At 35.5% G+C, this 72,089-nt stretch overlaps 3 protein-coding genes across 4 annotated transcripts; all 3 read left to right on the forward strand.

Annotated features, from left to right (window-relative positions):
• Positions 1 to 19,621: 19,621 nt before the first annotated feature.
• Positions 19,622 to 37,680, forward strand: LOC129924379 (ADAM 17-like protease). Its single transcript, XM_056018590.1, has 12 exons — positions 19,622 to 19,889; positions 20,959 to 21,088; positions 22,104 to 22,237; positions 23,208 to 23,296; positions 24,484 to 24,578; positions 25,650 to 25,732; positions 27,401 to 27,531; positions 30,388 to 30,486; positions 32,692 to 32,787; positions 34,980 to 35,097; positions 35,965 to 36,069; positions 37,658 to 37,680. Exons 1-12 carry the CDS (start codon positions 19,838 to 19,840, stop codon positions 37,678 to 37,680), a joined length of 1,155 nt encoding a protein of 384 aa, XP_055874565.1. The 5' UTR covers positions 19,622 to 19,837.
• On the forward strand, positions 36,528 to 54,290 carry LOC106057867 (disintegrin and metalloproteinase domain-containing protein 17-like). Of its 2 annotated transcripts, XM_056018832.1 has the most exons (14): positions 36,528 to 36,728; positions 39,220 to 39,338; positions 41,865 to 41,928; positions 42,068 to 42,206; positions 43,450 to 43,551; positions 44,742 to 44,804; positions 46,365 to 46,459; positions 47,827 to 47,948; positions 49,371 to 49,452; positions 50,357 to 50,445; positions 51,221 to 51,302; positions 52,341 to 52,391; positions 53,133 to 53,223; positions 53,738 to 54,290. In XM_056018832.1, exons 2-14 carry the CDS (start codon positions 39,297 to 39,299, stop codon positions 53,829 to 53,831), a joined length of 1,116 nt encoding a protein of 371 aa, XP_055874807.1. In that variant the 5' UTR covers positions 36,528 to 36,728; positions 39,220 to 39,296; the 3' UTR covers positions 53,832 to 54,290. The 2 variants fall into 2 exon arrangements, with proteins under 2 accessions (XP_055874807.1, XP_055874808.1); XM_056018833.1 differs by lacking the exons at positions 36,528 to 36,728; positions 41,865 to 41,928 and having other exon boundaries at positions 39,226 to 39,338.
• A 5,021-nt stretch (positions 54,291 to 59,311) lies between these two features.
• LOC106057788 (uncharacterized) lies at positions 59,312 to 62,625 on the forward strand. The gene is made up of 2 exons (XM_013215111.2): positions 59,312 to 60,450; positions 62,242 to 62,625. Exons 1-2 carry the CDS (start codon positions 59,660 to 59,662, stop codon positions 62,414 to 62,416), a joined length of 966 nt encoding a protein of 321 aa, XP_013070565.2. The 5' UTR covers positions 59,312 to 59,659; the 3' UTR covers positions 62,417 to 62,625.
• Positions 62,626 to 72,089: the final 9,464 nt, after the last annotated feature.

A 72,089-nucleotide genomic window follows, 5' to 3' on the forward strand; every position in this document is an offset into this window, starting at 1 on the left:
ATATCGAAATAAGGGGAATAAATGCTACTTAATGAAAGATGAATTTATTTCCCGTGACACGTTTTTTCTCCCACTTCCCATTCTCGGATCAAGTTGAAATTTTGCATAATTACTCATAGCCGATGACAATACACAAATCAATATATATATATTAACCATTTAATTAATTATTTAGTACTAATTAATAAGTTTTATTTTACATAGCAGAAAGAGAGCTAAACCTTGTAATTTTCATATAAATGGCAGTAATTAGAGGTTGTTTCCCTTAGATAAGCTTTGCTTTTAAAAAAGGGTGTAATTCTCAAATAGTTTAATTAAAGCCACCTTTTTACTCCGCGCCATTGTAAAGCTCTCTGCGCTGGATGTTGAAAAAATATACAGGTCGTAGCTGGCAGCCACTTGAAATGCTGCACTCATGATTAATCTCGAAGACAAACCTAGATATTTTAATTTTATACTCCGGAGAATAAACACACGTACTCTTTTTCTATCACTGCACTTTTAACCCTTAAAGAGCTGAGCTGTTTTACAATGAGTGCATACAAAATGGAATTACAATTCTGATGTTTAGAGGCTAAATTACCTCACGCGTTTTAAGGGTTAAAGTAGACACAGATGAGCATGCAATTCATATACGAAAATTGAACCGAACTTTAACTGAACTTTGCTCGACATAATGAAACTAGCTGATCGTAGTTCACCATTGACATGCCCATGGGTCATAGGCCTATATATACACACTTTAGGAGAACGTTTTTCATATACTGATTGCCTTAAGCCAGTGATGCCCAACCTATATCTGCCCATGGGTCATTTTAACTCTGACACTCATGTCGCGGGCCATATCAACGAAAAGGAGGGGGAAAAAAATCAATTGACAATTTTTCTGATAACTCTTGTTGCAAGTCCGCTGTGATATTTCACTTTTCTTCGAAGTTTTACATTCAAGAGTCTACTTTTGTGTTTTCTTCGGATCTCCCAGTTCATTAAAGCACAAATGTTTAGAAAAATTGGTTAAAATGTTTCTTCTGAATGATCTTTGTAATAAGTTAGACCCTTTACAATTTGCTTACCAAAAGGGTAAAGGTGTAGACGATGCCATCCTAAATATTTTAAACTGTGTCTACAAACATCTGGACTTACCGAACACTTATGTAGATTGTTCTTTGTTGATTTCTCATCAGCTTTTAACACTATGCAACTTCATTTACTCATTGAAAAGATGAAAGCGTTGCAGATTAGTCCATACATAATACTATGAGCTAATGAATTTTTGACCCAGAGAGCTCAGCGGGTTAGGGTAAACAATGTTATATCTAATGAACGCATAGTTAACACAGGGGCGCCCCAGGGGGCTGTGACATCGCCATTGTGGTTCATTTTGTACACCAATGATTTTCGATCCGATAGTTCTTGTTGCTCCTTCACAAAATTCGCTGATGATGCGGCTCTTCTTGCCCTGCTCTCAGAGAGCTCAGACGTAAATGAGTATTTCAAAGAATTAGAACACATTGAGGAATACTGTAAAGATAATTTTTTATCATTAAATGTAAAAAAACCCAAAAGAAATGATAATCGATTTTCGCAGGGACAAGAAGGAAAATGATATTGTTTCTGTAGCTGGAGAGACTATTGAAATTGTGCAAACCTTTAAATACCTTGGTACTATCCTAGACAATAAACTAAATTTTACTGCAAATACTGATTATATCAGCAAAAAAGGGCAGCAAAGATTACGACTACTAAGAAAACTGTCCTCGTTTAATGTTAGCGAAAAGGCCTTGGCTATGTTTTATCACGCTCACATCTGCAATATTTTCAGTTTCAATATCACTGCCTGGTATGGCAATCTGAGCATTAAAAATAGGAATAAACTTAATAGAATCCTCAATGCTGCTGGCAAAATCATTGGCAAAAAACAAACCCCATTTGGGCAGTTGTTTGAGACAAACATCTATAAAAAAGCTAACAAGATCCTCGAAATAAAGAATCACCCTTTGTGTCAGGATTTTGTGATTTTACCATCACAAAAGAGATACAAGACACCGATAGCAAAGACAAACAGACACAAACACTCTTTTGTTCCCCTGGCAATCAAATCATTAAATAAGAACAATCTGGTATAAACTTTGTCACATGTAAATTATGAGTGAGTCTGGTGTGAATGTACACTTTGGTTTCTTATAGTTATAATGTTTTTTGTTTGGTGTAATGCACAAATTGTAAGACAAATTTCCTTACGGATAATAAAGATTATTATTATTATTATTATTATTATTATTAATATTAAATGATATAGTACCATTGGCGTTGATACCAATAGACGATGCTAAAATGATGCTAAAACGATGCTAAAATGATGCTAAAACGATGCTAAAATGATGCTAAAACGATGCTAAAATGATACTAAAATGATGCTAAAACGATGCTAAAACGATGCTAAAATGATGCTAAAACGATGCTAAAATGATGCTAAAACGATGCTAAAATGATGCTAAAACGATGCTAAAATGATACTAAAATGATGCTAAAACGATGCTAAAATGATGCTAAAACGATGCTAAAATGATACTAAAATGATGCTAAAACGATGCCCTTTTTGCGCACACAAGATGTCATGTACACGGCTAGCTCAAGACAGCGGACATTTTAAAGATAATAACAGAAAATTCGTGTCGCTAGATATTAAAATAAAAACTTTTTTTTTTTCTCTTACAAGAACACAAAAAATATGAATATTAGAGCAGCAGACAATGAAATCATTTGAGGTAACAGTGAGAGCCCTTACATAAGGACAGATAACATTTTAAAATCTTTTTTGTGTATGATGTTAGGGCGGGACGGATAACACCATATCGGGGGCCGGATCTGGCCGCGGGGCCCTATTTTGGGCATCACTGTCTTAGGCAGTTCTAGCCACTTGTTTGCCTTTCGTCTACATTAATTTCACTAATGATTGACTTCATGTTAACCAAAGGTCGGCAAACTCATTCATGTGTTTAAAAACATTCTTTGGTTTGTCTCTTTCTTTACGTGATTGTTAGTTTCTCTTTGTTTGAGCCAAGAATATAGCGTGGCCTGCACAATGACAAGTTAAGTCGAGTGTTCCTAACATACCCAGCCACACCCTGTTAAACTTATCTCCATTGAAAAGAGTTATAATGTATCCCACATCATACCAAAAAAAAAAAATAAAAAAATACACACCTCCACCCAAACAAGTAGTTTTCCAAATACAATACAAATTGCCAACCAATCCCTTGCACAGTAAAAAGTAAAATCCCATAGAAATTGCCAACCAATCGCTTGCACAGTAAAAAGTAAAATCCCATAGAAATTGCCAACCAATCGCTTGAACAGTAAAAAGTAAAATCCCATAGAAATTGCCAACCAATCGCTTGCACAGTAAAAAGTAAAATCCCATACAAATTGCCAACCACTCGCTTGAACAGTAAAAAGTAAAATGCTATACAAATTGGAAACCACTCGCTTGAATAGTAAAAAATAAAATGCTATACAAATTGCCAACCACTCGCTTGCACAGTAAAAAATAAAATGCTATACAAATTGCCAACCACTCGCTTGCACAGTAAAAAATAAAATGCTATACAAATTGCCAACCACTCGCTTGAACAGTAAAAAGTAAAGTGGTCTATAGGGCAGATGATGTAAAGATCGTCTGTTTCTTTTGCCAACGGTAAACGATGGTGTCATGTGGCCAGCACAACGACCAACCGCCTTTACTTTTCCCAATTAATGTCAGGTATCCCTTAGAGCTGGGTGGACTCATCGATTGACCAGTAGCTGGGTGGACTCAGCGATTGACCAGTAGCATCGTGATATATACTCTATCTTTCACTTTCCAACTATGAAAGGAATTGAAAGGAATAATTAAGCTTACAGAGATATCAATTAACTTAATTAAGTAACCGTTTTTTCCCCCCTCCTATTCCAACGTGTTTGCGGCCTCAGCACAGAGTGTAAATCTCGAATAGCTTCATCCAATCCACGTTTTTTTTTCTCTCCGCGCCATTGTAAAGCTCTCTCCCCCCTCTTCTTTCTCCATAACTCCCTCCCTCTTTTCAGTAATTAACTAAAGCAATGGTAAAATAACAAGAATGTGGACCAGAATTCATTTAGTTTTATTTGTGAAATCCCTGCGTAAGACTCCCCCGGCATTGGTGTTTCCAGAAAACCTCACGTCCGAAGATCTGGTCCTGACCCTGGAGGTTCTGACGTGGAGACGCGAAGCAGACTTAGGACTTCTTAAATGATTATTAGAGCTACAGATGGATACAGTGGAACGAAAGGAGAGGTGGGGGGAGGGGGCGCTGCTGGAGGCGGAGAGGGGCGAAAGCGGGAAAAGAGCGAAGAGTGAAGATAGGAGTTCGGAAAGGATACGTTTCATTAAGGCAAGGGAGATAATTCATTTCTGCCGGAAGTGATTCTTCAAAGAAGGAAAGTTAAAATTTAGGATTTTGGTAAAAAGGAGAGAAGGGATGGTTGGTAATAGGACTCCGTAGGCCTGTAATCTCAAATTAACTCATTTAGAGAGTTATTATGCTAAGGCGCATTGCAAACAGAATCGACACTTCTGCAGGGTTAGTAGCGACGAACTTAATTAAGTATATTGCCTGGTCTGCCCGCTTTAGCTGTGTGCGCGTGCGTGTGTGTTTATTGGGGGGGGGGGGGGGGCAACATCGTGACATTTACTGAAAGCAAGAATGAATTGTTTATGGGACACAAATGAAAGTGAGTGAAAGAGCGTGTAAAGAAAATAATCTCGTCTGCTAGTCTAGAGTAAGCTCATTGCATTTTGTGGCGTAAGACCTACACTTCATAATGAAAGTAGTTCCAGATATTTATCCGCAGGTTCATACGTGTTTTTATTGCTATTCATAAATTTCATTCTGTCACAATTCTCTCTACCAGGCCTTCTGTAAACACTGCTCAACACAATACATCCGATACAAAAACTTGAAAAACAAGAGCTCCAAATAATAATGTGATAGTTTAATCAGACACACATCAAAAGCCAATGCTATTTTATTGGCAATACGATAATAAGGCTTGTCCTCGAGTCCGTAGATTAATGTGCGAGGTTTGGACTAGGAAGTAAATTTTCTTCAACTCTGAAGGAACATCCGAAACATGTCAAAGATTTTTCAAACAAACATTTTACTCAATCTAGATGTTCGTCTGTGAGACGATTGCGCCACAATGGGTTCACTCCTTTACGCCTGCTAGATGAAGAGCTGCAGCCTCGTTTAGAAGGTGCTTAGGTCAGCTTATCTTATCTTCTTATAAAATATATATATATATATATATATATATATATATATATATATATATATATATATATATATAATACAGACGTTACTTCAAAAAAGAAGATGATTACGTCATACGCATTTAGTCATGCATATTAACCAATAACCTAAATTCTGCCAAGTCACTGGTTTTCCATTACATGCTCTAATAGCACTAGGGAAGAAGGAGTATTTGTACAAATTTGTCCTAGCATATGGAACGAGGAATGTGCCTTTATCTTTGTGTCTTTCTGAGTATTTTATTAGATTTTGTTTTTGTATTTGAAGATTATGGTTCAGTGTTTTATGTATAATTGCTATTTTACTTTTAAGTTTTCTATCCTGAAGGCTTTCTAAATTGAGTGATTTTACTCTAAAATTTTTGCATTTTTAGTATTCAAGCATAAATTGTGAGTTATTGTCCCAAATTTTTTTTTTATACAACAAAAAATATCAGTATGAGTAAAGGTTGAAAAAGATGACCAGGAAAATAATATTTGGATTCAGAACGCATATCAATTGTTGCTCTTATAATGAAAAACTTCATACGAATTCTAAAACAAAGTCTTTCTTAAAATAACTAAGATAAATTCGTATACAATGATATAAACTCTATCGCCATATTTGACTTTTCTGTTTTAAAACTTCACCTTTTCGCCTGGAAAGGGGAGGGGGAGGTAGAGTGAAAACGATTAATCCTCTCTCCTTTTTATAATTTCTACTAATGATAGCATTTTGGCATTAAAGAATAGGGGTGGGGCAACTCGATAAACGAATTCAATTTACAAAATATATAAATTATATTAGTAACATTTTTTTTTTTAATTTTGTAATTTCTTTACACTCTGATCTCAAATTTTATGATTAGTAAATATAAAAGAAAAAAGTATTGGTTTGTCCGATGGGCGGAAGGCGATTGCATGTATCGCCCCTCCCACCTGGTACAACCCTTTTTCCTTTTATATTTACTAATGATAAAATTTGAAATCAGAGTGTGTGTGCAACATTATATACAAATGGGTTAGCTTATATTATATAGATATTCAACTAATTTTGTTCAAAAACTATGATTTCTTCATCAAAATAAGACCGCACCCCCCCCTCCATTCAGAGGGCTAGAGTCGGGAGGGAAGCAGAAGCAATCGCCCCCCCCCCCACCTCACGGAATCGGCTAAGATACCAGAAGTGTAGCACATAATATAAAAATTATATTGTAATTCAACTAATTTTGTTCACAAACTATGATTTCTAATTAAAAGTAGGACCGCCCCCCTCCACTCAAAGGGTTTAGGTGGGAAGGGCAGTAGAGGTATTCGGCCCCCCCCCCCAATTGGCTAACAGGGAAACGACATAATATAAAGATCGGTTAAAATATCAATAACAAGTTTTAATTATATAGATATTTAATTGACTCCGTTACAATCGCCCCTACACCCCCCCCTTCCCTGGATTCGCCAGTGGCTAGAGTTCATCAATTATAATTCATAGTCCCAGATATAGGAGCATAAGCGAGTGGTCAAAACAAGATCAGTTCTTCATGTTCATTACAAAGAGCGAGGATCCAAAATTGTTGGTGCGTGTACCAGCTGACAGGTCAGCCTGAGGTCCTATTGTTCTGATGTTTTTATGTCCAACTTAAAGCTGGACAAATAAACAATATTCGTGGACATCACACAGTCATCCTCACGTTGCGGATGAGGCGTGAGTTCGGCGCCATTGTATACATGTCCAAAAGGAACTTTATTAGTCTGACCGTTTCTCCTCATTACCATCGGAGAAATACTTAGTGGTCAGAACTGCACCGGCTTCCAAATGTTAACCTGTCATCAAACCAAAACTTGAAGTCAGACAACATTGCAGTGCGCTTATGAGGAGTTTAGTGGACTAGATATTTGTAGATTATGAATACAAGCAGGTCTGGTCTGGCGATAATTTTCCCTCCAATGAAACCCAGGGACAACTAGTCTCCACCAGTTGACAACGAGAGGTTCTGGAGTTCTGTTAGAATCACCACAGATTGAAAAGATAAAATATCCCGGGCATGCTACCCTGCCTCATAGTGGCGCCCGGGTGGAAACGATCGTAGGAGGAAACGATTAGGCTAAAGGGTAGCAAAACAAGACTCCTGTGGGGGTGCCTAAGGGGGTGCGAGAGCATCCTCATTGCACTGTGCGGAGTTGTAAAAAAAGCTCCCACAACCTTGTCACAATCCAGGCGCTGTTCCTCAAGGGGCTGTTACATAAATGGCGTGTCCCGCACAGTTAGCCTGGTATAGAAAAGGAAAATGGCGGGGGTCTTAGTGTACGCGGTCTCTTGCCGCGAGTCTGACCCACCCGCCAGACAGAACAGTGTACACTGTTCTCATTCAGGCTGGTGAGATGGAGCTCTTGTTCACTTTTGCTGGCCTAGAGTTCCAAGAGCCGAAGGCTCAACTCTACCTGACAGTTTCAAGAAGAAGAAGAAGAAAAAAGATAAAATACAATATCTGTGAGTAATCATTTTTTTCAATAAATTGTCCAAGAACAAACAAGGCTCCACTTGCCTCTCTAACCTTGCTAATAAATCTCACTCAAAACACAATTAAAAAATATAAATCAGTTCCATACATCGCATGTGATTAAATTCATTAATTTACGAAATAATAATAATAATAACAATGATACTAATAATCATCATTTAAAATTAAAGATTTAGTAAATAGATACTGAAATTATCAGATGTGATGGATTATTCAGAGCCAAAAACGTGATATAGGAATGGCATATCAAAAAAACAATAAATAACTAACCGGGAAAAAAGGGAAACACACAAATATACTTACATATTAATTAATACATGCATGACCAAACATACATACTCTTCATACATTTATAAACACAAATACACATTTCTTTTCATTTACCTTAAAACAAATATCACAATATCAAATATCATAAACACCATTTTTTTTTAAATACTGCTTAGGTATTGTACAACCATTTAAAAAAAAAATCAAACTAAATGATTCTCAACCCTAAAATCAATTATTTTCTTAATGTCAATTCTAAGTAATTAGAATCAAACATCTTATTATAATGTAAAGCTTTGAGCCTGTTAGTCCAAACAAGATGGGCACGACATGGCCTAAATTGTGCCGATGTGCCTAAACTCAAAACTCAACCCCCAAACAAGATTCCGATATTCAGATAAAATAATCAAATTGAAATTATGAACCATTTTATTTTTCAGTTTTGGCAACTTGTTTAAGACAATAGACAAGTTTAGACTCACATAGTTGCCACAGTTAGCTCCTAACAAGTCTCTTACAGTATTTCTAACTTTAAGGAATAATGGACATTCCAAATACATATGATTCTCGTTATCAGCATTGACAAGATGATATAATTTACATTCATGGACGTTTGTCTGTTTTTTTACTTTAAGGGTTATCCCAAAGATATGTGTATAAGATATTTCTCTAGCTTTTGGTGTGATATGTTTGCTGTGTAGGTTTCTGAATGTGTCTCTGAATTCTGTCACCCCAAGAACTCTCCCGTAAAATGTTTTACATATTTCGGATGTTCCTTCAGAGTTGAAGATAATTACTTCCTAGTCCAAACCTCCCGCAGGACGACGGGGGATGGGAGCGGGCAGGGTTTGAACCCGGGACCATCGATAAATCTGAACGACAGTCCAGCGCGCAAACCGCACGACCAGGCAGCCAACCATTTAATCCTATTCACTAGGCTTCCTTGTAGCAGCTTTTTAAGTGCTGTGTATGATTCTTTGATTTTGTTGTGTATTAAATGTTCATTACCAGGAAAGATTCTTGAGAGAGATCTGTAAGATGGATGAGTGACTGTACCAAATTAGTGAGGAGTGTCATTGTGTATTGGAAGAGGACTACTTGATCTTAAATCTTATTAGTAAGTTGTCAAATGAAAGTTTGTTAGGTTTCCAACTAGTGGAGAAGTGCATGTATTTTTTTTTTTTGGAATGAAGTTTTAATACAATTCTACATTTCAACAAAATTCTACATTTCAATTCTATATTTCAATACAATTCTACATTTTAAGGGCCTAAAACGTTTAGTGATACATTCAAACGGCCCATTCGCTTCTCTTCCAAAAACTTCCAATACCATGTGTTTAAATCTCATAATATAATACTAAGGCTTGTCTTCGAGCCCGAAGATTAGTGAGGAATGCAATATTTCTCGTGGCTGCGCAGCCCCAGCTGTGACTACATATTTTGCCACATTCTTCTTATATATTTGCTGTAAACAGAGTATTTAATAATACCGTAATATATCTGGCTCTAAAGAAATTTTAAAAACAAATTTTGACAAGGAATTCGGTTTCATTTGCATTTGTATCCCATACCTCTCCCTGCCCTTCTCTTGTACTTTCTCTAATGTGGTCATCTGGGCCCAGTGGCGTAGTAGGGTACCCGTGTATCCGGTTCAAGAATATGACGTCATCCCCACTCCCTCAGGTAAGCCATGCTGTATCTAAAGTGTAGGACAACAACATGCATGTATTTTAGTTACTAGGTTATTGATTAACATATTTTAATAGATACTGGTATTCTTAAAAGAAACAAATAATTAGTTTATTAATATCTCTAAATCTTGTTTTAAAAATGGTGTCTGTATTTAAGAAACAAAAATTATTGCTTATTAAAAATGGTTTGCTTTTGGCTCGATTTCAGAAAGTCAAAAGCATTCGTTGAACTCATTTTGAGCTAGATAGATCTACAATCTACATGGAATGGTCATATCGGATATTCAGCAATTTAAAAGCAGTACCATTTATATGTGAACTGACATACGGACGTGCAGACAGCCTACAATCAATAACGGCTTTTCCAAAACGGTGGCCGCTAAAAAAAGAAGAAATGAACAACTTAAATATTGTGTCAAGTATTGCCATATAGACGTTTGAAATAACATGGCTTGTGTCTGGGAACATGTTCATCTCTGAAGGGAGACATCTGAATGAAAATGAATTGAAAATGAACAGATTCAAATAAGTGACGTCATTTCTTCTACATACTTTGGACTAATTGGATGAAATGTTGAAATTAAACTGGCATTTTCTTGTCATTAGTAACAAAAAAAAATGTGATCAGATATTTTTGTTAAGTTCTTCCGTAGGTGTGGCAGCTCAGTGCTAAGCGCTTAGTTCCCGAAACGGGGGTCCGGTGTTCGAGCCCTGGTGAAGACTGGGATTTTTTTACTTTCGGGATCCTTAGGGCGCCTCTGAGTCTGGGTCCCTGACATTGATGGCGTAAAAGTAAAGGCGGTTGATCGTTGTGCTGGCCACATGACACTTTTGTTAACAGTGGGCCACAAAAAAAAAAAAAAAAAAAACAACAGATGAACTTTGCATCATCTGCCCCATAGATCACAAGGTCTGAAAAAGGATTTCTTTTTTTTTTTTTACTGTACATAGAAGCCTAATTCATAAAGTGCTGGATGTTTGCGCGTGTGTATTTAATTATGTTGTTGGTTTTTCCATCTATACCGTTAGTGTTTTAGTTGTACTATTAGCGTGGACGAGTGTGTGGACTAATACAATTATGTAGAGGCGTAGCTTAGGGGGGGAGAGAGTTCGAAAATCGCCCGGGCTCCAACTTGAAGGGGTGACCCAAATAAGTGTTTTAAACATTAAATATTATGCAAAATTCAGGGGCCCCCAAAGAGGTCAAGGCCCCCCCCCGGCCCCCAAATGATGGCAAATTCCTGACATAATGGGGAAATAACTATTTTTGATTACTTGTATAGTTAGGAGTGATTCCCCTTATGTAGTTTATAAAAGGCCTTGCAAACTGTGTTTAGTTGTCACTTACTCCTGAGTTACCATCTTGACCAGTACACCTCTGGACGAACGTGCCAGCACACTTTTAACACTGATCTGTTGATCTAAAGTACCTAAGTCTAGCTATAATTCTAATAGAATATTTTTAGCTATACCCGCTACTAGGTTATGTGAACTAATCATATTGGTTCATGAATCCTCTTTAGGTCACACTACTCCACTGCAATTATCTTATTATATTTTGTAATGCGCCGAGCTCCATATGAACTCAACTGAAGAAACACAAATCTAGCGCCGCCTCTGAGCACTGGCCTGACCAAGAAGGCTTACGACGACATTCTTCTATAGATCCGCGGAAGCATTTCCCCCGCGCTAATTAGTTCAACGTAAATGAAATCGAGGCATTAGATTCAAGCCCGATAAGGGGAGAGCAATAGAAAGCCGCGAGTTTCGTATCGTTATGATCCGAGATTGGACATTATTCCAGAAGAGTTGTCGAACTTTCCCCCCTCTTCCCCCCTCCCTCCCTCCCCCTCCCCCCATTCTCCGAGTATGCCAGATGGTCACTGAGACGGTAAACGGTCAATAGCTGGCCAGAACGGATTTCTCTCTCGATGGGGACATTTGCATAAGGATGAATTCAAGATTCAGATTTCTCTTTCCCCCGGTTTACGGTGGGGATGGGGGTGGGGGAGTTGAAAGAGGGCGGGGTCTGGCAGAATTGCATAGACAGTTGGTATTAGGGAGTAAAATACACTTTTAAAACAAGTGAGGGAAGAGTTAAAATGAGAAGTTTGTGGTTAGAGAGGAGATAAAGGAGGTGGGGGAGGGGGGGGGCTAGGGTGCTTGTTCGTGACAGGGGTGGGGAGGTCATAACAAATATGTTAGACTAGTGATCAGATGTTTCATTCTGTTCAGAATAAGGCAAACGTTGAGGGGGGGAAAAGGGGGGGGGCTGGTCACCGGCAGGGACTTCCATGAGCAAAGAATACACCAGAGTGCAGTTAATTACTTTGGGGACAAGAACAACTTTTGGGGTAGGGGGGCGAATGGATGTTAGCCAGAGTAGAGCTATAACATTGCATGAAGCTATTGTGTCTTACTATAGTATTAGTCCAGGCACAGGACACTGGGCTGTTCTTTACGGTACAGCTGAACAGGAATAGATTCTCAACGGCAGACGAAGAGTCTTGTGTGAGCAAATAGTACAGAGAGAACAATGCAGCACACACGTTGGGATGTAACGTTCAATTTATGAACATATGAACATATGAAATATGAACATATAAAATATGAACATATGAAATATGAACATACGAAATATGAACATATGAAATATGAACATATGAAACATGAACATATGAAATATGAACATACGAAATATGAACATATGAAATATGAGCATATTTCGAACATATGAAATATGAACATACGAAATATGAACATATGAAATATGAACATACGAAATATGAACATATGAAATATGAACATATGAAATATGAACATATGAAATATGAACATATTTCGAACATATGAAATATGAACATAAGAAATATGAACATACGAAATATGAACATATGAAATATGAACATATGAAATATAAACATATGAAATATGAACATACGAAATATGAACATACGAAATATGAACATATGAAATATGAACATAAGAAATATGAATATATGAAATATGAACATACGAAATATGAACATATGAAATATGAACATATGAAATATGAAGTCTAGTAAACTCTGCAGATGAGGATCCAGTAATGAATTTGGAAAAGATAGAAATGAATGGATAATAGCCAGATACATCACAGACATATTCACTTTTGACTAGAGTAAAACTTTGAGTAAAATCACTAAATTTAGAAAGCCTTCAGGACAGAAGACTCAAAAGAAAAGTAGCAATTTTACATAAAACACGGAACCATAATCTTATATACAAAAACAAAATTTAATAAAATACTCTGAAAGACACAAAGATAAATGCAAATGTACAGATCCATATGCTAGGACAAATTTGTACAAATGCTCTTTCTTCCCTAGCGCTATTAGAGCATGGAATGGGTTGCCTGAGCTAGCCAGGAAAACCAATGACTTGACAAAATTAAGGTCATTGACTGAATGCATGGCGCGTAGGACGTAATTTTCTTCTAATTTGAAGTAACGTCTGTATAAGATAAGATATTCTCTCATAGACAAAATGTATATACTTTTTAATGAAGTGTCATTAACCCCCTAGACCCCCCCCCCCAAAAAAAAAATCTTTCCACACTTACACACACACTCACACACACACTCACACATATACTCCCCGTCGCCCTTTTTTTTTTAAAGCTTAGTCTTCCCAATAAAATGAGAAACAAAAAGGAGGGGGGAGTCGGAAGGGGGGTATTCCCATGGGTGAGAGCGTTGCACGCTCCTCGATCGCTCACATCAAACAACTCTAGAAGGAACAATGGCAATGAAGGGGCAATTATCGTTGGCAAACAAGGGGAAGTAACTTGAGGGTACCATGCAGCGTAATTCGAGTCTTATACAATCCACGTCTAAAGAGAAATTAATCAAACGAGTTTTAAACTTTGACCTGTCACTTTCCAATTCTTAAGTCTGTTTTACTTTGTGTTTTTTTTTTTGTTTCAAACCAAAAGTCTCGCTCTTGCTGTTTGTTAGCTGCACTAAAATTTTAGCATTAATAAACTGCTTTATAAAGAGCTATCTTGAGATACGAACACTTAGGCCTGTCGTTGAAAGCAATTCTATCAAAGGCAAGGCAAAAAAATAGAGAGGAATGGAGAAAGACGTTCAACGAATCCTGAGTGGTGCTCCAAAGGTTCAACAGACTAAAGTATAGATGAAAGTCTTTCTTATACTATCAGTTGCAGACGTTTCTTTGAAAATAATATTAAACTGTCACGTCCTAGTTCCGCGCATGCGCCAAAGCCGTCTTCCGTGTTACTTGTTTTGTTTTTTTCATTTCCTGGCAGAGTCAAGACAACCTATTCAATGCTTTAATGGCGATTCGGAAGAAAGAGTACTTATTGAATTTGTTCTTAACGGATGGCTGCCTGGTCGTGCGGTATACGCGCTGGGCTGTAGTTCAGTTGTCTCGGTAGTCCCGGGTCCACGCCCGTTGTCATCTCCCGTAGTCCTGCTGGAGGTTTGGACTAGGGATTAGATTATGTCCAACTCTGAAGGAGCATCCAAAACATGTGAAATATTTTGGGGAATACTAAGGTTTGCCTTCGAGTCCGCAGATGAGAAGTGCTATATTTCCAGTGTCCGCTTGTTGTCGATTTAGATTTTCCTTTCACCGTCTAAGTCTGTCCTCGGCAGCGGATTTTCTGTTGGTCTGTAAGTGATCCCCAGCTGTCTCGTTCTGAAGCCGCATGCAGTCAGGTGCTCTCTTCTATGCCAGTTAAGTTAGAGCTTTAAGATTTTTTAAAGCGTTTCCGTGGGACAACTCTGTTACATCGCCCATCTTTCAGCCCAACAAAAAAAGACTGCCTTTAGATAAATTAGTCGACCATATGGGATACCTGCCCTGTCCAACGGAACAGTCTGACTTAAGAAGTCCCTCTATACCAGCCGTTCTCAACCTTTTATGCTCGGCGACCCCTTTTTACAATCCCCCACTCTGCCGCGACCCTCCCCCCCAACACACACAGCATTGAAGAATATACAAAAACAATCCATTTTTTCGATGGTCTTTGGCGACCCCTGGCGAATCGTCAATCGACCCCCAAAAGGGGTCGCGATCCACAGGTTGAGAACCCCTGCTCTATACTGTCCATAGCAGCAGTTGCAAGAACTTCGCTGTTTATAGTGCGATCATGCCACCGTATGTCCATGATGGAGCGGATATATCTTTGGTGAAAGCGTTCAAGAAGTCTAAGCAAAGTATAAAAACACAATTTATATTGAGTGAATTATATAAATTATTTTGAATCAATCATGTAATTAATTTTTAATAGATCTAGACTAACAATAATAAATGTATCTGATTGGAAATATTTTTATTAAATGTTTATGTTTGACGCAGCTTCCATGCTTATAGAAAGCTCAGTGCGTTAAGGTCCAATCATTGTTATGGACCAGTTTGGGAAGGGGGGGGGGGGAGAGTAAATCTGTGAAAAGGTTTCCGTGCTGACATTTCAAAAGCAATTTTAGAAAAAAATGTTGCCCTAGTCTAAATTCAAATCCATGATGGAAGGCCAACGTGATGGTGAAGGAAGCTTTATTGTAGTTTAAATTTTTTAAGGAACGACATAATTCTCTACACAAGGCTTATCTCCACTTAGTTTAGTACATTTTCATATAGAACAAAATTTATTAATTAATACTTATTAATTAACTAATTTGTTGTTTTTTAATTGCTTTATGTGCTGTCATAGACAATGAATAATTGTGCAAAGTCTCAACTTGATCCGAGAATGGTAAATGGAAGAAATAACCTGTTTAAAAAATCCACCCAGACAGACGGAACTAATAATAATAATAATAATAATAATAAAACACTCCCAGTCAAACTTAAACACCCCTTTTATACTTCCTAATCCCCACGAGAACTCGTTGACCCTGACATCACAACGATTCGAGGTATCCATGATCTGTTTCTTGCAGCAGGAACCACAGTAAGTTGAAATATTAAGGGCATTTAATAATTAAGACCATACAGTCATAGCTCATTACTGACTTACTCTTGTGCACTCCCAGGGGAGCATAGGGCCACACTCCTTGGTTTGGTGTATATGCGGTTTCTGTAGCAATAGTTAAGGGATGTGAAGTTGCTAGCCTTACGATCATACCTCCTCCTTTACCCAGGCTTGGGGCTTGCAAGAGACCCCTATATGGTGTACCCAGGCAGAGTTAACTCATTCGCTCTGTGGCATTTTACGTCTCGAGAGACGATCTTCTCTGTTTGCAACTTCTTGTGTAACTAAAGAGGCCAATCCTTGATACACAGCTGCTATCGCAGGTTAGGCATATGTGATCACCAGGCGCCGTTGCATTATCACCCTTCTTTCTGCTTCTGTAGTGCATGACTCTCTCTCCATGTAGATCTATCCAGTGCTACTTTTTCCCAGCTGCTAGTGTCGATTTTGAAGAGCTTCATGTCGCGTTTGCATACATCCGTATAACGTAAAAGTGGGCGACCAGCGCCTCTCTTGCCTTCTATTTTATCGCCATACGCTCATACAGGATGTCTTGTGGAAGTCGACCTACTGGCATTCTACGATTGTTGCCAAGCCAGCCAAGGTGTCTGCTGCTGATAACAGAGCGGATGTCCTGGCATCCTGCTCTTCGTAGCACTTCCTCATTGGTTATCCTATCTTGCCACCTTATTTTAAAGATCCGCCTTAGGCATCGAAGGTGGAAGACATTCAACTTTTTTTCCTGCCATGAGTAGGTTGACCAAGTTTCACTTCCGTATAGCAAGGTGCTCAACACACAGGTCCGGTAGACCAGGCAGAGTTAACTCATTACTCACCAACTTATCATTCAGACCTATGACAGTGTTTTAGGGACTATTGCTACTAAAGTTTTTAGCTGTTAATCTTCTGTCTAAGTATGCACGACAATGAACATCTTTTAGTTTGCCGACTTCGCCAAAAATTTGTTTACAGGGGTAAGTTCAACTTTTTATGGGAAGTAAGAATTCCATTTGGTGGCGCGGTGGTCGAGCGGTAAAGCGCTTGGCTTCCATACCGAAGGATCTAGGGCTCGAATCCCGGTGAAACTTGAATTTTTAATTTCGCGGTTTCTTATAGCGCCCCTGAATTCAACCAAATCTAATTTCACATTGATTGCGTAAAACTAAAGGCTGTTGATCGTTGTGCTGACCACATGACACCCTTGTTAACAGTGGGCCACAAAAACAGATGATCTTTACATTATCTGCCCCATAGATCGCAAGATCTGTAAGTGGAACGTTTGAATTTACTTTTTTGAGAATTCCATTATATTGCCTCTTATTTTCTCAAATCTTTTATAGATCTAGATCTAGGGAAAAATCCATCCAATGTTACAGATGAGCATGCATTTGCTCAGATCAAACATCTACATAGATCTATTGGGGAAGACCGTAGTGGGAGAGGAGGGTGTACTATGGACTAGCACAGTAATATTGTTTTTAAGGGACATAGCCAATGCCTACTTTTCATTTTAGCTAAAAACCAAGTAATAATGGAATGTTTCAAACATTATGATATTTTTAAGTATAATATAATAAAAAAAAAGAATTAGGAACTTAAGAATCGATACCATTTTCTGCGTGACGCGTCTCAACAATATTGACTCGATTCTTTCATACGCAAACGTATATGAATATCAGTAGGCTATAGATTTGTCCGATGCTGTGATTAGAGGATATTGATGCCATAAACTGTCGTAAATTGTTGTTTTGACCACGAATTGACTATTGAAGTAAATCTAAGGCAGGCAACTCAACGAAGTTCTACAGTAAATAAATAAGTGTTTATTAACCAGCACAAACAATTAATAGCCTTCTACAATGAGCTACATTCAAAGAGTCTTGTTCCTAATTCTACAAGTCCTTTCCCCAGCAAACCTGAATACGGACCAACGACAGCTTCCCTGCTTCGCTCCAGGTCCCTACTACAGTCTTTAGGCAGCGCAAAAGACGGCTCTTTAGTTCCCAACAAAACCGACTCTTTCTAATCTCTTGATGCCGATGTAAACACTCTCTCTTGTATCCCAGAGTCTTCCAGTCCTTGTCCAAGAGTGCGCTCGTACGCACCACAAGCACTGGTTACAACACTATGATTTTACGAATATCAAACATAGGCCTGCTACAGATGCACGTGCACTATATTCGGGGCCGGATTTCATTAAGGGGAGATCCCAGGCAGAGGTGGAGGCCTTTTCATTTTTAATACAAATCCATTTATTAATAATAATATTATATCAAGAAGCATAGACCTAATTTTCCTCTTTAAAAAATATGCATGTTTTAGTAAAATATACATATATATATATATATTTGAATTTAAGAAAACTAAGGTCCTAGAATATGTGTTGACGCACTGTCGTAAATTCGGAGCTGCATTTTTATATTAGGCCTACAAGGGGACATTTTTTAACCATGTCAGTGAAATCAGAAATCAGAGACAGGGTTACTGTAGCGATCGGAGCCCATGACGACCTGCTAACTATTGTGAAAAGACGAAAGCTTAAAACCTTTGGCCACATTACAAGATCTACGGGGCTCGCAAAGACCTTCCTTCAGGGAACAGTGCCAGGGTAAAGAAGAAAAGGCAGACAGAAAAAGCGATGAAAGGACAACATTAAAGAATGGACAGGCCTGCCATTGAGAGAGGTTCTAAACAAGGCAAAAAAAAGGGAGGAATGGAGAAAGACGTTCGACAAATCTTGCCTGGTGCCCCAACGGTCCAACAGACTAAGGGATAGGTAAAGGTAAAGGTAAAGGTAAGTGTTTCTAACCGTTGTGCATCATTTTTTTTAGATTAAATTTGACCTTTCCGACCTATTTTTTTTATTTTATTTGCACCATGAGGTAAAAATGTGTTGCAGACGCTGACAGAATGAATTTCTAAATCTATGAATGAAACAAAACTATTGAGGCAGCTACTCATCAACAGTCCTTGCAGGGGAAGCCTACAGCGCTTCCCAGACCACAGTCTGGATTCCAAACATATTGCAATGTTATATGCAAAGAGAAACCAAAGTAGCGAATTTTAATTTTTTTTTTTTTTTTTGGGGGGGGGGGGGGGGGATTCAACTGGTAAAACAAATGTGCAAATTGTTGTCAAAGGGAAATAATCAAAGAAATAAAGAAATGTATTCAGTGTTACTTCTTTAATAATAATAATAATTTTATTTTTAAAGCGCTGTTAACAAACAAAATGTAGGCTCAAGGCGCTGTTATAACATTACAAACACAAACGCGACGATATGAACCGTAAACTAATCTAAAAAAGTTTTAAACAAGTAGGTCTTAATGTTCTTCTTAAAAGTGGTATAGCATGTTGTCTGTCTGAGATGAACGGGGAGTGAGTTCCAAACCTTTGGTCCGTGCACTGAAAAAGCCCGCAGACCGTAGCTTTTAAGGGAGAAACGTGGCACCTCTAAAAGCGTTGAGTCCATTGAGCGCAGGGCTCTCTGGGGGACATATGGAGTATTAGACAAATGATCACGTAATGCCATTCAACTTATACGAACATCTAGATCTGGATATCTGTATCATAAAATATTTTTTTAGAGATCTAGATATGAAACAAACAAACAAGAAACTCACAAAATATTTTAATCACACAGTTAAATAAATCATTTTTCAATAGCATTCAGAAAATTGCCATTAAAAAAAAAAAGAATATTATTCTGCGTGAAATAAGCTCAAGAGAAAAGGCGAAAGTAAAATTCATCATATTCCTTGTTGGCAGGTTAGCTTTATATTTTATGCAGTAAACCCACAAGAAAAAATGGGTTCTTTTTATCTATAAACTTCATTTTGATCCTCAGAATTTTTACATCCATCAGACAATTCGTAGATAATATACTAGATCTATATATATCAGCTGTTAAATCAGTAGACCTAGATATCTTATCTTAAGAATCTATTAGACTTATATATTTATTTGTATATCTAGATTTATTAGAATCCACAATAAAACATTTTGAACGTCCTCACAACAAAACCCGGTCTAAAATAAAGCTTTAGAAAACTTCGATAGGCTATGAAATTATGATTATCCAAGTTATCCTTTTCTTAAGCGTATTAATATTAATACCAAACGGTAAATTATAAGATTTATTTTAGATATCTAGATCTAATACTAATATCTATTCAATTCTATTTATTAACATGTATTCGCTATTCCGCTAAGCGCCTAAGGCATTATGATTATGATTATGATTATTATTGAATTGAAGTATCTTGTTTTTAAGTTACAAAGTAAAAGATTAAAAAAGGTTTTCATTTTTACAACCTAGCCAAATCTATTAAAACAACAACTAATGACTAGACTAGATCATTGAGTGACGGTCAAATTCTAGATCTATCACAATTGAGTCAATTGTCTACAAAAAATAGATCTAGATCTAGACTCTAATTATATTTTAAATTATTTTTAATTTTTTTGGCTTTCCAAATGTTGAGCATTATTTAATTATTTTAATTATACTAGATTATAATTATAGAGACTTAATTAACTTAATAGATATAGTAGATTCAATGTCCATAGGGGCATAGGCATAAGAGTCTAGATTCTACTAATTCTAGATCTAGACCTAGAGTAACTAGTTGAGTAGTTGTTTGATCTGAGCAAATGCATGCTCATCTGTAACATTGGACTGGATTTTTCCCTAGATCTAGATCTATAAAAGATTTGAGAATAAACTGGGCAGTGAACTATGTGTTCTCAGTAGTTTCCAAATCAGTTTTTTTTGTTAAGCTTGTCTTAGGCCCATTATACTGGGCATCTTGTGGCGAATGCCATAACCACATGTGCACTTTGTGATACAGTAAGCATTGCTTCTCCATATCAATCTGATCAATTTTCAAAACAAATTTTAATCTTAATTCCTTTTTTTTTATGAATAAAATAACTAAAAAAAAACACCTGGAAACCAAATATTACCTTTAAGGAAGACCATTGATGCATACAATTTTCAAACTAACATAATAAAAAATAATAAAATCAGAGATTCTGTAGCATAATAGATACAATATATGCCCAAAAAAAATTAAATTTCCAAATTAAAAAAATCAAATTTAAATATATGGTAAGCTAGTAGAATTTTTAGACATGTTATTAATACTTCTCATACTATAATAATAATCAAGTCTCTATGCATATTTCAAAGTATCAGGTCACAGTGTGGGAAATTTAAAATATTTTGAGACCTTCAGTGCTATCACTGTGACATCGAGACTAAAGAGATCGAGGGACAGCCAAGAATTGATTAAAGATTTAAAATTCACAGTTTTCAAAAGGTATTATTTTTTTGTGTAAACATAAATTGTTATTATTATACATGGTGACCGGGGTGGGGGGGGGGGAGGAGGGAGGTTAATTATGCTCCTTTTTACGAAAATTGAAGATTAATTAATTATTAAACGTGAAATAATTGCCCTTTAAATTGTATAATAGAGGTATTGTCTTTTTAAAAAAGTTTTTATTTGGTTTTCTTGTTTATATTCTTGAAGGATCATTGATTACACAATTTATTTTTATATATTATGGGTTGTTATTTTCCCATTGAGTTGAGATATTTTCTAAAGTTCCCAGGCTTATAAAATTAAGCTAAAATAAAAGGTAAAGTACTCCTTTTTAGACATTACCATCTATTGGGCATATGATGTGAAGGTTATCTGTTTCGAAAGCCAGAACAACAACCAACTGTCTTTACTTTTCCCAACTAATGTCAGACACATTGAGTTGGGTGCACTGAGGAGCGTCCTAAAAATAAAAAATTCAAAATCCCAATCGTCACAGAGTTTCGAACCCGAGAACCCCTCGGTTAGGAAGCCAATCAACCACCTTGCATCACTAAAATTACATGTCCTAAAACTGTCAATGATTTGAATTCCAGATATAATAAAATGTTAGGAAGAAGACAACATAAAAGAATGGACAGGCTCACCATTAAAAAAAGGATTCTATCCAAGGCAAAAGACAAAGTGGAATGGAGAAATATGGTCAACAGATCTTGTGTTGTGCCCCAAAGGTCCAACAGACTAAGGATAGGTGAAGAAAGAAAGATGAAAGGAAGCCATATAAATGATAGGATGCTAATAAAGGGATACTAAAAACTATTATGAGATGTCCATCAGTTCTGTGCCACCTTTTATTGAACTAGCAAGTTACACTTCACTTTGCTTGGGATATTAATAAACTTTAGACTATTCATTTTCATGCACTGTTTATACCTAATTAAATTAAATATTTTACTCTTTTTTTTTCTTGTAGTTGTAATTCTAGGCTTTAATTTGGTTGTTTTGTTTTCAGAAATTTCCATTTGATTTTAAAATCAGGAACAAATGTTCTTGCGAAAGATTTCCACGCTAAACTTGTGGAGGCAGATGGCAGAACAACATCAGTTCATATTGATCAAAGCCTACTGTACACTGGCTACCTGGTTGGTAGGTTTAAGTCAGCTGACATTGTTCATTATTGTCTAGTTAAAAGTAAAGTTTCTTTCCAGACCATACAATCTATAGTGCAGAGGATGTAAAGTTTCTTTGTTTCTTTGGCTGATGGTTGATGAGTGTGTCTTTTGGCCAGCATAAAGACCTACTGTCTCTACTTTCTCCTATTTAGATTTGGGCGGACTCAGGGGCACCCTCAAAATCCAGAAATTCTAAATCCCATTCTTCACTGAAATTCAAACCCAGGAACTCTCGGTTGGAAGCCAAGTGCTTTATCACTCAGTGGTAGTCTTAGACAATGATTTACATAAATCTGTAGAGGTGGCATCTTCTAAAAAAAATTATCATTCGCTGAATGCATCTGTAGCATTTTGCGTCTCAGAAAATTGTGTTTTCCTTTTGCAACTTCTAGTGTGACTAAAGAGGCCAATCCTTGATACACAGCTGCGGTCACAGGTTGGTCATATGTAATCACAATGCGACATTGCATTTTCACCCCTCTTTCTTTCTCTGAATGCAAAAAGCATCAAATATTTTGTTTTCTCGTTTAAATTAGAGCATCACTTTATCCTATCTTATTATCATTAACCCATTACCCAATCACCTAAACTTGACATTATAAAATAGAAAATTATAAAGTGTCGTACAGGTTGCACAAAAGAAAAAGAAGACCAAATATTGCTAAAATGTATAAATAAGTTTTTATAAATAATAAAAATGATTATATCTAATATCTATGTGTGGTTTTAGAATTGGGCCATTATATATTATTAGTTTTTAAGTTGGATAATAAATGAGTGTAATTGGGGTATTTAAAGTCAGAAAGTTCTTTTTTAGTTATGTTTATTAGTCTAAATAGAATAACTCACACCAGACTGATCAAGTTTAAAATTTAAATTATCTTATTTTTATGAAATTGATTTCATATCCATTGGTTACTAACATCAAACTATTCAATTGTCAGAGAATACTTCCGTTCTGGTCAGTGCACATATTGAAGATACCTTATGGACAATACAAATTCATGAATACAATGATACTTATGGCATTGAGGTTTGTTGGAGAAATGTTTGTTCTGTGTTTGTAAAATATATTTGACCCAAGGTAAACTCGGTGCTCCATTTATCAATATATTTACATTATTAGAATATCGAAAAAAAAAAAAAAAAAAACTCAAGGGATGTAACTCAGTTAAAAGTGGTGGCACTTTTTTTGTCTGGAGTTATAGAACTTGCTTACTCAGTAACTTTAAGTCTGTGAATAAGAAAACAATGGTTTTGTGATTAAAATGGTGTTTCATTTTAACTAAATCAGGGGATTGATGTTCAAGTTTTAACATTTAACAAATAAGTTTACAATTACAATCATACTTACTTACACTGTTCTGGGCATTGAGCACCAAGCTGTCTCCATAAAGATCTGTCACTGACAATGTCTAAGTCTCTTCTCACCTGATGTCCACTGCTCTGAGGTCTTCCATGAAAGTGTGGCACCAAGCTATACGAGGATGTCTTGTTTATGCTTTCCTCGTATTGTACTTGTAACATTTCTAGTTTTTTTGACAAGCATCCTGTTCAATAAATAAAGTTAAGTTCCCCTTTGATACTGTGTGATCTATTGAGCTGATAATATCAAGTTCCCCTGTTTCTGTGGCTGATGGTTAACAAAGATGTCATGAGGGAACTGACCAGTAAAACGACCAACTGTCTTTCCTCACCCAAAGTCAAATACCCTTTAGAGTAGGTTGGATTGAAAATCCTGCAGTTCAAAATCCTGGTCTTCATCATGTGTCAAACCCTAGACTCATTGGTTTGGAAGTCGAGCTCTTTTCCACTCAGCCACCTTGCATCCCATTCAAACAAACAAACAAACAAACAAACAAATGCCCTAATCATTGTGACATTTCCATTTAATATCAAAGATAAGACGAGACAGTCATGTTTTGCTTACAAAGTCAACAAAAGAAAAAAAACAAAAAAGCAAGGCCAGTGACACTAGCTCCAGCAGGAATAACCTGCCCAGTGTGCAGCCGAACATTCCGGGCTCACATAGGTCTCACCAGCCACATGAGGAGGTACAAAACCCCGGTTCAAAGCCCTCAGCCTCCTGGATGACAAAAGTTATTATCCAACCATACTGAATGAACTATACAAAGATATACTATAATTATTTTTCTAGATTGATTTTGAAGAAAACAAGACTTAACTTTTTTATTTAATGAAGTCTTTTTTTTTTCACAGCCTGCGCGTAACATGTTGAAATCCTCAGATAATCCACTGAATCATACGCTAATTGCTTATAGAAGCTCTGACCTAACAGAGAATGCTGGGAAATGGTATGGTTTTGATATTTGGAAAGTATAAAAACAAAAAAGCCAGCACCCATTCTATTTATTCACAAAATATTTTTCTATATCATATCGCAATAAAAACAAAATTGTAAAAAAAATTTTTAGTGACGTTCTCAGCCACTTAATTTTCAGTATTTCTTGCGGGAATAACTCCCAGATGTTGTACAGATGTGAAAATTTAGAGTTTAGCAAGGAAGGAGCAAAAGCGAAAAATCAATCCCTAGTAAACCTGACAGCATTTGTTGTTAATTTAAAAAAAAAAATTGCTCCATTCAATCTGTAAGCATCCAAAAAAAAACGTAATTCTTATTGGACTGAGTTCAGAATTTAAAAGCAGACTTTTAACAAAAAAAATTCTTTTACCTTAAAACCTTATAGCTCCTTCAAAAGAAAACTTAAAATGATAAAATTAGATTTTTGTTATACTCTAATTATAGAAATGTATCTAATTAATGTCTGTACAGGATGTATGTGCAATGATGTGTAAAAATGTGATGGTACTTTATAAGTTGTAAATTTGTTATAGACATAAGGGGAAGGATTTTGTTTCTTTAGTCTTAAGAAAGTCATATGTTTTGAAATGCTTAAAAATTAAGAGAAAAAAAACATTTTCATCTTGTAGTTCTTATTTGTAAGGGAACAATTGAAATAAATTTGATAATAAAGGTTCTGAACTTCCTAGCAACGATGGAGGCACCATCAGAAACTGAAGTTAACCATGTATAGGATACAGAAATCTTCTAGTTCGGCTTAAGGGGATGACTCAGACACATTGGAGGAGGGGGGGGGGGGAGATAGGAATACGTTTTAAAATAGGTTTTTGTATATGGCTTAAAAATAAAAATGTTGAAGTCATTTGAAAATAAGAGTTTTTTCCCAAGATTGGTTTTTGACTTGGGTAGTCTGCTCAGGGGTGACATGAAATAGGGAAGTCTGCTCAGGGGTGCCATGAAACTTCTACTCTAGAAGTACTTGGGAGGAGAGGAAAAGGGTTGCCAAATGCATTTCTAGGTTTGGGCAAAAATAACACAATTAAATGGTAACAATTGTCCCCAGTGCCACACTTCACTCGGAATCCAATGACTGGATCAAACAATACTTGCACCCTCATCATGTGAACATCACATCTGAGAATCATAGTAAGTTTTATGTTAATGTTGTTGTTTTTTTCATCAGGGACAACTCTGAATTGAAACCTCTGCTGCCTTGCAGCTATACACAAACATGGGAAAGGCTTCGGGATTCAACCCTGAGGAAAAATGAGGAGCTGGTGAGCTTTAGGCAGCTTGCGGCACATAGTGCTTACACCCTGGCAGAGCCTGCAATGCCGCTGATCCCAGAGTGTATTAGCACCTGTTCCTTTGATCATATCAGCTTCATGTTAGGGGGGCTTGGGAACTGCTAAATGGGTCATATTTTTCTGACTGTAGCTAACGGCCAGGCAATTATCTCATTTCTATATGATTTGTAGTTACTTTGTGAATGAAGGAAGCCATATGTGTCTTTATTAGTTAAAGATGGATGAAAGTTGACTTCAAATATGATGCTGAAAAAGTAAACTTTAAAAAAAATTTATATCTTCAATACACTTCATAGATATTCTAAACACACTCAATGTGCTTCTAACAAGTGAAAAAAAAAAGGACATTTCCTGGGACAATATAAAATTGTTCAACATAATCAGGAGTTTTGAAAAAATTGGTTTGATTTGAGACTTCCGAAAAATCAGGAATTAGAAAAAAAAACAGCTCAAGACATCCATACAGCCTTTTGTAATGGTTTAATAATGTACTAATTAAGCAATTGTCCATGAGTCTGAGCAGTAAAGAATATTTCAAGAAGTTTATTGCTTTTCACATACAGTTAATCCACACATCTGAATTTATTTTGACCTAAATATTGTATTTGATCTGCCCTGGTGGCTAAAGCATGTAATGGAGTGCAGTCATTTTGGTGAAAATATTCCTGTAATTTAACCTGTAATATAACTATATGGCAAAAATGAGTTTGATATAATTGAGACCTCTATGTCGCAATGACTTTTGAGAAAAGAGACTTGCATAAATTGATGTGTGTGTGTAACTTGTATAAAATTTAATTTCTGAGCAGTTTAAAACTTTTGCCGAACAACCTAAAAGTAATTAAACAACAATAAATAAGTGCCTAAAATGTGGGTGTACGATACACTTAGCTAGCCCAAGGTAGTTAATCTTTGGTTGTAAAGTAAAGTTCCGCTTTCAGACAGACCTTGTGGTCTATAGGGCAGATGATGTAAAGGTCATCTGTTTCAGTGGCCTATGGTTAACAAGGGTGTCATGTGGCCAGCACAACAACCAACCAACTTTACTTTTCTCCAACCAATGTCAGGTACCCATTAGAACTGGGTGGACTCGGAGGTTCCCAAAGATCCTGAAATTAAAAATCCCAGGATTTGAACCCGAGACCTTCGGTTCAGAAGCCAAGTGCTTTTCTGCTCAGCCACTGCTCCTCATAATCTTTGGTTGAACTTCGAAGTAATTATTTATGTGTTACTCAATCAAAAGCTGACTTGTACTGCTACTCAACTTTAGGATATCTGAATAAAAGAATTTTTTTTTTCTTGTAAATGAATAAAAATGATTTATTTTAGTTCTGAAAAAATTATTTTTATTAATTATTTTTTTTTATAAAACCTTTTAATTAGAATGGATTTAAGACTGTAAAATTTAGGATCTTGTCAATAACAAAGATCATGGTAAGCATTGCATGATATGTGTATTGGATTTTAGTTTATATATTATTGAGAAACATATATCTTTAACTCTCAGATCAGTCAAGGGAGAGATTGCGTCGTGAGACATACCTACAAAAAAACACCTGTGTTATGAGCATCATTGCTGACTATGATTTCTTCTCTATAAGATGTCACAGCAACTACTTAACATGCTCGGCCATTATAGTTAGTATGTTTTTTTTTACTTTTTGTTACCCTAGCAATAAATAGCTATTTAGCAACATCCAACAAAACTTGGTAATTTTTTTTTGTTCCAGTCTTGGTGAAAAATTCCAATGTTTCCACTTAGGATTTGAAAGCGTTTCCGTTGTCCACTCTTCTTCTAGTCCTCACTTGCCTGTATGAGAATCAGTGTGAGTCTTATAGTGAAGCTGTGGATAAAAATAAATCTTTAAACTACTAATTGTCACTAAGTTAAGTCTGTGCACTGAGAGCAGTTACTAAACTTTTTTTGCAATACTGTATCATTAATTTTGTTTCACCTCCTAATTTCGGATGACTGACAGCTGGTGAAATGGTGAGTGTTGATCTGATTGAATGCTGAAGTGTTTTATTCAAAATTGTACTTAGTTTCTATTCAGCTTTAATGTGTGGTTGACTTTTTGTTGGCTAAAACAAAGTTAAATGGCTGGTAAGTTATCCACAGAAATGGAGAAATTGAAAACATCTGTTTCATGGAATGCGAGGAGTTAAGAGGAACTTTAATGGCAATGAGATTCTGAAGATTAAGGATGATAAGCGCAGTGTTTCTTGTAAACCCAGTTTTGGACCTGCATAGTTTTTTCCATTGTCCATGGGCAGGTTTATTTTTTCTTTGCTTGTAAGAGGAGCTTTACTAGTTGTCTTTAAGGAAACATAACTTCTACAGAAAAAATATAAGATTAGAAATAAAAAGAAGAAAAAGCACTTGAGACGGAAACATTACAATGACATTGTTTCAGAGGCGAAGTGCGCAAAAAGTGGGCCCGGGGCAAGGTACTTTATTGGCGCCCCCCTCCCCCATTTACCATGATCATCACATAGAAATATAGGTGCCTGTCTGTATGTGGTGCCCCCCTGAGAGTAGCACCCAGGGCATCATGCCCCCTCCCCCCCCCCCCCTTACTATGCCTCTGCATTGTTTAGATCAGTGATGGTCAAATTTTTTTGTAGAAGTGGGCAAAAAACGTTAAGGAAATATATTGGCAGGTCATAATGTGAAAAAAGAAAATTCAGAAATTTTGTATTAAATTTAAAGCTATAAAAATTAAACCAATATTATTTTCTTCATAATTTGGTTCACATCTAAAGAAAATGGGAGGTGATTACTCATAAGAGTGAACTTAGGTATTTGTCATCAATTTCTTACACAGATCCTACTAGTCTACTCATAAATATATAACATGCAAACATTGCACAAATTCAGTGACCATGACTTGAATTTTTTGGCAAGCCCTTTTGGAACTCTAACTTTGGAATATTTAGAAATAATTTTTTGAGATGATTATTAAATTTCAGTTTCATTAATTCAAGTAGGTAGTCTGGTTTCACTATTGTACAACACACACTACACGCTAAAAGGCATTCGAACATATTGATAATCTACTTTCAAATACCGCATGCAATTATGATTTTATTCTATAATACCTAAGCTTGTCTTCCTTCATAACAGTCAGTGCATTTTGAATAGTGAAATAAATCAAGTCAGTCTTAGCTAGCAGATTTGTAAATCAAATAAGGTGTTGTTTCAAACCTTCATGGTTATCGTTAACTCTTTCTCTCCTAACTGACGATACCAGCGTTGATTCCACCAAAATGTGGTAAGTAATTATGGAGAGAAAGAGTTAAATTGATTTTCCCCCCTGTATCTTACTATTTACCACAGTGTGACAGATATGTGACAATAGAAACTCTAATAAGAGTGGTGCAGAATCTTCAAACATTACACATTCTGCAGAGAGCAATTGTGTTCTATTGGAAGAAGGACACGCTTTTGTTTTTTTTTTTAGTTCTCAAACTCATTTAAAATTGCGTCCTGCATTAAGCCATCTTACTAACACGCACTAAAGCCTTTTTTTTTAATATTCAAATTGCATAAAGCTTAGGATTCTTGTAATAGTCTTTAAGCCTATGAGAGTGATTAAACATTTATTAATTTTACTGTTGGATCAAGAGGATTATTTTTTATATTTAAGGCTGTTTCACAGAGAATGTCTTGATGTATAATGCACTTTAGGAAATCAACATTGTTCTCTTGGTAGTTTTGATTGAAAATCCCAGATATTTTCTCTATCATATTTGGAGCTCTATTTTTTTGTAATCTTCATGAAACATATCTAGCCTTTTTGTTTTTTCCTTCAAGGAACGTGTGCAGGCTAACTTTCAAGTAACAGAATTGTTTTTCCTTAAAAGTAATACCATTTGCGCAGTATTTTCCCCATTGGTACTTAAGCTCATAATAATGGAGCAGAAGTTACACCTACTAATCTTTAAAGTTAACTGTGATGGACAAAATGTGATGTATTGACTTGATTCTAGATGTCATTATCTTTGTAACAGTTTTAAAATTCCTAAAACTTAAATATAACATTGTTGAACAAGGTCGCCCATCAGAAAATATAACTGACATTTGTACTGGTTTCTGAGCACTATAAACTTTTGAAAAAAAGATTTTGCCAGCACAATTATTCTGTTTTGGAGATCTTCAGACTTTTTTGTTGTCATCTGTCATAGATGCATAAAGAGTGTTATTATATTTAGACCATGGTTTCATTGCAAATGGGACAGACTTGTTTGTCATAATGTTATTTCAAACTCTCAACTCCTATAAGAAATGTGTATTTTTATTTCATTGTTTTTTTAATTATTAGGCTATTTTGTGGCAGGCCGGCTGCGGGACGAAGTTTGACCATCACTGGTGTAGATAATATGTGCCTTTCTTAAAGATGGTTTCTTTAGATGAATGCATGAAAATAAGAATAATTTTTTTTTTTTTCTACCTTCATTTCATCAATTTCATTTATTTTCTTTTGATGTTTTTAGATCAGCCTTGTAGAACATGCTGACAGAATATTTAGGTCATCTAAATTTGTAGACCTTTGGAATACTATCTATTTGGGTATTGGCTTGCAGATTGGACATGTACGTATGAAATAAGTTAAATTACTTTAATGTAACATTAATTTTGAAATGCTTGATGACTAAAAATTCTTGCTGCACATAAATATCCATTTAGACAATCACTCTGTAACGTGATGATAGTCTCATGTTCTGTAGAAGTAACCCTTGATATATGGTACAGTTCCCCTTTCAGACCTTGTCATCTATAAGGCAGATGATGGCCCACAGTTAACAAGAGTGTCAGGACAATGACCAACTGCCTTTACTTTTTTCCCAACTAATGTCAGGTAATGTCAGGACAATGACCAACTGCCTTTACTTTTTTTCCCAACTAATGTCAGGTAATGTCAGGACAATGACCAACTGCCTTTACTTTTTTCCCAACTAATGTCAGGTAATGTCAGGACAATGACCAACTGCCTTTACTTTTTTCCCAACTAATGTCAGGACAATGACCAACTGCCTTTACTTTTTTCCCAACTAATGTCAGGTAATGTCAGGACAATGACCAACTGCCTTTACTTTTTTCCCAACTAATGTCAGGTAATGTCAGGACAATGACCAACTGCCTTTACTTTTTTCCCAACTAATGTCAGGTACCCATTAGAGCTGGGTAGACTCAGAGGTGCCCAACGATCCCAAAATAAAATAAAAAACCAACAGAATTTGAACCATGGACCCCTGATTTGGAAGCCAAGCGCTTTACTACTTGGCCACATTGCCTCCCTTAACATATAATTGAAGAATCCAGAAAGTTTCCAACATCCTAAGCTTTGCCAATAAACAAAACTGCTACAAAATATTGTTTTCATGTGACCCCTTTCAGATCTGTAGTGCAAATGATGTTAAGGTCATCTGTTTCTGTAGCCCACAGTTAACAAGGGTGTCATGTGGCCAGCACAATGACCAACCGCCTTTACTTTTCCCAGACTAATATCAAGTACCTCTTTTTTTCATGCTCAAGTGTATATCTGTTTGAGTTCTTTGGTACCCTCTTATTATTTTATTTGTTGTTTCCCCCTTTTATTCTTGCTTACATGACAGTTGTTATGTTTAGCTCTAGGTGAGGTGAGTAGGTTTGCCTTGTGACTGAACAAAACTCTCTAGTATCAATGGGCCCGTGGTGGCTGAGTGATAAGTGCTTGGCTTCCGAACTGAGAGATCTTGGAATTTATAACTAGGGAAAGGCTGGGATTTTGAATCTTCTGGTTTATTAGGACAATCCTGAGTCTTTCCACCTCATGGGTACCTGATATTAGTTAAGGATAATAAACAAGGGTGGACTGGCTATATGGGAATTCGGGCTAATGCCCCGTGGGCCAGTACCCAAATGGGCTGGTAGATCCACCGAAAGTACCGCATGGACGCCACTATGCCACTTTGTCTCAATCCTTTTAGGGCCTTAACACGGAGCGATTAAAAAGCAACATAAGACCTAGGTTTCTTTTAAAGTTATAGAGTTCACTGTATGCATGCATACAGTTATCAAACTTAACATGCTGATTTTGAGGTCAGTTGGTTATAATAAGATTGCCATCATATGGGCTGGATTGTTGGCCTACAGAAATGCCCGTGCCGATATTGACACCCTGTCCGCCCCTGATAGTACAGATGGTTGGTTTTGGTGGTTACATGAGACCTCCTTTAAGAAACAGATGACTTTACATCATCTTATCAATAGATACTGTTACGACTCTCCTACTATCCCAGCTCTCTTCAAACTGCACCACACGACACAACGAACTTAAAGAACCTCACATCTCAGGGCTCCTAAGTATCAGTAACAGTTTAATTGCAAATACATTAAAAACACTGTACAGTTGGCAACAACATCAACACTGTCTTTACAAAAACCTAGTCTCTGCTCCGCACTGACTTCACACACCGTGCTGGTTCTTGCCTTGTCTTGGTCATATTGCGAGTCTTGAGTCTTAACACACTGGCTCTTTTATAGGGTCTCTACTGGCCTTCTAGAAACGCATGGAACGTCGCTTGACCACTCGCTTGATTACATTCGCCGTGACTTACGTGCGTGATATTTACAGCACAGGTCTTTGCCAAACTGGTGTGTACTGTCACTCGTCACGGTTGACCGCTCCTCTAGAGCTGGCCTGGGGCGATTTGCGTACGGTAGTCTCAAAACACACAGCACTACCCCCATCTGTGTCACCACCAGGTTTATAACAATTTACTTTCTTATTGAGTCTAGTGTCAATCTATTTTTAGATGCTGCTGTACACTGCTCCTACTTATACCTCAGACACAAGAATGTCTCATTTTAATGCTAAAGGAATACTGTGGGACTCTATGGATAAAATGAATGTAAGTCTTATCACGCCAGCCCTTTGATTGGTTTAAAATGCAAAAGAATACACACAAAAGCTAAATGGCAGGGAATGAGGATATGATTGAATCCTAGACCAGTTTCCTGAACTTTTGACCTATATATGTGTACCACTTCTATAATTTTTATAATGCTGAGTACCTCTCTCCCCCCCCCCCCCTTTTTTTTTTTTTTCAAAAAATGGATTTATTTTAATTACAATCAAATTCTATTTTTTAAAATATTTTTTGTTAGGCTAACAAAGACAAAATAATAAAAGAAAGATTAAATTGCGTATAAAATAAATGAAAGTTCTAATTTAAATAAGATTGATTGAGAGCGATGAGATGGATGTAATTGTGTTTAGATGACAACTCATCATGATTTGGTTCCTAGATTGTTAATTTTAATCTGAGATGCGACTCTACGTCCAACAGTCTGTTGTTTTTTTTTTCAACGTCTAAAAATGAGAAGAAGAAGAAGCTGAAAAAACAACTTTTTTTTTTATACATAAATATGAAGTTGAAAGTAGATAGATATAATTCTGAACTCTTTCTGTTAAAACTGGATACACATATTGCATTTGTAACCAAAATGATTTAAAAATACACTCCTTTAATTTTTTTTTTTAAAGAATCTGTCGGGAGCTAATTGCTCTGCTTCCGCATGCAGCAAACTTTTCTGGCATAGATGTTGTGTTAAAGTCAAGGGTATATCTTATCCATTCAATATTTTTTTAAAATCAGGAACGTAGTTTTTCAAGCCCATTTACTAAATCCAAATACTGTATCATAAATTTCAGAGTATCAGCATCAATTATAGTAGCCAAAGTCTATTTCTTCATTACCAACTCTCTTTTGACATTTTGTTTTGCGATGGCAGAGTTCACTTTATATTGAGCGTGAGACAATGAAATGTCTTTGCCTTGCAGCAATATGCTGAGGCATTTTACAACAGAAAATATAGGCCCTATCTGCTAGTTTAAAAAGCCATTTCCAGTCATACCAACCATTTATATCTATTATACAGAAAACATTGAAGTTTATAATCTAAGAACAAAATAATCAATGGAACAGTTTCCCTTGATGCATCGAGGTAGGAAGAAGAAGCTGGGTATGACTACTTCCATTTCTTGACCTACTTGCCAAAAATGTCGTTGTGTCACAGAACAGTTCTTAATGTAGTTAACTAATTTCAGACTTTCATCCATAACTTTCTATAGCTCAGTTGGCATTTCATATGTTGGGTATTTACAAAAATCAGCGTAATAAATGATGTGCAACACACACTCCCTTTAAACTCTTCTTGTGCACCTGGGAGTAGGCCTACGCCACTCTGGGAAATACTACTCTAGACCAGGCATGTTGATAGTATATGAAGCCATCCATTTCAAAAAGTAGTAAATAAACTCTTATCTTCTTATCTAATATATTACAGACTTTACTTCAAATAATATGATAATTATGTCCTACTCTGCTTTATTAAGATAGGGTTTATATAAAATTTTGATGTACACTTTTTTTTTTTCCACAAGGCAGAAAAGTTTAGTCATTTAGAATATGGCTTAAAAAAGGACTAAATAAATTTTCTAATAAAAAAAATTCAACTGCATTTTAAGATTTTAGTATTTGAAAGCACCTATCTTTCAGAATGTGCTAGGACAAATTCATACAAGTGCTCTTTCTTCCCTAGTTCCATTAGAGCACGGGTTGGGTTGCCTGAATCAGCCAGGAAAACCAACAACTCAGCAGAGCTTGTCATTTATTAACATGCATGACAAGACACATGAAATGTGTAGGGCATATTTATCTCCTTTTTTGAAGTGACGTGTATAAGTTACAAGATTTAAGTGGTCAATAAATGTATCTTTAGTTTTCATAGAAGAATTTCTTCCAACTTGATTTAAAATAATGAGATAATATATCCTTGTTTAAAGTACTTTGACGCTTCAAAAAAGAATACATTTGTTTAAAACTTAGTAGAGTTTCATTCAGAAGTCAGAATTTTTACATCATGTCCTAATGTTTTAGTCTAAACCTCCTGCTGAATGAATGTGGGGGGGGGGGGGGGGGGGGGGGGGTAGGGACAAGTATAGTTCCAATTAAGTACCATTGTGGCATACAACATGATATATAATAAGAGAAATAACTTGCCTCTAAAGTCTTCTATTTCTATGTACTATGTCTTTCAGTCTCTGGAATATTATCTGAGCTTTAGACAGAAGCATTACTGCATAACTCACCTGTTGACCAGCTACCCCATGCCAGAAAGAATTCTAGGAGTAGCAGATGTGAAAGGTATTTGTTGTGGTAGGTAGCAAACTTTAAATATTCAACACAAATATGGAAGACTAGTTAGTCCAGACTAAATGTGTACAGTACTATTATTTAGTTTAGACTCAATTTGGATGCCCAGATCAATTCATTATGACAGATACAAAATTGGAATCAGTTTTTATTACCAGAGTTTGTGGTCTCCTGTTTAAACATTGGCTTCAGTTCCTCATTTATGGGTGTTTCTCATATCTGCTCCCATATTAGTATAGATGCAGCTGAGTTTGTCCATGCAGTGAAGAATCTTAGAAATAAACATTCAACATTAGTGAGGGGCTAGTTGATTATTATTCAAATACAATCAGACAAACTGGCTTTTAGCAGAGAAATTATTTTAATTGTATACAATTTTCATCTTTCTGCAGACCCTCTATGGTCGTCTTGAGGACCACGGGGGGTCCACACACCCACATGTGAGAAACGCTGCTCTAGGACATACCTTTAGCAGAAGTGAGCAGGAAATAAAGATAACAAAATGTGTAACCATGTTATAGTCAGGCAATCACATCATTATGCAGTACAGAACTGAGGATGTTTTGTAAAATGTTTCGGATGTTCCTTCAGAGTTGAAGATAGTTTAGTTCCTAGTCCAAACCTCCCGCAGGACGACGGGGGATGGGAGCGGGCAGGGTTTGAACCCTCGACCGTCGATAAATCTGAACGACAGTCCAGCGCGCAAACCACACGACCAGATTGATGACTTGCTGTAGGAATTAGGAATATGACAACTAACTGCTGGAACCAAATAAATGACATTAAAAGACTAAACCAATAGCTCACAAAGTTATATAAAAAAAAAAAACAACAAAATATCAGCTCATTAGTGGAGTCTTTCTCCTCCAGGTGCACGCCCAGGCGGGACTGTGCAGAGTTGTTCCTTCACATCAAGCATTGACTCCAGTTCTGGACATCTTACGACCCAACAGATGAAACAAACATTTACACATGGTAAGGTTAATATCAGACATTTAAGATCTCTATGTTGAGCTTTATCCGCTGGATTGACTTCTAGCTCTAAATTTGTATTTACATGCTTATAAGACTGCCTGAACTGAGATTCTTAAGAACTGAGTGACAATGACATGCACAAAATGTCAAGATACTTAACTAATTATTTAAATGCAAATTTAACATTTAATACAAAAGAGTCATTTTAACCCATTAGCTCCTTCTGCAGTTGGAAACATTTTCCCGTTTTTGTCCTAAACGTTGTAGAATGTTTCTAAAACCCCCTATTCAATATACTTGATTTGAACTTTTTAAAAACAAGATTTCTTCTAGTCTCGTTGCAAGTGTGATTACAAATCATTTTGGAAATTACCGATGGGTAAATGGGAATTTTGTAAGCTTTTTTATATTCTAATGGTATTAAACGTAGATATTTTTTGAAACTAGACATATCGTTTTATTTTTTAAAGTTGTTTTTTTGTTAATATGTATTAGATCTTAAATTTGATTATTTTTTCAAAATAAATATTATTTAGGATGTTTTAAATACGGAGTTATTCCTCTTTGCTTAGGGCCTTGGAAGGGTTTTTCATATTTAACCAGAAATAGTAGCTAAGGGTTTTTCATATTTAACCGGAAATAGGAGCTATTGGATTAAGGTACTTGAATATGGAAAATAAAATACAATATTTTTTTGATTCTGTCTATATGGATTAAGGCACTTGAATATGGAAAATAAAATACAATAATTTTTTTATTCTGTCTATGTCTTAAACTTGTACTTTAGTGACATTTTCTTGCTTCTTGTCTTGTAATTCTCTGAGCTATGTCACTTAACTATATCTTTTAAAAATATTATTTTGTTGATGGTGGACGTGTTGATGTGACTGGTTGTTGAATGTAGATGTTAGCAGCGAGTTCGTAAATAACAACCGTCAACAGAACATTCAATAGGTAGATTGAATAAATCCAGTTCTGGATTCAAATAACAATTTACTAAAGAATAAGGGCTCAGTCTGCGTCGTCTCTATCTATCTATGCTACAAGCCAGTCTTTCTTCATCGTCCTTCTACTATCTGTTGGTTTTCTATCTCCGTTCTTACTTATTAATGGTCCCTCAGGTCACTACTTCTATGCCTATTTCTATTGTGTCATTCAAATTTCATGCTATCTCACAAAATACCAACTCTATTCAATTGGTTATACTCTATAAGAAATTAAGTTTAATCCAAGTCAATGGCAGTAGAATGACATGTTTACTAATGTTTTTATACGTTTAGATTTCCCTTTTTGACAAAAATATATTTAAAGTCTTTTTTTTTTTTTTTTTTTTGTTTCAGAAGTTGGTATGATATCATTTGGTATTGTTTTTGTTTTCCTCATAATTTCAGTTATGTTGAATGTATATTTCCATGTTATGTTTTACATTGGTTTCTAATAAAATGGAAATAATTATTGACTTGGTTGGATTTAAACAGTTGACTTTTCACAGTCCAAATCCATTTCATAAATGGGCTGGATGATTGGAAATCATAACAAAACAAAGATAAAATAAAACTAATTATGTTTTCATACTTATTCCTATCAGCATTTTTCTCAGAAAAATCTTAGTATTGGTTGGGATATTAAGTGAAATATTTAGAGACATTCCTAAGTCCATTTAGCTTAAATGGAAACTTAACATTCGTAGATAAAGTTGAAGGTAGTTGGTCAATGTGCTGGCCATATGAAATAACATTAGAAATAGATCAGTTTTAGATTTGGGCAAGAAAGTCTCAGAGAACACCTGATTTCTTACTTTGAAGATGTCAAATGTACAGCACAGTTCCACTTTCAGACCTTGCCATCCATAGGGTAAATGGTTGTAAAGTCCCTTTTTTGTGTGGCCAATGGCTAATGAGAGTGCCATGCTGCTAGCACAAAACCCAAAAGCTTTCACTTTCCTAGTATATGTCGGGTACTCATTTTAAAGATGATTGTTGTTGTTTTTTTTACAATGCCTCTATTCAACTCAGGCAGAGGAAGGGTGAGCGGATGCTGATCTCAAAAGGGGCTCTAACCATTTTTCTAGAAATTTAACAGTTCTTGTATACCGCTAAGAAAAGAATTACTAGATCATTGGTCACACAGGAAAAACCTAGTTTGACATTTATAATTTTTTCAAGTAAAAAATTAAATAAATTTAAATTTGGCTAGATCCAACAGCGGTTGATATGACAATTGTCTTCGGGAATTTTGTGCATCATCTTCTTAGTGTAGATTGAAAGGCCTATAATTGGAATATTATAAAGTCTGGTAAATCTATACATTCAGTTAACTAAAAATCTTTCTCGGAGGGATGGGAGGGCGGGGTCAAAACCTAACCCTAGCATTCATTAGTTATTAAGACAAAAACAATGGCTCTATTAGTTGTATAAAGGAGGTATTATCTTTTTTTAAAAAGTATTTCTAATGTTTATATTGTTTTTAGATAAAAGTTAGGCACATCTTGCCTTGAATACTATATTAAACAAGCTATACCAAAAAGAATAGTTTTTAAAAACAAAGCTTATCTAAGGGAAATAACCATTAAATACTGCCATTTACTGAAAATTACAGGGTTTAGTACACATTCTGCTATATAAAACAAAATTAATTAGTTAGTACTAAATGATTAACTTATTGGTTAATTTTTAGATTGATTTGTGTATTAAATTGTCAACAACTGTGAATAATTATGCAAAATTTCAACTTGATCCAAGAATTTAAAGAAGGAGAAAAAACTTGTCAAAACTAAATTAGGGAATTAAATCCATATATACATTTCTCATTAAGTAGCATTTTTTCACCTTATTTTGATATCTAATTGACTAATTGGTTAATTTCTTTTTATTGATTCATGTTTTGTCAGGTTCAATGATAATTGTGCAAAGTTTTAACTTGATCCGAGTATGAGAAATTGGAGAAAAAACATGTTCTCACTTTTTACCAGACAGACAGAGTGAGTTGATAGAGACTCTTTAGAAAGCGATCAAAAGTTTTTCTGTTTTCAGGATGATGCTTTTAGATTTTTGCTGTCTTCGTTTTTGATTTTCTTTATTAATCGCTCAAAAGAAAAACATAATTATTAGTGATAACTAAGTGATTGCATTATTGTTGACCTTCCTGCAGCACATAATTTTGGCGCTGAGCATGACACAAACATTCCAGAGTGTTCACAGCCGGTGCAGTCAGGTGGTAACTACATCATGTGGTACAGAGTAGATCAGGGCACTGAACCAAACAACAAGGTTTGTTGGCACCCAAAGCACTGGAAGCGTAGATGTTGGCCTTGTGTACATTTCTGCTATTCTGATTTTAATCTGCTACATTAAGATAGGATGTGTTTAACTCTTTCTCTTCGTAATTATTTTCCACAGTCCGACAGAGTTATTCATTTTGCTCATATGTGTTTCACTACCCTATTATGATTAAACTTAAATAACGTTTTTAGTCGTTATCTGAAAATGTTATATTTGGTATTGAATTAACGCCCATTTTAGATGATTCGAATTGATGGTTATAAATCTAAAATAAAAGTTTATTTATATAAATGGAATTTAAAAAAAAAACTTATCCACTGTGGACAAGTTTCTTTAGAAGTAGATCTAGACTAAATCTAGGCAATATTTTTTTTACCCAAATTGAACTATAATAACTTTTTTGTGATAGTAATTCATATTTACACAAAACTTAATACATAACATATGAAAAACATTTAAATTAATTGTCTTGAGGTCACTATCCCTTGTCACTACCCTATGAAAAATTAATATAGAAAAATATAGCACTTTTTAAACCTCCATTCCTTAAAAACATAATTTTTGGTTAAAAAAACCCGTCGAAAATAAAAAAAATTCTTATTTTCTCCAAAGGGAAACTATTCAAGATTAAATTATAAGCATTTAAAAACATTTTGGGAGAAAAGAAAACACAACTGACTTTTTAAGCATTGACATTAATATCATAGATTTGGCTGCAAAATGGAGTAAAATCAACAATGATATCGCTGTTTCCCCATATTGAGTTAGAATTCTGTTTAAAGGCTGATATCTTCTTTCAGTATTTTAACATCTCCTTAAGGTCACGCAACTGTGAGAGCCTGACATTCGCAAGGGAGAACAAAATGTCGTTTAATGCTGGCCATGTCTCTCAATGATCTTTGGCCACAGAAAATTATATATACATATACATACATTTTCTTGTTATCTAAACCTTTTTTTATAAATTGAAATTTAGATTAACGCAGCATTTATTCAAATGAAGACGTGGCTGAGGAAATAGTCAAACATTGGGAAAATAATATTCAGCGTGGACATTTCTTACATAATTAAGATCATCCTAATCCATGGTTATCTGCCTTGGTTAGTCTTGGCTAACTTTTTAGAGCTTAGAGTTATGTATCATTACTATGTCCTTAAATCTTTTATCAGGCCCATGTGAGTACCGGTACTGGTTGATGATCTATCACAATTTCATATTATCTCAGCCTACCAGTGGATCCCAGATCTGTAGAAGTTGTGGTTGGGGGGGATTGTTTTTCTAACCCTAGCCCTAGTAAACCCTATCCCTATGTATTAAAACACACACATATATATATATATATATATATATATTTAGGCACTCTTCTGGGTGCACCCATTGTTGTCTAAGAGAGAAGGAGCCATGCACATTTATATAGATGATTGGGAAAGAAGTATCCACTTATACTTCAAGTTTTTTCTAACTTTACACAAAATAAAGTCTTTCTTTAAATAAATAATTGCTAATTCATGAATAAACAATTTTCGAAACTGCAGAATGACATTACAACTTTCATAGTGAATTTTGCCACATTTGATGGTCCTGTTTTAAAAGTATTAATTTCGTTGCAAAATGGAGGGGGCAGTTGGGTGAAATCTGAAATCAGGTACTGGTCCTCTCTCCACTTTATATATATATTACTGATGATTGCATTTGACATCAGTGAAAGGAGAGGGGGCTACTCACTGTAAGAATAAAATAGATAACATAAACAAAACTTATATTAGTGAGATTTATATTCAAACAAGTTGTGTACTTTCTCCACTAAAATACCCCCCCCCCCAAACTGTAAAAAGTGAGGGTTAATCATGGAGGTGGGGGTATAGAAGTACACAGGTAACTGGGTAGCTGACAAAGTGAGGAATGTGATGCTGGGGCCATTGAGGTGATCAATGCTGATATTTGCTGCACAAGGAACTGTAGTGTCTGTCTTGAACTTATAAAAGTGAAGGCAAATCAAATCTTGCTTTATCTTTTTCTTTTGTATGACAACCATTTAGTGCTGCCCTCTGTTGGATTGAAGCAATAACTTTTGGTTTTGATAACATCAGTAACTCTTTGACTCTTTGTTATCCATGTCTTCCTTAGTAATACGTTCAAAATATATACAAATAAAATAAATACAATCCTTTTTAAGTTTCATTTATTTTATTGTTTAAAAATCACAAATTTTGCAAAGTTTTATCTTTACAATTATATTATAAAGACAAACAGACACAAACACTCTTGTTTGTTCCCCTGGCAATCAAATCATTAAATAAGAACAATCTGGTATAAACTTTGTCACATGTAAATTATGAGTGAGTCTGGTGTGAATGTACACTTTGGTTTCTTATAGTTATAATGTTGTTTTTTTTTGTGTAATGCACAAATTGTTAGACAAATTTCCATACGGACAATAAAGATTATTATTATTATTATTATTAAAATATATCTCTTAAAAACATTTTCCCCATAACTTTTGTTTGTTATAGATTTTTTCTATCTGCACATTGAAAACCGTTGGAGACCAGATAACTAAGATATCATGTCTTGAAAGTAAGCATTGGTAACACAAAAGTGATTTATCTGATTCATTCTCTCCAAGTTCTTTGAATCACTCTTTAGCTTTAAATCTTTGTTTTGACCTTGGCTATCCATGTTGCTGAATGTTCATGAGTTTCCCTTGTCATTCCAGGCAGATCTACACATATCAGCATGTGTGGTAATGGCGTAGTTGACCATGGTGAGGAGTGTGATGCCGGGGCCATTGGGTTAATCAACGCTGACATTTGCTGTACAAGGGACTGCAAATTTCACCCTGGTGCTGTATGCAGGTGAGGGCATACAAGCTAAGGATGAATGGAATGTTAAACTGAAACTCTCTTGTCTAAGCTAATTACTGTAAGTCTTTATAACATCAGAATGAATGGAATGTTAAACTGAAACTCTCTTGTCTAAGCTAATTATTGTAAGTCTTTATAACATCAGAATGAATGGAATGTTAAACTGAAACTCTCTTGTCTAAGCTAATTACTGTAAATCTTTATAACATCAGAATGAATGCAATGTTAAACTTGAGCTCACCTTGTTACTGTAAAATATCTACATCTTGCAGTGGTGCCCCATCAGTTTTAGCCATTTTAGTCTCACAGGCTGCATTGCAGCAAAAAAAAATTGGCTTGGGAAACTTGGTCTCTTGTGGTTTTGTAATTAGGGCTGGATGGCACTACCTAAAACTTTATCTTTTGTCAAAATTTTTGTATTGTAAGAATGCAGCACCTTTATACAATTATTATTATAGCTTTTATATAGCGCTACTTTCATGCTTATAGCATGCTCAGAGCGCTTTGGTCCAATCTCATTTGTGGACCGGTGGTGGGGGGGGAGGGGGTATCTAGGAGTTGGTTTTCCGTGCTGCCTTTAGGCGCTCAGTAAACACAACTCTGCCCGAATCGGGTGTCAAACCTCGAGCCCCCTTCTAGGTAGCAGAGACAAGCCAAGTTCAAGCACACTTAGCCTCTCGACCACGCTTCCCACCAATTATGAGATTTAAGATATTAAATTATTGCTTTTATATAGCTTATAGCATGCTCAGAGCGCTATGGTCCAATCTCATTTGTGGACCAGTGGGGGGGGGGGGGAAGAGAGTTATCTGAGAGAAGGTTTTCTGTGCTGCCTTTAGGCTCTCAGTAAACACAACTCTGCTCGAGTCGGGTGTCGAACCTCGAGCTCCCTTTATAGGTAGCCAAGCCAAGTTCAAGCGTACTTAGCCTCTCGACCACGCTTCCCACAGTATAGCCTTTAGTAAGTTTGGTCATCACTGAAGCATAAAAAAATGTTTGTATTAGTCTAACCTTATGAATGAAAAACATCTATTAAAAGAATGAAATCTTTTCTTTTTCTCAAGAAAAATGTCCTCTAAAAAAGAGCCTTATCTCTTGTCAAATTTCTAATTGTAATAATGTAGCACCTTTATCCAATTATAAGATTCTTTATTTTCAACATTTACAAGAAATGAATTAGAAATAATCGATGTGATGTTTGCAGTTTCTAGCTTGTACTGTTGTACTGTTTCAGTGATATAAACACACAATGCTGTGCCAACTGCCTGATGGCCCACCGCGGGACTGTTTGTTATGACCCCCATGTGGTAGCTTGCAGGAGAAAAAGTTACTGCACGTATCCTGGAGTTTTGTAAATGTTTATAAATGTCTACTTTCTGGATCACGTTTAAAATTATGTTTATCTCGTATCTCAGTTTTTAAACATTTAAATGTTTCATTGTTTTAGGATTAAAATTGATCTCTACAATTAACTGAGGACTAATGCATGCAATAAATTAAAAAGTTCCCCTTTCAAACCTTGCGATCTATAGGGCAGAAGCATCTGTTTCTTTGGCCAATGATCAATGAGCAGGGTGTCATGTGGCCTGCACAACAATCAAAAGTCTTGCTTTCCCCAACTAAAGTTAGGTACTTAATAGATTTTTGGTGGATTCAGGGGCACACTAAAATCCAGAAATTCATATTTCCAGTCTTCACCCAGATTTGAACCCCAGGACTCCAGGTTTTGAAGCCAAGTGCTTAACCACTCAGCCAATGCAGTGTTCCAATAAAAAAAAAAAAAGCTGCAGTTGTAAAAAAAAAAAAGTCTCACTTTTTTATTTTAATATTATATAAAATGGGTTTAATATTGATATAAATAAAAATAAAAACTGGATTCTATAATGGTATCGGTCTACACAGAAAAAACTAAAGAAACATGATGCTCTGAATGTATGTTCAGTTAATTACATACACTCTTTCAAGATGTTTCTTAATAGTTAAAATGGGAAGCTGCACACAAATGTACAATGTTAATAGATATTTAGAACGCAGAATTAAGAATCTGGTTTATCAGACCACATTGGGACACCATTTGGCTAGTCTGATGAACAGGATTAGCTGAAAAGTATCTTATACAAATATCAACTACATTTGAAAGAAAGTAAGTGAGCCTCTTGTAACATTCTTACAATAACTAACTGTATGTTAGGTTACTTTACCTACTTTGAGTAATAATAGTATACTTACAAAGAATTAGTGATAGCACAAAATACTGTTGGCTTTGTGTTGTCAGGTGTCAGCGTACTACACCATTGAAAACCCAGGTAGCAGAGATTAAATAAAACCATAACAGCAAAAAGTTTTAGTAAGAATGCTAACATAAACTGTAGTTTACAAATATACTTTTAAGTAGTGTTTCTCTAGAACTTAAACAATTTGTTGTGTATCAAGGTAGATAACCAAATAATCATTGAATGCTGTATTTATCTGTACAATGATTATAGCCCTTTTTTTGCATTAGCTTTTCCTTGACTGCAGATACAGTGGTGACAGCTATACATGTCCAAGGCCTCAGAACCTGCCAAACTGGACACCATGTTTAGAAGGGTAGCTACATATTCGTGATTTCTTATGTCATTGTTTTGTTTAATAAGTTTCAGGCATTCCTTCAGAAGATTATAACATCCCTGCCCAAACTTGCTGCAGGATGGAACTGGGCAGGGTTTGAACTCTGGACCATCATGATAACCGTCTGAAGCGCATTCTACACAACTAGGCAGCCATTCATAAGGATGTATGTAAAGTGGAAATATCTTCTTCTTTGTTATTTATAATATGTCATGTGCATTACTAAATTAGTATTTCAGATTGATCATACATTTTTTTTTTATAGTTATTTCATTTGTTTAAAACTAATGATCTTTCTAAATAGCTATTTCCAAGCTGACAAGACCTTGGTGGTTTTCATTTGGTCATACTTAAGTAACAATGTTAGCTAGTACATGAGGAAGTGATATTGTATTGATTTTTTTGTGGACTAATCTTTTATTTCATAAAAACAAAATCAATTATTGGAAAGTGTAAAGTTGAGTCTTCAAGACCCATCAATCTATAGTGCATTTGAACCTTAAGTTCTCTTGTTTATCAACAGTTTATGAGGGTGATGTGTGGTTAGTACAGTGATCAAATATTTTAACTTTCCAAATCTGAGGCTAGATAATACTTAACATTTGGAAGAACTGGGGCACTGACCAGTTATAAATACAAATCTTTGGCCTCATCAATACTCTGACTTTTGGAGTCCCCACATAATTATTGCAACAGAGTAGTCTTTCTTTTTCTTATTCTATTTTTTTTCAAAGGAAATTATTTATTTGTGGCAAAAATTAATTGATATGCTAAAAGTATTGTTACAAGTTGAGTTACACTAGCTATATAAAGCCTTGTTTCAAGTTAAGTTACACTAGCTATATAAAGTCTTGTTACAAGTTGAGTTACACTAGCTATATAAAGTCTTGTTACAAGTTGAGTTACACTAGCTATATAAAGTCTTGTTACAAGTTGAGTTACACTAGCTATATAAAGTCTTGTTACAAGTTGAGTTACACTAGCTGTATAAAGTCTTGTTACAAGTTGAGTTACACTAGCTGTATAAAGTCTTGTTACAAGTTGAGTTACACTAGCTGTATAAAGTCTTGTTACAAGTTGAGTTACACTAGCTGTATAAAGTCTTGTTACAAGTTGAGTTACACTAGCTGTATAAAGTCTTGTTACAAGTTGAGTTACACTAGCTGTATAAAGTCTTGTTACAAGTTGAGTTACACTAGCTGTATAAAGCCTTGTTACAAGTTGAGTTACACTAGCTGTATAAAGTCTTGTTACAAGTTGAGTTACACTGGCTGTATAAAGTCTTGTTACAAGTTGAGTTACACTAGCTGTATAAAGTCTTGTTACAAGTTGAGTTACACTAGCTGTATAAAGCCTTGTTACAAGTTGAGTTACACTAGCTGTATAAAGCCTTGTTACAAGTTGAGTTACACTAGCTGTATAAAGTCTTGTTACAAGTTGAGTCACACTAGCTGTATAAAGCCTTGTTACAAGTTGAGTTACACTAGCTATATAAAGTCTTGTTACAAGTTGAGTTTTATGCCCAGTCTTTCATTACAGAGGTATGTGCCACAATGGTGAATGTAAGGGTTTCTGTGAGATCAAGTCCTTGAGACGTAACCTGTCATTGAAAGCTTGCATGTGTATTGAACCTGGTGAGTGACTGCATAGTAAAGAAAATGTTATTCAATTCCGACTATTAGCTCACACTTCTATCATGCTCATGATAAGTTCAAAACCACAATTAAAAAAAAAATGAAATAATTTATTTTTAGCTGAAATTTCTCACATGACTGGTTAGCAAAGTTTTTAAAATCTCACATCGCAAAGATCTTCAGTTAGATTTTAAAGTCATAAAAAAAAAAGGAAATTGAAAATCTGTTTTTTTCTAAAATGCATTGTATTACAATTTCATATCATCTCATTCATTATTGAATCTAGGAAACAGTATTTATTGATATTTCCAAGTGTTCCATCACTGCTACACAAGGGAATTAACTCTTAGATTCATTTTTTTAAATACTTAACTTAACATGAGTAACATCCCTTTTGTACATGGCCACAGTGGGTAGTTAAAAATAATTAAAGATAATTACATTCTAGCCCAAACATCACACCTGACGGGGAAGAAATGAGGTGGACAGAATTCAAACCTGGGATCATCAAGGCTATAGTCCAGAACTCAAACCATATGACCTAGCAGTGCAAACAAATACAGCTTCAGGTTTCAAGTGTTCAGTGAACTAGATCTATGTGGGCCAAAGCACTTAGCTTTTGAGAACTACTAGATCTAAGAAGTACCGTAATCTCCATTTTTTTTATTGTTTGAGGGCTCAGATCAGAGGAGATGAACTGTGCAGTGGTTTGCAGATCAGGCAGTTCTCCATATAGTCTTTCTTGCATAGGGGGGTTTCAGGGCCAGAGTCTTGTTCAGGTCTCTTGATAAAGTATGCAGCTTTGAAGGACATGATTGGCATTCTCAGGTGATGCTCCACATGGGCAGGTTTTGCTAGTCCTGACTTGTAGCCATTGGAACATGTGTGTGTCTCATTCTTTTGTGTCTGGTTCAGAAGGGAAAAATTCTGCATTGGTTATGGGTTAATAGTAGTGAAGAAAAATAAACATTATGTTTTGTATTTTAAATGTTACTTTGTTTTTGAGTTTATTTAGCTCTACATAATGTTGACATCTGTTGGGTTGAAACCGTAAACCATATCCTCTTTGAATGCCCCTCCCTAATCCACCTTAGGCAGACCCTTCTTCCACTACAGCCCAACATAACTAACACCCTGTACGGCAGTGCTGAACAACTGAAGAAAACAGCACACTTTGTTTTCTTGGCACAGTCTGCAAAAGAGCTCACAGCTCAGCAGCAATAAAGCTGGCTAGAAGAAGAAGAAGACATCTGTTGGGGAAAAGTCCTTTACAAAAGTGGATGATACTGACATTAAGTAATTAACTGATGATCTAGATTTAAATTGTTGACAATATTTGTTTTTTTTTTTGGTTGTCTCTCCTCTAGACGAAGATGTCTGCAAGTGGTGTTGCTATGACAACAGTGACCCGAAAAATCCAGGACCATGTGTAGCACACTCTACAGTAATAATGAAAAACGGACGTTCATGCTACTATGGTTACTGTGAGGTAAGAGCGGCTACACACAAAGCACACAGGGACTTTATTTTATTAACCCTTTGACTCCGGAATGATTTTCCACACTTCGACAGAATTAATGTTTTTTTTCCTTTCCGAGTGAAAAAAAATGCTTCGATTAAATCTTTTTTGTTTTTTTAAATTAGAAAATGATGTATTTAGTATAGAATTAAAAAGGAATGCATGCCCTTTTTATATAGCACAAAGCAATTTTTATAAAACAAAAAATTATTTTTATATTAATGTTTGAAATTTAAAATTAAAAACTTACAGACTGGAAAAAAAAGCCTCCTGGATCTAGATCTAGAGCTGATCTTGGACAAATTTCATAATTCATATTGTCATCAAAAATAAATATTTTTTTTAGCATATTTATCCATATTGTCTCAAAACTTTGTAGAGAAAACACATCTAAAACACATAAAATGGACATTTTTTGAGCTAATTATCCATTCTGGATGTTTACCAAGGGAAACTATTCAAGATAATGTTTTAAGCAATTAAAAACATATATGGGAGAACAAAAATTCTTAAAAAATTTTAAAACATTGATGTTGTCAGTGTTGATCTGAGCTCTATTGCTGGGTAAAATCTACGATGAATACGGAGTCAAAGAGTTAAAGTAGGGAAAGTCATAAAAAAAAAGCAAGCTTTGTAGTGTATCTAGTGAACAAAAAACTTAAGTATTGATACACTGTACATTTTTAAAAGCATTCAATTGTTTGTGTGCACTATTGAATCAAATACTGAAGTTCATTGTCTTTAAACACAAGGTAATTTGTATTACTTAGTTGCAACACTGATCTTGCAGTATTGTGTTCTGGACAGTACTTATTTTGTCTATTTATTTCAGAACCACAGTTTTCATCATTTAGTTGTTTTTTTGTAAAGCTCTGTTGTATTATTACGGCATGTGATTTTCTCTTCCTTCTCTCTGTAACTTATTGCGTACAGAACTTAAAACTGACCTTAAACTTAAAGTGTTTACTGTGATTAGCCTTTAGGGTGGAAATCATCAATATCAACAACAAAGGGAAAGACTTTTTTTTTTTTGTGTTAAACTTTCCTGTGTCTATGTTAATATTTAACATATTTGTTTATACAAGGACTTCAACATGAGAGATTTTTGTTTGTAAAGTGTTTTCCATGTTTCGGATGTTCCTTCGAAATTGGAGATATTTTACTTACTAGTCTATAAGCTCGAACGACAGTCCAGCGCGCAAATATTCATAAGAGCATTTAGTTTAGTCATTGTTTTAAAGTTCAGTAATTTGTTCAATTTTTGTTTTTCATTTGAATTTGTAAGCACTTTCTTCTTATTATAATTATATTCTATTAAAATTGTTGAAATGAAACATTCCATGTAGAGAAACTAATGAAGTTCATTGTGCAGTGTTTTGCTTGAATCATCAGGATGGTGTGTGTAAAAGTAAGGTTGTGTCAAGTATAAGAAGGATTACATCCTACATCCAGTCAGTCCCTCGCCTGGGATACAGTAAGTTCTTAAAACTAATTTGATTTGTCACAACATAGCAGGATCAATGGTGCTCAAACTTTATCCTGCCTTGGACCTCTTTTTAATGTCGACATGATGAAGGGAATCAAACTGATGTTCCTTGACTCGCAGAACATATCTTCTGTGGCAGATTGAAAGCTGCTGTTATAGTCACGTTTCCAGGTCTGGATATACACATTTCCAGGTCTGGATATACACGTTTCCAGGTCTGGATATACACATTTCCAGGTCTGGATATACACATTTCCAGGTCTGGATATACACATTTCCAGGTCTGGATATACACATATTCATTTTGGCATGTAGGCATCTCTCTGCCTGTATCTGTTCAGGATAAAGATTGTCTAGACCAAATTTAATTTTGAAGATAATATTAGGAAAAGTAATAACAGTCCAAGTAGAGTTTTCCAAGCTGGGCTAATTAGCTAGTAATTTTTTTCCCCAAAGAAATACATCAACTGTCAAGTTTCTAGGAAAATCGTTAGAGCTGTTTTCAAGAATCTTGTCCTGGTTTTTCACTCCTATGAATTTGCAAGCTGAATAGAGGAATTATAAAAATAGTTAAATTCATTAAAACAGATGGCTTTATCACTGGGTAGAAGCTCTAGGCCACATAGTTCCTCATCATGGTAAGGATATAGCCCACAGGCCATAGTTTGGGCATCACTTAGCTTTGTATATAGCTGATAGCTTACAATAGGATTAACTTTTAGCATCCAAAGTCTTTGTTGAACAGGATACATGTATCAGTCTGTAACAGCCCAAGTTGGAACTTTTACAACCCACTTCATCAACCATCTGCAACCCATATGTTTATTACTTTCTTGACTTGAATTTGTGTTCCTAATCTATGTATGCAATGCACTATGTCTTGTTTATGCAGTCAAGTTCCTGAAGTCCAACATTGTGTTCTTGGTGGTGACGTCAAGCCTAACACTCTGGTATCTGCACTTTTTGGCTGTATCTTATTATGTAAGTCTTATATGGGCTACATGATTGTTTTTCAAGATATGTGCTCTTTTCCAGAGAGAAGGTAATTACATTCCCTCCAATAGTCTTGTAAGCAAGTGAAATGCGAAAGAGCAGGAAACAAACATCTTGAGGACAGCCCAAAAGGCTGGGAGCATGGTGGCTGAGGGATAAAACATTTGGCTTTTGAAACAAGAGGTCCTGGGTTTAAATCTCTGTGAGGGCTGGGAATTTGATTTTGGGTATTTTTAGAATGCACCTAAGTTCATCCGACTCACCTGAATTTAGTTAGGGAAAGTAAAGTCGGTTGGATGTTTTGCTGGCCACATGACACCCTTGTTAACCATTAGCCATAGAAAAACATGACCTTTACATCATCTGCTCTAGAGATCAAAAGGTCTGAAAGGGGAGCTTTAATGGTCCAAAGAAAATCTGGAAGTTGGATGCAGATTTCAGTCATTTTGAAGCCAACATGATAATTAAAATGCAAGCTAGGAACATTTATAAAAAGCCTTTGGTTTATTACTTGCCAACACCTCTGCTATTTCCATCCCCCCCTCCCCCTCCATTTTGATGTAGCAATTAGTGCTGGCTGTCATGAAATCTTTTTAAAAAAAATTTACTGAAAAATTTCATCTCCAAACTTTTAATTTGATCGCTGTGCAAAAAATGAAAATTTGAGCATATAAAAAACTTAAATTTGAAAAAGAAGTTTTTCAATGCTTTCTATGGTACACACAAATAAAGTAAAAATTGTAATTATTTGCTTATCATTCAGCCTAAAGTTGTAGACATGTGGTATCAGTATTTAGATGAGAGGTCCGCTGAGTCGGACGAATTAGAATCTGTCCAGGCACAAGGTCAGTAGATTACCTGTCATTTGTTTATTTCAAACTAGATTTATCATGTGATATAAAACATTGAAATACAATTAATAACAAGCTACTATTTTTGTTTTTGAAAGATTATATCAACTCAGTCTGTCTGGTAAAATGTTTGTACACGTTATTTCTTCCTCACCTAATCTTGTATCAAGTTGAAATTTTGCACAATTATTTCTGAGCAAAACAAGCAGCAATACAAAAAAATAACCAATTAGTTAATTAACTATTAGTAATTATTTATTTTGTTTGGTATTGAACAAGGAAAAGAAGTTGTACTTGAAGGATGTGGTGGTATAAGTTAAATTAGCCCCCCTTTATACTTAGTGTACACAAATTCACCCATATACCCCTTCTTCTTCATCCTTACTTTTTCCAACTGGTCCAGACTTAGTGATAGGAACATAGCGCATTGATAAAGCATTGAAGGCGCATTTTCCCTCACTTGCAGAGAGGAAAGTAGATGGCAGGAGATGGCCTTTGAAAGAGATAGTTGGAGAGCTCTCATGAAGGCTAAAGGACACATATTGGAGGCCCAGAAAAAAAAACTTAAAAGACATACCTCCAGTGGACAACGGCTTTGCATAAGTTATGGAAAAATATGCAGATCACAACTGGATTCACATAGCCATGTCCAGCACTGCACTCATCCTTAATTTTGGGAATTTAAGACATTGCTTTTATTATCCATTATCTCCTACATAGTCTGCTATTGATACAAATGATCTGTTATTGCTACTGTAGACCTGTTATTGAAACAAATGATCTGTTATTGCTACTGTAGACCTGTTATTGAAACAAATGATCTGTTATTGCTACTGTAGACCTGTTATTGAAACAAATGATCTGTTATTGCTACTATAGACCTGTTATTGGCCTTTATTAACCAATATCTCTTTAAATACATTTAATATACACAGGTTAAAAACTATACACATTACATAAATTTTCTATAGATCACAACGTCTGAAAGGGAAACTTTACTATTTTTTCTCTCTTTACAAACATTTACCCCAGGTGTCCAAAATGACCAGGAAATCAAGCAACTTCCAAAAGATTACAATACAAGTAAGTAAAGATATTCATTGCTATCCAACATAGTCTACTATTGATAGCAATAGTCTTTTGTTGATACAAATGATCTGTTATTGGCCTTCTTATGCTCAGTGTTGTAAATGTGTGATTTACGTGTGAGCTAGTGTTGTCTGATGTTTAAAATGAGCTGCAGGGGCTGCCTCCTAGTATATTGCTTAGCTTTTTTGAACTTCAAAACTTTTGTTGCACATGTTCATTTGGTTGCATCTGAATTGTTCCATTGACTCCAACACAGTTTGTAAAGTGGTCAATTGGATATAGAGTTATTCTAACAGTTCTAGGCTGCCATGAGGAATTATGCTGACTCTTATGAATGTTGAAAATGAGGACCATATTAATTTGTTTTTAGAAAAATGGAGTCAAAACGTCCTTTTCTTCTGTATCTATATTAGTTAGGCTCAGCCTGTGTCGTCAAGTTTTTAAGTTTATGCATTGTTCAGGGTTATAGCTCATCTTCTTTGCTTTTCTTATGGTGTGTATTTATATGAAGCAGCGATGTGAATAAACATTTTTTCCATCTTCAGTTTGGGTTAGTTTCTGATTGCTTTCTTCAAACCTTCTGGATGGAGAGATTGTTCTGAATGTGTTGTCCATTTTTTTGTTCAGTTTCCTTTGATTAGTGTCCTTGTTAGATTCTTTAAAGCAGTTTTGATATAATGTGCAACCAGTTTATATTCAAATTTCTGATTTTTTATATTTTTTTTGATTTACAAGCCAGTCTAGAGTTGAGCGATACCACCTTGAGGGAGCCAGAAGTGGAGACAAAACATTTCACATCCGAACAGAGTCAAGATACAGGCACCAGGTATAGGCATGGGACTGATAAAATGTTTAACATAGGTAGAACATTGGAACTTGGCATAAGTTGAACTTTGGAAAAGTACATAGGCTATATTGCAAGTGTATATAGATTTAAAATTGGGACTGTACATAGGTTTGAAAAAAAACAACATACCTGGGTTTAAATTAGGGATTGCACATAGGTTTAATACTGGAACTGCACAAATGTTTAACAAAAGAACTATACATAGATTTAACATGAGAACTGTAAATAGGTTTGACATCATAACTGTGAATAGTTTTTTGACATTGACACTGTAAATAGGCTTAACATTTGGGATTGTACATAGGTTAATAGTCAGAACTTAACATAGGTCTAAGTGACTAGTTCCTAACTCTGTCTGTTTATATGAATATAGAGAGTGCATGTTTGGGTACTATTGCTAATGTTATCCAATCTCCAAGATTTGTGTTTCTTTTTGTTGTTTTTTTTAAAACTTAAACCTAACCTCTTCATTGATTGTCTTCTGTTTGTCTAGATCATTTCCATATGATTCAGTGACAACAGTCTCTGGCACAAAAAAGTTAAGTACAGCCTCTGACAAAAGTGGTTCAACTCGTTTGGAATTGTGATAGTCTCACTGATGGAAACAAAACATGCTTGTCATAAAATATTTGTGGAGCTACATGCACCGAAGCAAAATATGCTTGTTATAAAATATTTGTGGAGTTACATGGACGCACAGATTCCTGGTCATGGAGTACATCTCAGCGGTTGGGCCACCAGCACATTTTGTATTCACATTTGTATTGTGTTCTCAACGGGTTCAATTCTTTTTGTGATATCAAGGTTGAGATGCACTGACATTCAATTAAACCTTTTCATATATATTTTTTAGTCTATGTTAAAAAAGTTTTGAGATCCACTGCCCATAAACCTTTTATATTTGTGTGTGTGTTATATTAATTGATTCATTGGATGATGTATTTCAGTCATTGTTATGTTGATTAATTAATTGGACCAAATGTGTTATGTACAAAGTTTGTTTAGACACTCAGCAAGTTTTATGCAAATAAAGAAAAGTGAAATGATGTAGCAATAGTGTTCTTGTTTTAGATTCAAGTGTCTGTGCCTGTACTGAGAGTAATCCGTTTTTAACAGCGTTCATAAAGACTGGAGCCTAAGGTCTATTTCAACTTGACCAAGTGGAAGGATTTTAAATTAAGGCCAGGAATAAGTGGTAGTGGTTGAGAACTTGGGAGTACCATGTCACCTTTAACAACTTCATAGCATCCGTCTTCTGACACCATTTCACATCATGCTAATGGTATGCTGTCTCAAAGGGGGGAAGATCTCTAAGCAATCATAGTTTCATCTTAAGGCCCAGGTTGTTAATGATTATGTTATTAGGTGGGCAGATTCCTCTCTCTTTCCCCCCCCCCCCCCCACCTTTCAGAATGCCACATTTCATTACTGTGTGGTACATATATTTTTTTTATATAGGTCAGTTCCAAGAAGATTGCTCGAGAAGGACTACCTTGTACACAAACAATGAGAATTCAAAGGTATGGCCCAATGAATAGAATTAGAAGAAAAACAGGGAGATATTTGGGGAGGGACAAGGTTAAGTCCAAATAGAATTCTAACTGAACATCACACCTCATAGAAGTTAGACTGTACTGTGACGACTCCATACATAAACAAATAAAGTCTACTATACAGTATTAATGATGATAAGTTTAGATTACTTGGAGAAAATTGTTTACGGTTAAATGATTTGTTTGTTTGATCTAAAACTTTCACAAGTTTAAGTAAAGACTGATCGAATACAATATGTTTGCAGCGGTAAAAATTTGACTAAATATCATGATATTTTAACGGGCGTAAATTGTAAGTGATGGTAGACCTAGAGTAGATCTAGCATGCTCTACCAGGGCCGACCTTAGGCATAGGCAAACTTGGCAGCCGCACTGGACCTCCGATTGTTAGGGGCCTATCACAGGACTCAAAGAAATCTAGGATTTTTTTTAGAGAAAAAATTGCGAAACATGAATTGAATCTAAAACATAGAGCTTGGCAGGTAGATATATACTTATACTAAGTCTCTACTATTATTTAAGGTTTGTTCTCAAATGTTTAGCCTACTAAGTTAAGATCAAATTGTCAGACTACATATTTTAAAAGACCATTGTTTCTTCCTTTTGGTGAAAAGTCGAATTGTTATTTCTCGTCTGGTGATCATGAATCGTCCATGAAGCACATTCGTACCATCAGCACTACATGAATTGAACTTGTCTGTTCATGTAGATACAAGATGATTCATTGCGTATTTTTCGGTCTTAAATTTCTGTTTTCTATTTAATCTAAGTCCGGCCATGATTCTGGTACCGTTAGGCTCTACTATGGACAAGTCTATGCCTTAAACGTACCGTTAACACTGACCTAGAGTCTTGACTGAAATATCACATTGCAAAGATAAAAAACGCACTGGCCTAAATCTTGTACGAAAGTCATGGGACACAGCGGCACTAATGAATGCCGTTATACTTGAAAGAAATAGTTATCTCTTGGAGATAAAGCCTTGTGCTAATGAGGCATTCAATATCCAACTCTTCAAAGCACTAGACATAACAAAAGTATAAGCGTATTGAAACACATCGAATATAACGTTTTGGAATTATTTTTTTTCTGTAATAATAAACTAAAAATGTGTCAAAAATAAAAAAATGTATAAATGTAAACAATATTATTTCAATTCAATCTCTCCAATGCAAGCCTCAATCATCAGAAGCTCGGTCATAATTGTAAGCCTAGAGATCAAGATCTCTGTTGTCATTATTAATAATGCCTTTTCTCATAATAATAATAATAATAAGGCTTGTCTTCGAGTCAGTGCGGAATGAAGTATTATCTGTGGCTGCGCAGTCCCAGCTGCGACCTGCATAATTTGCCACCATTGTCTGCAGGTGGTAGAGTTAGATTTTCGCCGTCTGCGTCTGTCCTCGGCAGCGGGTTTTCTTTTGGTCTCATATGTGTATCCTTTGAGAGTGACCTCCAGCTTTCATATCCATTGGTCAACTCCCTTCGCTCAAAAATAAGATTACATGCTCGAGTGTAAACAATAGTAGGCTACGAAATGTTTAGTAACATATTCTGCTAAATATAAAATAGCTTCCAAATTTTTTTTTTAATTTTTTTTTAAGAAAAAACAAAAAAAGTCACGGCTACTGTAGCTCCAGCAAACTGACATTGTATCGTATGGGTCACAAGGGGTTAAGCTCTCTCTCTCTCTCCTTCTCTAGGTCAGCGGTTCTCAACCTGTGTATCGCGACCCAATTATGGCCATGCAGTTGACATTTATATCCTGCTCTGTTGAAGAGCCATGCAGTTGACATTTATATCCTGCTCTGTTGAAGAGCAAGCAGTTGACATTTATATCCTGCTCTGTTGAAGAGCAAGCAGTTGACATTTATATCCTGCTCTGTTGAAGAGCCATGCAGTTGACATTTATATCCTGCTCTGTTGAAGAGCCATGCAGTTGACATTTATGTCCTGCTCTGTTGAAGAGCAATGCAGTTGACATTTATATCCTGTTCTGTTGAAGAGCCATGCAGTTGACATTTATGTCCTGCTCTGTTGAAGAGCAATGCAGTTGACATTTATGTCCTGCTCTGTTGAAGAGCAATGCAGTTGACATTTATATCCAGCTCTGTTGAAGAGCAATGCAGTTGACATTTATATCCTGCTCTGTTGAAGAGCCATGCAGTTGACATTTATATCCTGCTCTGTTGAAGAGCCATGCAGTTGACATTTATGTCCTGCTCTGTTGAAGAGCAATGCAGTTGACATTTATATCCTGCTCTGTTGAAGAGCCATGCAGTTGACATTTATGTCCTGCTCTGTTGAAGAGCAATGCAGTTGACATTTATGTCCTGCTCTGTTGAAGAGCAATGCAGTTGACATTTATATCCAGCTCTGTTGAAGAGCAATGCAGTTGACATTTATATCCAGCTCTGTTGAAGAGCAATGCAGTTGACATTTATGTCCTGCTCTGTTGAAGAGCAATGCAGTTGACATTTATATCCAGCTCTGTTGAAGAGCAATGCAGTTGACATTTATATCCAGCTCTGTTGAAGAGCAATGCAAGCTGAAAGTCAAACCCCGTTCTGATTGAATGTGTGCTCTTTTTTTTTTTGTTCCATTTCTAAAATCAAATTTTTCAAAATAGAGTTTTCCCGCCATTTAGTTATGTCTTCATGCAGAAATAGACTCGATGCAGACGATTGCATTCGTCGTGCTCTTTCAAAGACTGCCCCATGAATTCCTGTTCCTGGTGAAACAAAAACTCAACTTTGCACAGAACTTAGCCTGTTTGCTCAATCTGTTGCAAGAATGGTGCAGCTTTGTAGTTCACTGTAGGAGGCGCGGTGGCTGAGTGGTAAAGCGCCTGGCTTCCGAACCTGGGGTTCCCGGATTCGAATCCTGGTGAAGACTGGGATTTTTACTTTCGGGATCTTCAAGGCGCCTCTGAGTCCACCCAGCTCTATTAAGTACCTGACATTAGTTGGTGAAAAGTAAAGGTGGTTGGTCGTTGTGCTGCTCACATGACTCCCTCGTTAACCGTGGGCGACATAATAAGATGCCCCATAGATCACAAGGTCTGAAAGGGAAACTTTACTCCTGACTGTAGTTAGGATATTTGCTTATGAAATTGTCACATAAGTATTCAGCATGAATTTTATAAAATGCAATTCATAAGAAAATAAATGCAAGTCGGTGATAAAATATCATTTATTTGCCATTTAATTATCATTTATTCTACACGAAGCGTTCTCTTCGTCCAGTATTTAACAGTGAAATGACGTCGTGCTTAAAAGAAATATACATCATGATAAGGAGTTTATAAAATCGCCAAAAAGCACAGCTACTTAGGTCAATGAACGAAAAATACAGTTTGGGTTCGCCACTTAGAGGAAATTACATCAGGGGCGGACTGGGTGTCAAAATCGGCCCAGGCATTTCTATACCATTCGGCCCATAAATTGTATATTATACAATAGGCATAATGTTATAGGTCTACCTGTCCTCAAAATCACTATGTTTATGTTACGTTTGATAATGTATTGATAGCTGTATACATGCATAATACGTCACTCAGAGGGCCCCTTTTGTAAGAGAATACTATAAAACCTTTAACAATTTAATACGTGCCTTAGTGACATCCATGCCGCCCTTATCTTATAAAATACAGACGTGATTTTTTTTAAAAAGATGCTTACTGTGGTCCTACCGGCCCACCGGGCATTTGCCCAAATGCCTATATAGTCAGTCCGCCCCTGAATTACAGCGATGGGGTAGCCTAACTATAACGTTGGAACCGCTACTTTAAAAAAAACAACAAATGCACCACACTTAAGGTTATGTAGTCCTACATCGCCCAACGTTTCAGTTTGTCGAATTCATGTTTCAGAAAAAAAAATTCCTTCACTATTTTGGATTAGTGAACTAAGAAGTGAGAGTGATTCTGTTCATGGACTTTAATTTAGATAACATTTTTTTTCTGCGCTGTCTGCCATGTTTATCTCTTGTACATGCTAGAGACCTATGGTAGTTTTCTCTTATCATTTTGTGTTTGCTATGTACGTTTCCATGCTCCTAGAGCGTTCTCACTGCAGCTGTGGTCACATTTCATTAGTGAACGTCTGGGGAGGGGGCTCTGTGTTCTGAGAGAAGGTTTCCGTCCCGTCTTTAGTCACTGAGCCAACACAACTCAGCTAGAGTTAAACAGACACATATTCCACTTTCCACTAGCGAAATTTCTGTTCATTGAATTTTCGTTTATATTTCCTGGTGAAAAGTCTGGTATTTTTTGTTACATTGTCATAGGACCGTATACCATAATTAAAACAATTTCTTTTTAGGTAACTTTTTCTTTTAAAATAGCCAATAGTGCAACCGCAAAATGCACAAATTCAGATTTAAAATGGGGGAAAGTTTGATGCAATATATCTAAACTAATAAAGAGAAAAATGTTTGACTAATTTTATATTTTCTTTGAATTTAAAACTTGGCATCAAATAGTAGCCTACTAACGTAGGTATTTTCTCTATTTGTAGATCCTTGTCAAGGCAGAACAATCTTTGTACATATTAAACAATGAAAAGTTTGATAGCTTGACCATATCTACACAAATATTTGGGGAAGAGCCTACACGCTTGATGTGGACAAGAATTTCCCATAACAATAGAGCGTTTGATTATAGATAATTATTGAAAGTTCAATGAAAAAAAATTCTGGTTTGTAATGAGATGCGGAAATCCAATGAAATGTGTATTAGCCAAGGCGGAAAGCTAAAAGAACAATTCTCAACAGAAGAACGCTAATTCTGAACTATAACATAACTGTGATACTATATACTCTGATAGTTGGTCGTCCACTATTAGAGCTATTTTGAACGAGAATGAATGTTTCCAACTTGACCCTCGATGGCGATGACTTTGAGATTCCTGAATTTATGACCTACCTGCTGATTACATTCAAGACGATATTCTTTGTCACAATAGTTCTTGGAACTTTACTGAACCTCTGGCTGCTTCTTGCTATAGTCACATGCCCAGAGATGCGATCGCGCATGCGTAACAAGCTTATTGTCAGCAACTGTGTTCTTTATCTCGTTCAGTGCCTGGTAGAAGGTCCCTTGGATGTTGCTGCTTTGAGCTCTGACACCAAAAGCTGCTCTATATTTCACGCCGTCATCAACATAATGCTCATGCTGGACTTTGTGTCCAACTATACTTTGCTTACAATGGTCATCGTGTTTGTACTGCAGTTGATGGACTTAAAGTTAAGCGTGTGGATGTCCGAGCTGAAGCAACTCGTGGTCACCCTTGGCGTCCTGCTCATTCCCTGGGTAGCCTCACTGCTTACCATTCCAGCCATGGTCACGACGTCTGATAAGTATATTATTTTCGCGGATTGTCCTATTCCAAGATCCTATCTCATCTTCAGAATTGTAAACACGATTGTACCATTGATGCTGGCCGCAGGCGTCAGTGTGGCGGCAGCGCTGATGAAACGACGTAGGTTCAGTGCAGGTTTGAACCCTAGTGGTATGCAAGTAGAACTGTTGAGCCCTGGTCCTGAAATGGATGAGGCTAAGACGTATCTTGTCGCTGTGGCTGTATCATTTTTGTGCGATATCGGCGTCACTATAATGGAGTTTGACCTAGGTATACCAGCAGTTGAAACAAGGTAGGTTGTCAAGCAAAGATCCTCAATAAATCTTTTATAAATTGTTTATACATTGTTTGACGATCATTAATTAACATTAGTAATGTAACGATAATTACACATTTAAAATAAAATGTAGGAATGGGCAGAGAAAAAGAAACCAAAATTCCTCAGATGACAGAGAACTGCTTCGTGGCGAAACATGTAGGTCACTGCTCGGTCTACATATCCACATGGAATAATGCAATGACACTCTTCCTTAACAGTGGGGGCACGATGACACTGTCCATTTCTCGTGATAGCAAAGAAAAACGTACCACGTAATGATTTCTTGTTTTTTTTTTTGTTTTTGTTTTGTTTTGCGTGAGGTTTGCGGGACATGTCCTCCGACAGAATGAACTACGATAAGAGTTGCGATGACATGGAGGCCAATGCGAGGAAAGTGTAAACAGAGACGTCTTCGTATAACTTGGTGCCACACTTTCATGAAGGGTCTCAGAGCAGTGGACGCCAGGTGGGAAGAGGCTTTAGACATTGCCAGGGACAAATCTTTGTGGAGACAGCTGGCTGCCCAATGCTTCGAACCGGCGCAGGATGATCTAAGTCTAAGTAAAGTTCTCAGTTCTGTTTTAACACCGCTGCATATTTTGACCTGCGTCGATTTTCTTTTCGAATTTCTCTTGTAAAAATTATGGACAGATTTGTTTCTTTCTTTCCTTACAGACTCTCTCGCATTTTCAGCATTTATTTCTCTTGTTCCCCCTCCCCTCAGAGTTCTTCCTCCTTTAAATCTGTCTCTTATTTATGCCGCCTTCTTTCTGTGACTTCTTCTCAGGTTGTGACGTCTCTGTCTTCTCTTATCTCTCAACAATGAACAGGAACTCCAGAAAATGCTATTGCCATAACGTCGATAACAAGGGAAGTGACTCGTGTAACTCACAGAAAGCTACATATCATGTTTAGTTGCATCCCTTGCAGATATATTTTGTGTAAATTAAAGGTTGACACTCTAGCTCCCCCCCCCCCCTCGTGGTTGAAAATGAGCACATTTCTCACTCCTTATCAACTCAAAGTTGGCTTTATAATCCAATCCTCGCTTTAAAAAAACGGCCACATATATGGTACGGGTAAGTTGGGTCTAATGAGGATAAGTCTGCTATATCTCTAAGCCTCTCTTTAACTCTATATTCTTTCATGCTGGTCGCTCTTCTTGCCTCATTTCTTGAGACTCCAACATACACGGCTTCACGCCACGAGAAGCTGTCGAGAGCTAGTGTTTCCCAGCTGTCAAAGTAACTGAGTGCCTTGTATGGCAATCTGAGCATTAAAAATAAAAATAAACTTTATAGAATCCTGTATGCTGCTGGTAAAATCATTGGCAAAAAACAAACCCCATTTGGGCAGTTGTTTGAGACAAACATCTATAAAAAAGCTATTAAGACCCTCGAAATAAAGAATCACCCTTTGTGTCAGAATTTTGTGATTTTACCATCACAAAAGAGATACAAGACACCGATAGCAAAGACAAACAGACACAAACACTCTTTTGTTCCCCTGGCAATCAAATCATTACATATGAACAATCTTATATAAACTTTGTCACATGTAAATTACGAGTGAGTCTGGTGTGAATGTACACTTTGGTTTCTAATAGTTATGATGTTTTTTGTTTGGTGTAATGCACAAATTGTAAGACAAATTTCCTTACGGATAATAAAGATTATTATTATTATTAACTACAACAATGATAATAACAATGTTTTCAATATAACACCTTGTTCGTATTGATTTTTTTTTCTTCTTCTTTAACAGAATAATTCTTGGTTTTAGCACAGTCACCTTGGAAACAATTCGACCCGTGGTCATGGCGTTGCCATGGTTACTGTTCAACGACATCAGACAGCGTTTAAAGACGTGGAGGCCGTGGTACCGGCCAGAGCCTGGCATAGACCTGACACAAGCTCAAGGAGGTCAACAGGAACTTTAAAATTATGAAATGTTTACATTATTTTTTTTACGGAACAAAAATTAAGAATTAGGGATTTTCAAACTTAATGTAATAACAATAATGTACGTTTTGTTTACATTATGATTTCTATTATACGGTCTACATTTTCTATATGCATAATACAGCAGCAGAGATAAAGATAAATAAGGAATATGAAGACATGTGGGTGTGAAAAGATTCTCCAGAAATACGTAAAAAAAGAAATGAAAAGACGAAGATTGACAGCGAATTTAAGATGAATAGATAAACTACATGTTCAGAGGCCTATTTCCAAGGATGCACGGATACCCTATGCACACTCACTCAGACCTTGCGATCTATGGGGCAGAATATGCTAAGGTCATCTGTTTCCTTGGCTAACGGTGTCATGTGGCCAGCACAAGGACCAACCACCCTTACTTTCGCCAACTAAAGTCAAGTACCCATTTTAGTTGGGTGGACTCAAAGGCGCCCTAAAAATCCCAAATTTAAAATCCTTAACGAAGATTTGAACCTAGGTTCGGAAGCCAAGCGCCCATCCACCCAGCCACCCTGCCCCCAAAGATGCCAAACCTTACAAATATATATATTAATAATCTCAAGTGTATCAATAGAATGTCAAATTAACTCTGCCTTATTACCGCTAGTTAGCTGCCCATTTGTTTATAAAAACCATTCCACTGTCTCTACTAAAACGTCTTCACTATGGAAATTATTTTGTGCTAAGCATGAAATAGTTTATCAATTTATCCGTCGTTGATGTCTAATAGTACATGACCCGATCGCAGCAAGTACCGAGCGGTCGAGATTATAGTTCAAATCCTAACATTAAAGAAAACATGGTTTGATTATACTGATACAAATTTCTGTGAGATTATAGTTCAAATCCTAACATTAAAGAAAACATGGTTTGATTATACTGATACAAATTTCTGTGAGATTATAGTTCAAATCCTAACATTAAAGAAAACATGGTTTGATTATACTGATACAAATTTCTGTGAGATTATAGTTCAAATCCTAACATTAAAGAAAACATGGTTTGATTATACTGATACAAATTTCTGTGAGATTATAGTTCAAATCCTAACATTAAAGAAAACATGGTTTGATTATACTGATACATATTTCTGTGAGATGTTTAAATCCTAACATTAAAGAAAACATGGTTTGATTATACTGATACAAATTTCTGTGAGATTATAGTTCAAATCCTAACATTAAAGAAAACATAGTTTGATTATACTTATACATATTTCTGTGAGATTATAGTTCAAATCCTAACATTAAAGAAAACATGGTTTGATTATACTTATACATATTTCTGTGAGATTATAGTTCAAATCCTAACATTAAAGAAAACATAGTTTGATTATACTTATACATATTTCTGTGAGATTATAGTTCAAATCCTAACATTAAAGAAAACATAGTTTGATTATACTTATACATATTTCTGTGAGATTATAGTTCAGATCTTAACATTAAAGAAAACATAGTTTGATTATACTTATACATATTTCTGTGAGATTATAGTTCAAATCCTAACATTAAAGAAAACATGGTTTGATTATACTGATACATATTTCTGTGAGATTATAGTTCAAATCTTAACATTAAAGAAAACATAGTTTGATTATACTGATACATATTTCTGTGAGATTATAGTTCAAATCTTAACATTAAAGAAAACATAGTTTGATTATACTTATACATATTTCTGTGAGATTATAGTTCAAATCCTAACATTAAAGAAAACATGGTTTGATTATACTTATACATATTTCTGTGAGATTATAGTTTAAATCCTAACATTAAAGAAAACATGGTTTGATTATACTGATACATATTTCTGTGAGATTATAGTTCAAATCCTAACATTAAAGAAAACATGGTTTGATTATACTGATACATATTTCTGTGAGATTATAGTTCAAATCCTAACATTAAAGAAAACATGGTTTGATTATACTGATACATATTTCTGTGAGATTATAGTTCAAATCCTAACATTAAAGAAAACATGGTTTGATTATACTGATACATATTTCTGTGAGATTATAGTTCAAATCCTAACATTAAAGAAAACATGGTTTGATAATACTGATACATATTTCTGTGAGATTATAGTTTAAATCCTAACATTAAAGAAAACATGGTTTGATTATACTTATACATATTTCTGTGAGATTATAGTTTAAATCCTAACATTAAAGAAAACATGGTTTGATAATACTTATACATATTTCTGTGAGATTATTAGTTCAAATCCTAACATTAAAGAAAACATGGTTTGATTATACTGATACATATTTCTGTGAGATTATAGTTCAAATCCTAACATTAAAGAAAACATGGTTTGATTATACTGATACAAATTTCTGTGAGATTATAGTTCAAATCCTAACATTAAAGAAAACATGGTTTGATTATACTGATACATATTTCTGTGAGATGTTTAAATCCTAACATTAAAGAAAACATGGTTTGATTATACTTATACATATTTCTGTGCGATTATAGTTTAAATCCTAACATTAAAGAAAACATGGTTTGATTATACTGATACATATTTCTGTGAGATTATAGTTCAAATCCTAACATTAAAGAAAACATGGTTTGATTATACTGATACATATTTCTGTGAGATTATAGTTCAAATCCTAACATTAAAGAAAACATGGTTTGATTATACTGATACAAATTTCTGTGAGATTATAGTTCAAATCCTAACATTAAAGAAAACATGGTTTGATTATACTGATACAAATTTCTGTGAGATTATAGTTCAAATCCTAACATTAAAGAAAACATGGTTTGATTATACTGATACATATTTCTGTGAGATGTTTAAATCCTAACATTAAAGAAAACATGGTTTGATTATACTGATACATATTTCTGTGCGATTATAGTTTAAATCCTAACATTAAAGAAAACATGGTTTGATTATACTGATACATATTTCTGTGAGATTATAGTTCAAATCCTAACATTAAAGAAAACATGGTTTGATTATACTGATACATATTTCTGTGAGATTATAGTTCAAATCCTAACATTAAAGAAAACATGGTTTGACTATACTTAAACATATTTCTGTGAGTTTCTAAGAGGAACTAAGGTCTGCAGCCTCTCCACCAAACATTGTTCTGAGCAGCGTTCTCCATCCGCTCCCATGTCATTCCAGTATTCACAGTTTCACTGACCGACCTCTTCCAGGGTTTTTATGGCCAGCCCACCTTTCTTTATCCTTGCGAATTGGAATCAAGTGCCTGCCTGGCGACTATTGTAGTTGTTTTTCGCAGGGTGTGTCCTATCCAGCTCTATTTTCTTTTTGATATCTTGATCTAAGGTATTTTTGCTCCTTTCTTCCCTCTAAGTTGACAGTAGATATTTTTTCAGGCCACCTAATTCCCAAAATATCACAATATCCGGCGTTAGCAACTGTTGGCGAAGGTCTGCATTTTTCAAAAAATATATATTTTTTTAAAATATATTTTTAAGCTCTCCATGAATTGATTAATTTAAATATGGGAATATGAACGACCATTGCATGATATACAAAATATAATGTTCTTTAAAACTAATTTTAATATGCGTAATGGGCATAAGCGACCATCAAATAATATCTGAACTCTAAATAATGCAAATCGTATTAGTAACACAGCCACCCACATAAAACTAGAATACATGTGTTGAAAAATATAAACCAAAAATCATAATGAAAATAATATGATAATAATATAACAACGTATGCATATTTAGGTATATTTACTTTAAGTGCAAAACTGCCAAGGGCAGCAACCAATGTCACAAATAGGAAAATTTCATACTTGCTTACGTTCCTTGCCATTTTCTTCAAATAATGTTTAAATCATTCGACTACCTCAAATTTTGTTTTGTATTTAAATTTATAGATAAAATTAATAATAATAGTAAATAATAATTACATGTTGCTTTTCATGTCTACTTATACATTTGTTATGCTTTTTATTTATGTTTACATAAAGTACAAAAAATGCCAAGGGCAGCAACCAATATCATAAATAGGAAAACTTTATACTTGCTTATGTCCCTTGCAATTTTCTTCAAATAGTGTCTAAAATATTTGACTACCTCAAATTTTCTTTTGTATTTAAATTTATAAATAAAATTAATACTAATAGAAAATAATAATTACTTGTTGCTTTTCATGTCTACTTATACATATGTTATGCTTTTTATTTACATGTACATAAACCAAAAAAAAAAAAAAAGGAATATGGTGTGTTTGGTATGTTTGTGTTAGGTGTGGGTGTGTGAAAACAAAGTTTCGATTAGGGAGATGGTTATTATGTTCATGCATGAAATTTATAAAAAAAACAACAACAACAAAGTTTAAGCCTAGGTTGAAAGAATATGAATTAATTGTAAGATTACGATAATTATAATTTAGATGTGCAATTGCAATCATATACGTTTTTAACTATATGAGACTTTAAAAGCAATTCGTTTTTCAAAATGGTATAGTGTACACTGTACAGGTATAGTGTACAGGTATAGTGTACAGGTATAGTGTACTGGTATAGTGTACTGGTATAGTGTACAGGTATAGTGTACAGGTATAGTGTACTGGTATAGTGTACTGGTATAGTATACAGGTATAGTGTACTGGTATAGTGTACTGGTATAGTGTACTGGTATAGTGTACAGGTATAGTGTACAGGTATAGTGTACAGGTATAGTGTACTGGTATAGTGTACTGGTATAGTGTACAGGTATAGTGTACTGGTATAGTGTACAGGTATAGTGTACTGGTATAGTGTACAGGTATAGTGTACAGGTATAGTGTACTGGTATAGTGTACTGGTATAGTGTACAGGTATAGTGTACTGGTATAGTGTACTGGTATAGTGTACAGGTATAGTGTACAGGTATAGTGTACAGGTATAGTGAATGGAGATTGTAGGTGACATTCATATAATGCCTATTGACAAGTTGTAATAAAAACTGCATATGGTGTCCATCACTGTGATTACATCTGACTCATCGAATCTGATAAAATGCGAGTGGAAGTCTATTCTAAAATTAAATTTTTTATTACGGTCATGTATTTGACGGATCAAGAAACATAAGTTCATTAATTGTTAGTTAACAATATTTATTCTAGAACTTTTTTTTTAATGAACATTTTCAGGAAATCATATAATTTTATGTAAATGTAATATAAATTAGATCTAGAAGTAGATCTAGATTTAGACTAGGTCTAGATATAGTTCTAGAAGTCTATATAATACAAGTACCAATCATATATAAATGTCTATGGTACCAATAAATAATTACTTATTATGGGTAGCGTCGTTCGTACAAGACGCTAACGGTGTCAAAATGACAAGATCGATACCCGGTTTGAGCTACAAAAAAAAAAAAAATAAATAAATAAAATAAATAAATAAAAATATTTTATTTAGTTGTAAAATGGAAGTATTATCTTTTTTTTTTAAAAGTTTTTTTTAAAGATGTTTTTGTTCTATGTTGTTCAAATTTTACAAAGGGGAGCTAAATTATTTTTCCTTTTAAAGAAAAAAAAAACATATTTGCACTGTAGTTATAATCTATATATGTCTATGAATGAAATAAAATCTGCAGGAATATCAATTACTAAACCTTTTTAAAGAAGACGAGGATTCTAGTGTGCACTTTTTTTGTTTACATATAATGTCTTGCCAGTGATGCACCATAGTTCGTTCAATTGACGCTATGTAAATAAACAACTAGGAACCCTACAATTCGTCACACACAAACAGAACAATTATATGTACACAAAGACCCTACAAACGAACTTGTTGAACTTCCTGGACTATATCTCCCAATTAAGTATCTACCCATCGCACGCTTTCTAAATTTTAATTTGACACTGCCTGGTCGTGCGGTTTGCGCGCTGGACTGTCGTTCAGATTTATCGATGGTCCAGGGTTCTAACCCTGCCCGCTCCCATCCCCCGTCGCCCTGCGGGAGGTTTGGACTAGGAAGTAAACTATCTTCAACTCTGAAGGAACATCCGAAACATGTAAAACATTTTACAAACATTTTTTTTACTAACCCAGTCGCTGGATTAGGGGGGAAGCTCCAAGGTAATTATTTTGGGCTGAGAGGAAACCTCTACTAACGAGGAAGGGACAGATGTTTTAAAATATTAAAATGCATAAGAATTACTTTAAACAAACACAAAAAAAATCTTATACGAAGTTTTAGTGTAACAGTTTGGATCAGTCAAGTCATTAAGTTTGTGATAGATCTCGCCCAACAACAAGAAATCTGTGCGATTAATAATATTTTTACCTATTTGTTTCTGATTATTTTATGTTTTAGCTTTTTCTCACTACGCTATGATCCCAAAACTTGTCTGAACCAGTTTGGTAAAAACTAAAAGGGGAGGGGAGGAAGAAAGAAAGGAATATCTGCCTGGATTTTACCGTCATTTGTTTTTGAAAACGTTTACAAAAATATAAAAAAAAATAACAAAACAAAGTAACGACCTGAATTGAGCTCGTGGCTCTAGCATCCTCGTGCAGACATGCTAACCACTCTGCTAGAGAGATCATGAGTGAACGAAAACACGAAAGAAATAATGAAGATTGGAACTCGGAGCAATATCATAAATGTCGAAAGCAGTTATTCCCTTGAAAAAATATTTAAGATTGGAACTTGGAACAATATCACAAATGTCGAAAGCAGTTATTCCCTTGAAAAAATATTTAAGATTGGAACTTGGAACAATATCACAAATGTCGAAAGCAGTTATTCCCTTGAAAAAATATTTAAGATTGGAACTTGGAACAATATCACAAATGTCGAAAGCAGTTATTCCCTTGAAAAAATATTTAAGATTGGAACTTGGAACAATATCACAAATGTCGAAAGCAGTTATTCCCTTGAAAAAATATTTAAGATTGGAACTTGGAACAATATCACAAATGTCGAAAGCAGTTATTCCCTTGAAAAAATATTTAAGATTGGAACTTGGAACAATATCACAAATGTCGAAAGCAGTTATTCCCTTGAAAAAATATTTAAGATTGGAACTTGGAACAATATCACAAATGTCGAAAGCAGTTATTCCCTTGAAAAAATATTTAAGATTGGAACTTGGAACAATATCACAAATGTCGAAAGCAGTTATTCCCTTGAAAAATATTTAAGATTGGAACTCGGAACAATATCACAAATGTCGAAAGCAATTATTCCCTTGAAAAAATATTTAAGATTGGAACTCGGAGCAATATCACAAATGTCGAAAGCAGTTATTCCATTGAAAAAATATTTAAGATTGGAACTCGGAGCAATATCACAAATGTCGAAAGCAGTTATTCCATTGAAAAAATATTTAAGATTGGAACTCGGAGCAATATCCCAAATGTCGAAAGCAGTTATTCCCTTGAAAAAAAAATTAAGATTGGAACTTGGAACAATATCACAAATGTCGAAAGCAGTTATTCCCTTGAAAAATATTTAAGATTGGAACTTGGAACAATATCACAAATGTCGAAAGCAATTATTCCCTTGAAAAATATTTAAGATTGGAACTTGGAACAATATCACAAATGTCGAAAGCAGTTATTCCCTTTCGATCACCAACTGCCAGATTCCTTTTGTTCATGCAGATTTCAATCATGGAGTTTTCTTTGACTATATTTTGACCCACCCATACTTCAACAAAAAAACTAGCTGTAGCATTCATTCTCCCCCGTCTTGCGGCCTTGTCTTACTGCTCTCTTGCGCACACTCCATTGGCTTCTTGTGAAAGTGAGAATCGACTACAAGGTGGCCACACTTTGCCATCAGTGTATCTACGATAAAGAAATGCCCTTGTACCTTAATGAACTGAGCACTCCATATGTCCCTCGGAGAACACTGCGCTCCATGGACTCAACGCTTCTAGCCATGCCACGTGTCTCCCTCAAAAGCTACGGTTTATTGTCTTTTTCAATACACGGACCAAAGGTTTGGAACTCACTCCCCATCGATCTCAGACAGACAACATGCTTTACTTCACTCGAGAACATTATGACCTATCTGTTCAGAACTTAGTTTGTCTTTTAAGCTGTCGTGATTATGTTTGCAATGTTACCACAGCGCTTTGAGCCTGCATCATGTTTGTTAATAGCACTATATATATTACATTATTATTATGATTCTGTAAGAAACGAATGAGCAGTCATTCTCTGGCGCTGCCAGGGTCGAGAAACTAAGAGAGACGAAATTCATCGCAGTCCCTTTATCAGTGTCCACTGAGGAATTTTCTGGTGATGTGGCAGGTCTGCAGCAGTACCGCCCTCTGACAGGCAACGAAGATGTTCCTAGGAATGTTAAGGGTCTTGAAGGTGTCTGTGAGGTCAGTTGTTATTATCCCCTCGGTTGACATAACAATGGGATATATTGTTGTTTTAGATAACTTCCATATACGCTCAATCTCCAAGCCCAAGTTCTTTGTTTTTCCATTTCAGTTTTTCTTAAATTATGAGACAGTGGTACGGCGTTGTCAATACTGGTAGCGTTTTTTTTATATCAGTGAACAGCAGATCAGGTCGATTAAAATCTACCGTTTTGTATGTCAAAATAGGCCTTTCCCAATACAGTAGATGATCAGTAGACTCGAGAACCTATTATTACATGTGTACAGGCTCTCAGTACAGCAACCTTTCAAATTACATACAATTATTTCCTTAAGAATTTTTAATGACAGGTAATGTGAGTAGCCCAATTGTAGTTAGCGCTCCGGATTGTTATTCCCAGGTTTTTGACCACACTGAAAGAAACATACCCGGATTGCATTTCTCAGTTTACTCAATTCTTTTTCTTATTTAACTTATGACACAGTCCTGGGCCCTGGCAATAGACAACTTATCAACAAGGGCAGTAACCCCGTTAATAAAGTAGGTCTATAGTAGACATACTTAAATTGGTGAAATGTTTTGCTCTTTGTATGCAAATATAGACAATCAAGATAAAAACTATTTATTTTTTAAATATAATAGGGCTTTAATTACTTGTACTCACGGCGGACTATCATGAATTAAATAAAAAAAATTACGCCTTTCGTGTGCTTAGAAAATAAGATGCCCTCGTCTTAGTGTATAAAGGGGATTATTAATTAGTTCTTCATTAATTTTAAAGAAGACCATATTAGACTTGTTCACGGTCCTTATGATTATGTTGGTATTACCGAAGCTTACAACACTCTCTGAGGTCATCCTAGCAACTTATCTATAACTGAGAAACCCTCATCCTACGTTTCATGGTGTATTCTCTTTCAAGTGTCGCCCTGGAAACGCCCCTAAGCTGCAATGTTACTCCTAACACAGAATTTGATATGATATGAACGCGGACTGTGGGTGTTTTCTTATCTCCAGAGTCACATGTAACAGAATAGAAGAATTTAGAAGGCGGCGCCTATTTGGGTGGGGGTGGGGGGGGGGGTTCCTCAGCAATTGTAAGCAATTTTGCAAAGAGCGGTGGCCACACAAAAATCCGCCTGTTGAATTTTATCACAATCTTATCAGAATGTTATCCAAATATTTTCCAGAATCTTTACCCATTTTATTTAAACCAAAAAGTTTCATTTATTTTGTTTTCGTTCTTAAGTTTTATAAAACGTTTATAAATATTTTTTGAACAGGCTGATGCTAAC

This window comes from Biomphalaria glabrata, chromosome 2 (assembly GCF_947242115.1).
Source record: "Biomphalaria glabrata chromosome 2, xgBioGlab47.1, whole genome shotgun sequence".
NCBI lineage: Eukaryota > Metazoa > Mollusca > Gastropoda > Planorbidae > Biomphalaria > Biomphalaria glabrata.

Excerpts from the sequence above, each read along its gene's own strand:
- LOC129924379 (XM_056018590.1), top strand. The coding sequence starts at position 19,838 with ATGATTATCCAAGTTATCCTTTTCTTAAGCGTATTAATATTAATACCA. Across the intron at positions 22,238-23,207 it reads GTACACTGGCTACCTGGTTG|AGAATACTTCCGTTCTGGTC; the intron begins GTAGGTTTAAGT and ends TTCAATTGTCAG. Across the intron at positions 36,070-37,657 it reads GAAACAAACATTTACACATG|CATTTTTCTCAGAAAAATCT; the intron begins GTAAGGTTAATA and ends TATTCCTATCAG.
- LOC106057867 (XM_056018832.1), top strand. The coding sequence starts at position 39,297 with ATGTGGTACAGAGTAGATCAGGGCACTGAACCAAACAACAAG. Across the intron at positions 51,303-52,340 it reads AGAATCTGTCCAGGCACAAG|GTGTCCAAAATGACCAGGAA; the intron begins GTCAGTAGATTA and ends CATTTACCCCAG. Across the intron at positions 53,224-53,737 it reads AGTCAAGATACAGGCACCAG|ATCATTTCCATATGATTCAG; the intron begins GTATAGGCATGG and ends CTGTTTGTCTAG.
- LOC106057788 (XM_013215111.2), top strand. The coding sequence starts at position 59,660 with ATGAATGTTTCCAACTTGACCCTCGATGGCGATGACTTTGAGATTCCT. Across the intron at positions 60,451-62,241 it reads ATACCAGCAGTTGAAACAAG|AATAATTCTTGGTTTTAGCA; the intron begins GTAGGTTGTCAA and ends CTTCTTTAACAG.